Raw genomic sequence first — 72,089 nt, 5'->3', positions numbered from 1 at the left:
ACTGCATTGTCTTGTTTTCAGTAAAAAATATCTAAAAATTCTTAAATTAAGATGCTTTTTCTTGATGTGCAAAACGACCCAAGAAAATAAGTCTAGTTTTTAGACCAAAAATATCAAATTTAAGTGATTTTGTGCATAAAAGAAGCAAAAAAATCTTGAACATTTTTCTTAAACACTAATTTCAAAGTAAAACTAAAAAGTAAGCAATTTTTTGCTTGTTTTCAATTCCCTTCTGTTGATCATAACTTCAATGAGAAATAAAAAGTAAACATGAGCTTTATTTCCTGTGGAGGGCACCTATCAGGAAACACAGGAAATATATTCAGTATTGTTGAGCTTACATAAGTCAGAAACCTGATATACACCTTTTTTATGTAATGCAAAACAAAAATAGGTTGTCAAGAAAGAGTATTGATCACACTGCAAAAAATGACTTTCTTATGTATTGCTTACTTACATATCTTTGTCTTGTTTTCAGCACAAATAATACATATAAATGCAAAATAGCAAAATGACCTGAAAAGAGAAGTCTAGTAGATTTCCTGAGCACTTAATTCAAGAATAATTAGCTTACCCCATTCGCAGATTTGTTTTTGCTTGTTTTAAGCACAAATTTACTTAAATTGTATTTTTTTGTCTTAAAACTAGACTTATTTTGTTAGGTCATTTTGCTCTTACATCTTGATTTAAAGGCGGGGTGCATTATCTCTGAAGGCCAATGTTGACATTCGAAATCACCTAAACAAACACACCCCTACCCCAATAGAATCTGGACCTTCTTTCGATAGACCCGCCCCACACATACGCAACCCAGGCAACGATGTCGTAGACACGCCCTTTACTGCTGATTGGTTACAAGTTTTTTTTGTACTCGGCCCGACTCCCTTTTCCAAAGTGTTTCTCAAAATCATGCACCCTGCCTTTAAGAATTTTTTTATATTTTTACTGACAAGACAAAAATTCTAAGAAATTCATGTTTGCATTGCAATTCACTGTAATACCTCTAGAAATGGCTTTTTTATGCTTCATTTAAGTATTGAAATAGTTTTTTAAAAAATAGGTTTTTGAGAGGAATGAAATAAAAAATTTCTATTTCTAAAGAGCTATAACATCAGTAACATAGCTCAGATCTTTTGAATTTGATTATGTTTGTTTGTTTTTTTACAGATGTAACAAGAATTCTTAAATTATGATGCTTTTTCTTGATGAGCAAAACGACTCAAGAAAATAAGTCTAGTTTTAAGACCAAAAATATCAAATTTAAGTGATTTTGTGTATAAAACAAGCAAAAAAATCTGCCAATAGGGGAAGTTGAAACTTGAATTTTTCTGGAATTTTTCTGGAATTTTCTGGAATTTAGTGTTTAAGAAAAATTTTCAAGATTTTTTTGCTTACCCCATTGGCAGATTTTTTGCTTGTTTTATGCAAATGTTTTATGCAATTTTATGCTCTTGAAACTAGACTTATTTTCTTGGGTCATTTTGCGCGTTAAGAAAAAGCATCTTTTTTAAGAATATTTTGATATGTTTACTGAAAACAAGACAAAAATACTAAGAATTTTTTTTCATGAAAATCATTTTTTGCAGTGTATAATGGTGAACATGTCAAATAATCAGTGTTGGGCAGTACCTAAAACAAGCAAAAATATCCTTCAATTTGGTGAGAAAAAAATCTACAAATAAGTTTACTTTTTTCTTAAACCTTTAATTTAAGAAAAATTATCTCACCCCATTGGCAGATAATTTTGCCTGTTTTAAGCACAAATTGACGTAAATGGTATAATTTTTGGCTAAAAACTAGATTTTTTTGTTAGCTGTTTTGCTCATCAAAAAAATACATCTTCATTTAAGATTTTTTTAGATATTTCTACTGAAATCAAGACAAAAATACTAAGTAAGAAAGTAATTTTTGCAGTGTGTGCATCACGCGTCATGTCAAAATAAGTGCCTGCTGCAGACGCGTCTAAAGGGTTTATGAAAAAAGAGATGCTTGCATTTACCAGATACTCGCATAATCTTATGTGTAATTAGAGTTTAGTGTTAAGTTAGTGTCTTGTGAGTATTTTGGGAACGTAAGCGTCTCTTTTATTATAAACCCTTTTGACACGTGTGGCAGGCACTTATTTTGACAAGATGCACATGGTTCACATGACGCAACGAAGACAAATTTTAAATTGCGGCCCTCAGAGATGTTTTGTCATTTTGAAATATTTTTATTCGTTTTTAGTGAATAATTTCTAACATTTATTTTGCTTTCATTGGATTTTCTGATCCATATCACAATAACATTGTCCATTCTGTCATGAAGAGCTGTGTCACTTTCAGACATAATCTGTCTATATCTGTAAAACACTACTGCATTTGATCTTAAGATTGAATGCTTTTGATCATAAAGAAAATCAACTCACCCAAGTGAGATATAAACACACTTAAAAATAAAAGCAATATAGCATTGATCATTTACATGATAAACATCATCTGATATAAATACCAAAAAGATGTTTTTTAAGTAACATGTGTGTCAGTATCACACATCAGGATACTGTGGTTTGTCTGGATGAAGATGATGATGATGATGGTGCTGATGGATGGTTCTTTTGTATGAATGATACAGGACTCTGCATCTGTATGCAGCACCTTTATGTACTTCAAATATGAACCGGCCCTGGTCCTGAAATATATGGATATATATGGTTTTTCTTAGGAATATATCAGCCAGTTCAAACCAGCCTGACTCTGTTTGTAAAGTCAAATGTCAGATCTCTTGCAAACACATCTCTCCTCTCTCAGCTTTCTCTCTTTCGTGTGTGTTGCACGTTGGTCATCTTGTATCAGACTTGACAGTGTTATTAAATATTTCAGAAGGCTCGGTCGGCCTCCCAGAATCCCCTCGGAGAGCCTCCGATGTTTGAAGAAGATTTCCTCTTGTTATTGTTTGGAAGATGTTGCATCATTTTCATATGGCTTCTTTTTCGCGACGCTTGCATCTGGCTGTCTGGAGATATTGAAGGAGAAATACAAGCGTGTTGTAACTGTAAACCAACATTTTTAAGGCCAAGGACCCCTTAATGGGTAGAGAGGAGTGACCCTATTACATGTATTAAATTAACACTGTATTTATTATTATTTATAACACATACTTTATGATGGTTACGTTACAAAGATATTTAAAAAAAAATATTTGGCATGCTAGCATTGACATAGATTTTATCATGGTAATGTTATGCTCTTCATCTTAAGTTTTAATTGTATTAATTTATTAATGCATTACTTTCATTTTTTTTAATACCACCTGGACCCCCTATTGAAGACCCATGCTCCTAAAGATACCTTATAACTCAAGGACTTTGTATGCTGCAGACGTATGAGAATACTTTTGAATCCGTTACATAAATGCTGTTTTAATCTGGCCTTCTAAGATCCCTTTTTTGGTCAAATTTTAAGGCAACATGCCATCTATCCTACAAGTCTGAAAAGTATCCATAAACTATTAATGTAATAAAAAATTGACTATATAAACCAATTGTTGTTATAAATTTTTATGCTTTAATATTAATAACTGTGCAAAACACTAACATCAGTCTTTGTTGGAATCATCTTTGAGCCTCTTTTTGTGTCTCGTGCATAATAATTTGCTTAATAACAGTGTTGAATATTAAGTTAGTTTGGTACAGTGTATTATCCCAGTGCTGTTATTAGGTTGAGTGTGAATGATGTACTCACGGGTTGACACGGTTGAGGAACATCCGTCTCAGCAGAAGAGCGATGGTGCTCAGAACCATGATGGTAGTGCACATCTTCACTGTTATAATGTCATAAACACAATATTCAACACATTCTCATAGCCTACAAGATCTTTCTCTCTCTCTCTCTCTCTCTCTCTCTCTCTCTCTTTCTTTTTTTTCTTTCTTTGTGTGAGCTGCACGTGAATGAGATTATGTGAGAGGATTAAGGCTAATCTCATCTGTGTGAGATGTTTAGGGGCTTGAACCTGTCACCAAATCAAATTTTTACATTTATGCATTTAGCAGATGATTTTATCTAAAGTAACTTTTAAATATTTCACCCGAAAGCCTAAAATCTCAGTTTGGCTGGTTGCTAGGATGTTGCTATGGTATTATAACTGTAGTTGCTGTGGTGTTATAAGTGGATGCTAGAATGTTGCAATGGTGTTGTGGGAAATTGCTGTATTGTTCTAGTTGGTTACTAGTTGGTTGCTAGAATGTTGCTATGGTATTATGAATAGTCGCTATGGTGTTATAAGTGGATGCTAGGATGTTGCTATGATGTTATGTGCAGCTGTTCTTGGTGGTGCTATGATATTATCATGGTATTATGAGTAGTTGTTAAAGGGTTATAAGTGGTTGCTATGATGTTGTTATGGTGTTATAAGTAGTTGCTGTGGTGTTCTTGGTTGTTGCTAAGATGTTGCTATGGTATTTGAGTAGTTGCTATGGAGTTATAAGTGGATGCTAGGTTGTTGCTCAATGTAATTAGTAGTTGCTATGGTGTGGATGCTGTTGCTATGATAATATGAGTAGTTGCTATGGTGTTTTGAGCAGTTTTGTGTGGTGATATTGGTGGTTGCTAGGATGTTGCTACAGTGTAATTTGTATTTGCTATGGTGTGGATGCTGTTGCTATGATAATATGAGTAGTTGATATGCTGTTATTGATGGCTGCTAGGCTGTTGCTATGGTGTTTTGAGTAGTTGTTGTGGTGATATTGGTGGTTGCTAGGATGTTGCTACAGTGTAATTAGTGGTTGCTATGGTGTGGATGCTGTTGCTATGATAATATGAGTAGTTACTTTGGTGTTCTTGGTGGATGCTAAGATGTTGCTATGGTATTTTGAGTAGTTGCTATGGAGTTATAAGTGGATGCTAGGTTATTGCTATGGTGTTTTGAGTAGTTGCTATAGTGAGGATGCTGTTGCTATGATAATATGAGTAGTTGCTATGGTGTTCTTGGTGCATGCTAGGTTGTTGTTATGGTGTTTTGAGCAGTTGTTGTGGTGATTTTGGTGGTTGCTAGGATGTTGCTACAGTGTAATTAGTGGTTGCTATGGTGTGGATGCTGTTGCTATGATAATATGAGTAGTTACTTTGGTGTTCTTGGTGGTTGCTAAGATGTTGCTATGGTATTTTGAGTAGTTGCTATGTAGTTATTAATGGATGCTAGGTTATTGCTATGGTGTTTTGAGTAGTTGCTATAGTGAGGATGCTGTTGCTATGATAATATGAGTAGTTGCTATGGTGTTCTTGGTGGCTGCTATGCTGTTACAATGATGTTATGTGCAGCTGCTATGGTGTTCTTGGTGGTTGCTATGATGTTACCATGGTATTATGAGTAGTTGTTAAAGTGTTATAAGTGGTTGCTATGGTGTTATGAGTACTTGCTGTGGTGTTATAAGTGGATGCTAGGCTGCCGCTATGGTGTTTTGAGTAGTTGCTCTGGTGTTCTTGGTGGTTGCTAAAATGTTGCTATGGTATTTTGAGTAGTTCCTATGGTGTTATAAGTGGATGTTAGACTGTTGTTTGGTGTTTTGAGTAGTTGCTCTGGTGTTCTTGGTGGTTTCTAAAATGTTGCTATGGTGTTCTAGGTGGCTGTTAGGATGTTGCTATGATGTTATGAGTAGTTGCTGTGGTGTTCTTGGTGGTTGCTAAGATGTTGATATGGTATTTTAAGTAGTTGATATGGTGTTATGAGTTGATGTTAGGCTGTTGCTATGATGTTTTGAGTAGTTGCTCTGGTGATTTTTGGTGGTTGCTAGGATGTTGCTACAGTGTAATGAGTAGTTGCTCAGGTGTTATAAGTCGATGCTAGGCTGTTGCTATGGTGTTCTTGGTGGCTGCTAGGATGCTGCTCTGGTATTATGAGTAGTTGCTATGGTGATCTGGGTGGTTGCTTTTAGCTCAGTCACTAGATAAGACGAAGGTCCCTTTGTGCCCTAAATGCACACCTGCTATAATCTATTCAGGTGTGAGAGGTGCTTTTCTTTTTGAGACGTGTTTTTCTGCATGGTTGAAGCATTCATCTGTCATTATATGAACCGCATTCAAGATGAGCGTTCAGGCTTTGTGAGTTATAAGTTTGGTGAATGTGAATGCACTTGAATGTAGACAGCCATTCCCTACATCTCTAGTCTGTAATCTCAATATAAATCTCTAAAGAAATCTATATTCATATGTAAAAATCTACGGCGTCATGAGATCTGCATTTGAAGTTTCAGCAGGTGAAAGTTAAACTGTGACAATCAACTGACACACAAACATCTTAAAACTGCCGAGTCACTTTAACTGAGTCACTTTATTTGTCTGCGCTCAGATTTTGTTGAGTCACTGTGACGAGTATAGAAATATATACAGATTACTACTAAAGATCAGTGTGTTTAAGAGTAAAGTGATAAGAAATGTGTGTCTGCCATTCACCTCTGTACTGTTTACTGGAGAGAGAGAGAGAGAGAGAGAGAGAGAGAGAGAGAGAGAGAGAGAGAGAGAGAGAGAGAGAGAGAGAGAGAGAGAGAGAGAGAGAGAGAGAGAGAGAGAGAGAGAGAGAGAGAATAAATGCATTTTACATCAGGAAAATCAAATAATTCTGATCTCTTTAATATATTTTCTTGATTTTTCTAGACAGTATTTTTCTGAACTGAAAGCTTCATTGTTTTTTCTGAGCTACTTCTAAGTAAAACAGAGTTTCTTCTGGGTAGATTTTAAAGATCTTTCATGTGTTTTCTTTGTCGACAGTTGATGTGTTACAGAAGGTCTGGTGTTGAGATTTCAGTCTGTGTTTGGAGAGGACAATAATCCCACAATCCTTTGTTTTCTTGAGTCAGCAGGACGACTGAAGTAATGAGGGAGGTCTAATCTCTATGTGATAAAGAAACAGAGCATGTCAGGACAGAAAGATTTGTCAATGCCAATACTCATTTATTTCAAGTTTTTTATCATTTAAATGAAGATCCTGCATGTTTTAGGATTTTTTAGACTCGTTTTGGTTCAGTAATTTTATTTTAAAGGCACTTAAAAAGTTATTAGTCATTCATTGAAATGCCTTATTTTCACAAATTTGCTAAACCTGTCATGACTCACGGAGAGGAACGGGACCCAAGTGCAGGGAATGTGAACTCAAAAGGGTTTATTAACAAAAGAGCCCACGTGGGGGCAAAAGACAAAACATTCACAAGACTAAGACTAGATGACACACTAAGACCAAACTTCACAGGACAGACTTGACTTGAATTGAATATGTCAAAGACACCAAACATCCAAAAGATACAAAACGATTCAGCACAGGACAAGAAACACTGGGGCCTTAAATAGAGAAAACTAAACAAGATAACGAGGGAAGTTCAGGTGCGGGGAGTTAACCAATAATGAATAACTAACAAGGAAACAAGGGGGCGGGGCCAGAGACAAGACACTGCAGCACACTACACAAAAGGCCATGTGCTACAACACAAAACATGGGTACCGCCACGATCCTGCCCAACCTGATCTCACGAATTTCCGTGGCATAGTCACGGAATTTTGTGCTCATTTTTCCGTGGCATTCTCACGGATCTCCGCATTTTACTGTGGCCCTGCTACGGATTGTCTTTTTCCGTGGCATTCTCACGGATTGGTTACTCAACTGTTTTGTCCTATTTTCTTACCATTTTCGCTTCGGTTTAGGGTTAGATTTACATGAAATGACATCCCTACCCAAACCCAACTCTAACCCCAACGCCAGGCGACAATTGTTTAAAGTTTAGAAAATATAAAAGAATAAATCAGAAAAAATTATATAAACCAATAGTTAAAGTGACATACTAATGCAAACACCAAATCTAACCCTAAACCGAAGCGAAAATGGTTTGAAAATAGGAAAAAGCAGTTGAGTAACCAATCCGTGAGAATGCCACGGAAAAAGACAGTCCGTAGCAGGGCCACGGAAAAATGCGGAGATCCGTGAGAATGCCACGGAAAAATTAGCACAAAATTCCGTGACTATCCCACAGAACTTTGTGAGATCATGTTGTCCTGCCACATGACCATGAATAACTATGACAGACAGGCAGGTTCATGACAAAACCCTGTAGTCTAAGTACATGCAAATCACCCCTTCACTTTTATTTCTGAATAAAGGTAAGGCTCAAAAATTTTATATCCTTGTATAATTTAGGAAAGCGCCATTAATCAGGTAAGAAAAAACTCTTGCACAGTGATGGTGCCATCGTTCATTCGTCTTTCACGCACTTAGAGGACTTGTCGTGGGTCTGCAGGCTGTTTGGAGGTCTATGGAAATACACACTATAAACTTGTATTTTTTTAATATACACATCAAATAATAATTAAAGTAGACTAACAAAACCCTAAAGCTGCACGAAAAATGTAAAAAAGAAAGAAAAATTCACAAAGCAGTATTTATGTTGTATAAAAATTTTGTGATTTGCTGCCACTTCTGGGGTGAAGAATAGTAACTGTATGTACAGTACAAACACATTTCTGCTATGCTGATATTGAGATTTTTTTGCATTGGCATTGGCATGCAATGTTTATTAGATTCAAGTGTGTTTAACATACGTGCTATTATTATATTTTCGTAATAGTAAGTTTTTTTATTGTACAGTTTATCAGTTCAGAGGTTAAATATGTGTCTGATAACACGAGCTGTCTGGTGTTCCTCTGAATTTGTGCTTAGATCAACACAGAGACCGGCACATATACAGCACATGAGATTAAAGTGAACGTTTACATTGATATCCAGCTCCTACTACAAACACATTCCACATAAACATTTACCACAGCCAGTAACTATACTTTTTTCACAGAGTTTTAGATGTGAGTTTTAGAGATTTAGTTGTGCTTGTATCTCAGATTTGATTATTTTCTGTGTTTGTGACATCAAATATTATTAATATGCATTTTTATTGAATGTATGAAGTCAGTTCTGTTCAGAGTTCACTTAGTTGTCTGTACACTTTCAGGAAAAAGGTACAATAGTTGTCACTGGGATTGTATCTTTGGTAACACTTTATTTGAAGGAGTGTTCATAAGACTGACATGACACCTTCATAATCATGACATTTTATGCACATTTATAACAAGTGTCATTTGTTCAATGATGTCGTTTTTAATGCAAAGATGAAATAGTTTGAGATGTCTTTGTTATGACAACTTCTCATAAATCTGTCATAAACATGACATAGAAAAATAATGATTAAACTTAAGAAACTACCTAGCTTTGTAGGTTAACATTACATTAAACTGTCATTTAAACGTCATTAAGTGTTAATATATGTCAAATCATTTTAAATACTTTCCAAAATGCAACAGACACCTCAAAAGATTATACTTTATGTATGTGCACAAAACATAAAAAAACCTGACAACTAACAGAACTTGTTCTCTTGAAATTTTCTGACATAGAAGAAAAAAATAACTAAACATTTAATTAATAAACTGTTTTTGGACGATATGGACCGATATGGACCCAACGCTGCATGGCTTAACCCATTATTGTACTGTTTTCATTTGATTTTAGGTGAATCGGTCTCCAAAAATACAATAAAATACAATTTTATCAAATTTAATTATTATTATTATTATATTAGTATTTCTCTAACACCTGGAGGAAACATTAAAAAACATTATTAATCTGTAGTTGAGGTCAAGAAAAATATTCATGACGCTGTTATAAAACTAAATGGTAGAGAATTAACACTTAATGACATTTTAATGACAAATTCAATTTGTATCACTGGTAAAAAGTGGTCTGTTGTTGTCTTGGTAATGTCAAGTTGTCATAACAAGTTATGATGTATTGGTTTATGTAAAGTTGCCATGACAAAGACATCTCAGACAATGTCATCTTTGCATTAAAAATGACACAGTTGAACAAATGACACTTAATGACATTTGTCATAAACATGCATTAAATATCCTTCATGTTCATGACACGTGTCATGTCTTGATTATGAAGGTGTCATGTCAATGTTATGAACACCCCTTCAAGTAAAGTCTTACTGTATCTTTTAATACGTTCCTAAAATTTAGGTACAGGTATATACCTTTGAGGCTCCTATGCACCTTCGGTACAAAACAAATAAAGGTACTGCCCCAGTGACAACTTTAGTACCTTTATTCGGAGAGTGTACCATACAGTCCTTGGAGAGACATCAAAATATCTGTCTGAAGCTGAAGTGTACATTTTAGATATTTACAGCTGATATTGGTTAACACAGATTTTCTGATCATAGCAGATGTTGAAGCTTTGTGCTGATAGGATGAATAAATGCAATAAAGATTTAGAATAAACTACTGTATATGTGTTTTCAGTTTCCTAAAGCTACTGTAATTGAGTTTGTATCAAGATAAAAGTTGCAGTTATCTTTTTAAATGTGGCTATATGAGTGATTAGGACACTGTCTGAATTTTTTTTTTTATTACACCTTTGTACCTAAATACCCTGGACCACAAAACCAGTCATAAGTACCACATGTGTATTTGTAGAAGAAGTAAAAAAAAAACATTGTATGGGCCAAAAGTAATTTTTTTTTGAAATGCTAAAAATCATTATGTACTGTAAAGGTTATGTTTCATTAAGATATTTTCTAAATTTCCTACTGTAAACATCAAGACTTTTTGTTTATTATGAGAATATGCAGTTGCTAAGGGTTTTATTTGGAACTTTAAATGTGAATTTTTTTCCAATATTTTTATTTTTTGCACTCTCAGATTTTCAAATACTTGTATTTCTGCCAAATATTGTTGGCCCTAACAAAACAAACATCAATGGAGAGCTGATTTTCATTGATGATGTATTAATCTTAATTTCAATTGATCCATACACTGCAAAAAAATGATTTTCAAGACAAAAAAATTTTTTTCTTGTTTTCAGTAAAAATATCTAAAAATTCTTAAAGTAAAATGCTTTTTCTTGATGAGCAAAACGACCAATTTAAGTGATTTTGTGCATAAAGCAACCAAAAAAATCAGCAAATATTTCTTGAGTTTTTCTTAAATTTATGTTTAAGAAAAGTTTTCAAGATTTTTTTGCTTACCTTTTACTGAAAACAAGACAAAAATAGTAAGAATTTTTTTCCTTGAAAATATTTTTTTGGGGTGTATGACTACTTTTGAGGTACATATTAGTACCTTAAATAGTGGTATCAAATGTATATACATATCTGTAGCTAAACGATAAATATTAGGACCTTTTTAAAAGGTACTGTCCCAGTGACAGTTATAGAAAGGGATTTTTTTATCATTTTATTGTATAGAGTGTAACATATACTGCAAAATAATACTTTCTTACTTAGTATTTTTGCCTTGTTTTCAGTAAGAAATATTTTTAAAATCTTAAATTAAGATGTATTTTCTTGATGAGCAAAATGACCTAAGAAAATAAGTCTAGTTTTTAGACAAAAAATATACAATTTAAGTGAATTTGTGCTTAAAACAAGCAAAATGATCTGCCAATGGGGTGACTTTTTTCACTTGAATTAAGTGTTTAAGAAAAAAGAAAACTTATTTCAAGATTCTTTTTCTCACCCCATTGGCAGATATTTTTGCTTTTTTTAGGTGTCACAGGCCTTATTAAAGTTTCTTTGATAAAACCATTTAGCAGAAGAAGCATGCATATGACATCACAAAGGGGGTATATAATCTTTTACACTTTTAAGAAACATTTACTTGTCTTTCATATACACTAGAGTTTATATTTTTGAAATCGAAGACCATGACATGATGAATTGAAATACATTTGAGGTGACGGTATATGATTTTACATTAAATGGCTTTATTTCAATGTATTTTACAATCAGTTATTTTAACATAACAAAATCATTTGAGAACAAAAAAGAAATCAGTTTAGCTTGTGCACAACAGAACAGTCTTAGTGTTTGTTTTTTAGGAATTATACCCAATCATTGCAAAATCCTTTGCTTTGGCTGAACTCAGTATTTATTTTACATGTTACCGAGTATTAAATATGCACACACACACATATCTGATAGTGTTTGTGAACCTGCTGTTGGTTCATCTGGAGAATGTGTAAATATTTAATGATGTATGTGGGAGATGTACTGATCTGGTTGTTAGTTTTGATTATAAACAGATATTTCCCATGACACAATCCTGGCCGTCATGTAAGATTCATCTCTCATCCCCATCATCACTCTTATTGTCTTATTTATTATCAAGCATACAAATGACTCGAAGTACATGAGATACTGTATCTGTGCTAATCTTTGGTGTACATCACATAATTATGCATATACACAGGATGAGATCATTTCCTGGGCGGGGCCTCGACAGAAAGCGGACCGCCCGTCCATCTGTCACTATGTTCTGTAATTATATCCAGTGTAACTTCTGGAGAGTCTCTCTTTCAGCTCTAAGCAGAGTTTTTGATGGATTCCCAGCCGACTTCAGTGTAGACTTTATTTAGCTCTGTGCACAGGATACCCATGAGTTTAGACCACACCCCCTGCACAGCCGCTGCACTGAAGAATTGTGGGAAAGCTTCAACCAGAACCTCCAAAATGACAGCAGCTATTTTCTGTTGAGAAAAACACATAATTGCAAATGCAAATGTTTAGTATACTAGCATGATGTATGACATACAGTTTATTCATCATACTGGAAAAAAAAGTTGAAGAGCGCAGTGCATTGTGGGATACAGTATGTAGTATGTACATTTTTCTTTTCTCCCCATGCAGTACTTACTTCAAAATAAACCGGGTCCACCTTGTGCTTGAGCGCGTGTGTTTTTCCCATCTGAGTGAAGATGTTATTGACTTTGTCTACATCACGGAGGTTCGTCACGAGCATGTTGAGGGCGTTCATGATCCTTAGGGCGTGTTTCTTCAGCTGGGCGTTCTCTCGCATCTCATCTGGACCCTGCATGTCACCGAAGTGAGTAAAGTACTGCTTAGCAGATGGGTTGTTCATGAAAAACCTGTTGAAAACACATTATAAAATGTCTTTGAAAGGGCAAATAAATTAATGACATGAAATCTACACATTAAAAAATAGCTTGTTGAGTTAATACATTTATGATATCTATATCTGAAAAAAAGCTGAAGGGAATTGTACTTACAAGTACAAATTAAGTTCACTCAACTTATTTTGCTGAAATAAATTTTTGTTGAGCCAACTAACTTTACTTGCTTTTGTTGTACAAATTTTAATTAATAAATATTTATTTATTTATTTTTATCATAATGAATGATGCTGACAGGAAGCACCAGTGAGTTTAATGCATGAGGATTTGGACATTATTTACTCATTAAGTGAAGCTGCATACATTCCAAAATGGTGTGAACATGCTTGTACTGAATCTAAGTGAAACACTCACACAGTAGTAGCCCCTCAAATACTTATATACAACAAAAAACTTCAATATTACAGAATAACAAATAATAACATGTCCACATAACTTGAATCTGTCGTAAAGGTGCCAAAGAATGCATTGTAATAATCTGTTAAAATTGTTTTCTGATATCTACATAGAAGGTTTCTGGCTTTATTAAGCGCAAAAATTATCCAGAGACAGTTTATAGGATTTGCTCCCAGAATGAAATTGTCAATAATGAATAATAATGTTGAGCCCTGCTCTGATTGGTTGTTTCACAGAGCAGCTCCTTCAGTAGCTCTGTGTGTGTGTGTGTGTGTGTGTGCGTGCGTGCGTGCGTGCGTGTGTGAACAGACCTTGGGCCTCATTTATAAAGCGTGCATACTCACAACAAAGTCCATATTCAGCTGCGCACAAGTTCAAGATCATTTGCAATTTATAGATCTCACATCTGAAAGAAAGGGGTACGCGTGTACACATTTTTGATAAATGATCTTTTTTTGATAAATGACCTATTTGATTGTTAATGGACGTTTTTTGAGTGGTAAGTTTGTGGGTTTTTTCCAGTATGGACCTGCTAAACTAACTGTAATGTCAATAGTAGAAATTCAGCCTAAACAATATAGAATTAACTAGCATATAGTAACTCATCAGTCACAACTTTGTTTATAGCATTGTAACAACATTGTACTTAATTTAATGTGTAATTTAATGTTGGGGCTCACACATCATGTACGGTCTTTTGCATGCACAAGGTTAAGGAGGAAACAATCGTGTTTGAGGTTCATGATTACCATGTGAAGAGCTCTTATTTTTCATCTATGCCTAGATAAATACATACTACGGCATCTTTAAAAACACAGTTTACTTAATTTAACATTTAATGTCTTCATTTGTCATGCAAGGAAAGCATGCTGGGAACCCGATCCGCTGCATAGTTTCAGTTAGTCAATGAAAATGATTGATGTTGTCCCAACACAAATGAATTAAGTAACTCATCTTAATTAAGTTAACTGAGCAAGCAGTTAAGCCTCTTAACTGAGTTGAGTATTTTTAAAAAGAAAAGATTTTGTCAAAGTGTTACTTACAGTGTTGGGGAAAGTTACTTTAAAAAGAAAGGCATTACAATATTAAGCTACACCCAAAAAAGTAACTAATTGCGTTACTTAGTTACTTTTCATGGAAAGTAATGCTTATGTTACTTTTTAGTTACTTACTCAAACTGTTCCTGATTGAGTGTATAATGTGACTACGTTCAGTTTAATTCAGTACATAATTTTTTTTATCGAATTACAGTAATTAAACTAAAAAGTAACTTACATTACTATTTTTTGAAAAAGTAACTCAAATATTAATGTTTGCATTTATAAAGTAATGCATTACTTTACTCGTTACTTCAGAAAAGTAAAATTATTACGTAATGCACTTTACTTGTAATGCGTTACCCCAACACGTGTTACTTATTTATGTAACTATTATGCATCACAATTGTGTTTGAACAAAAAACAAAAACAAATGTGTAGCATTAATCTATACTGCTTAAGCATGAACAACATTTTTTTAAGTGTATGTTAAACAGATTGGATAGCACATACAGAATAAAGTTCACAGTCTGATAAACTTTTCAATATACACATGCCTTTATATGAGACGTCAAACAAAAGAGGGTCACATGTATGTGGGTGTGTTTGACCTGGGCTAGAGAGATAAGCATTCTTGAGATAGTATAGATGTAATATTTAACCACTTTCTCCTGGAATTTCTCATTTACTGACAAACTCTGAGCTCCATTTAAACTTGTGATTTATCATGTTTATGTATGTTTATGCTCTAATGTAACACAGTTCATGTTACAGTTGAAAGGTCATGCATTTGATCTGCAGGCTCAATACTAATGGATGGTTTTCCTAATAACCAGATGATGGTAAATGCTTCAGTCAAAAATGTTAAAACATCCGCAGAGAGCAAGTTTCAGACTTTTTATTTTAAACACACACAGACATAGAGTGCTGGATTAAATGCTTTGTTATCACTCCTTTGCCTGTTGGGTGCTTGTGTTTTACTAAGATATCATAATAGTGACAGGTTTGAATATGAAGATGTTAAATAAGTAAAGAAGATTATTATTACACTGTAAAATATTGCAACTGCACCAAGTCAATTCAACATACATTTTAAGTTTTGACCTGTAAACCGTGGCGGCTGATGACTTCTTTTCCCAGGGACGTGAATTCAAAATATATGGCCGGCGTTCCGTGTGTGGCCCGTCATGTCAAAATGTGTTGTTCGGTGCATCATGTGAAAAATAAGTGCCTGCTGCACATGCGTCAAAAGGGTTTATAATAAAAGAGACGCTCACATTCACCAAATATTCACAAGACACTCACTTAACACTAAACTCTGATTACACATGAGATTAAGCGAGTATCTGGTAAATGCGTCTCTTTTATCATAAACCCATTCGAACCGTCTGCAGCAGGCAAATATTTTGACATGAAGCATGATGCACATTCGTTTACATGACAAACACATAAAAACTTAAATTAGCATAAAAAATATGTTAATTTGACAAGAATTCTAAATTTTTTTTACAAACTTTCTGTGCCGATACTGATTTTCGATTACTTAGAATGATGTCTACTGATAATAATAGATAGATACCAATAATTTTTATACGTTTTTTACTTCTTGTTTTAAATTATTATGTCATGAAATCATATAAAAAAGTGCAAACTGCAAATCTTTTGTCACCCAATTCATAATAATCACACAGTTTGAGTTCTTATCCATCTTCTGCCTCTTCAATTGAAAGGCTGACCTGCCCTAATCATTGTCTTTATTTTAAACAATCGCTTGACCATAGTGAGAAAAAATGCTTTTATCTTCCAGTTATAACATTAAACATTAACAAGTCTTTATCTTTACAGAATAAATCTAAAATAAAAGCCTCATGCAAAGCATTCTGGGGGAAAAAATCTTTATGAGGATTTGATGAGGTTGATGAGGATTTCTGTTTCCCAGAATGCTTTGCATGATATTTTTATTCTGTCAAGACAAAGACTTGTTAATGTTTAATGTTTATTTATCTTTGAACAAACTGTTGCCAATACATGTAAATCTACAGTAAGTAACTGGAAAACAGCTGCATACAGCACATTTTTATACAGTGTACTTTTTATATTTTCTTAGTTCTTCGTCTCTTTATAAAGAGATTAAATATTCAGTATAAAGTGACAGCATACCGATTCAAACATGAGGGTGATGACTCTGTGTCTAGTTTTTTTCTCTATAATGTGAACTAGACTTTACTGAAAAGAGAGGGATATGACAATCGCCCTGTTCAAGATCCCTTCATCTCTCACTGACATAAGAACGACATGAACCCATCAGATGAATCAAACGCTGATGGTGAGTTTACAGGCGGAGGAGATTCTCCTGTTTAAATAAAGGTGAGATGTAAATGATGCCCAAAGGACAGATGGAGTCCTGTCCTACATGCACCCGTCAAAACTTGGATAATAGGAAGTGCATTGCTGTCTTTGTAATGTGCTTTTAATTCATGCTTCAGTCTGTGGCTCTGCGATTCTTTCATCAACCTCAAGAGCAGTTCAACTCTCGGGCTCGACACGTGACATCAGTCGTGTTGATATTAAACAGAGCTACATTCACAGACACAGATAAAGAGAGAGTGCACATATGGTTAGGCCTTCCAAGCACGCACACAATCACATGGGGTGTAAAGGTAAGAGATTACCTCTAAAGCTTTCATCTCTCAAAGCATAAACACAAGGAAAACTTCATTTGTGTGTGTGTGTTTTAATCTCCCTGCAGACGGTGAATAAACCCCACTGCAACACTCCAGCAGCTCTCCTGCATCCAATTTACTCGCTTTACATTCCATACAATCAAAAATATCCATCTCAATTTACCGTCACACAAGCACAGGGATTTAGTTTCACACCCTTTTGTCCCCCTGGATTAACCTGAACTATACAATGTTTGGATCGAAAATTCAAAGCTGCAGGAATCAAACCTGCAACTTTCAGATCTTAAACCACTGCACCATTTTTGTGAGTCCCTACTTAACCACAGGTCTGAATGTGAATGAATGAATACGGAAAGGATTTATCTGTGTGCTGGTTAGGAGTTAGTTAAAGATTATAAACTCCAAAACAATAAGAGTGGATGAAATGAAAAGAACACTGACGTGTTTTTGTTTTTAAGGGTTAAAATGGTTCACTGATGCCATGAGAATAACTACATTTCAAAAAACGGTTTAATGATTGTAAAGAGAAGGCTTCACACTGAATAAAGAGAGAGAGAGAGAGAGAGAGAGAGAGAGAGAGAGAGAGAGAGAGAGTACCTGATGAGTACAGCGACACCAGCATCTTCTTTCTTCTCATAAACAGGCTTCCATGTGTCCTGGATCGTAGACACATCTTCATCTGTAATGGCCCCTGAACTCTGTGTGTGCTCCACTTTCGCGTCCATCTCGAACCCTCGTTCAGAAAACACTCTTCACACAGAGCTATGTGTGTCCTCTCTATTCACTCTCTCTCTCTCTCTCTTTAAGACTCTCTCACACACTTCACACAGAGCCGTGTGTGTTCCCTCTCTCTCTTTCTTCTGAATTGAAGAAGAGTTGCTGCTGAATGGAGAGGGGTCCGCCTCCTTACTCTCTTTTATCTTGCTTGCTCTCGCGCGCACACACATTCATGTTTTTATAACATTTATATGTAGCATTCACTTCCTCCCCCTTAAGTTTATTTTATGAGATCTCTTTGATAAATCCGATGTTACTCAGGAATGCATGGAAATAAGATTGAGACTTACATTTACATTCATGCATTTTGCAGATGCTTTAATACAAAGTGACTTACAGTGCATTAAAAAGTGTGCACTTTATCAGTACTGTATGTGTGTTCCCTGCATTGCAAAAAATTGCTTTCTTACTTTGTATTTTTGTTTTGTTTTCAGTAGAAATATCTAAAAATTCTTCAATTCAATTCAATTTTATTTATATAGCACTTTTCACAATTGTTAATTGTTGCAAAGCAGCTTTACATGAGTAGATGTAGAGGAGAACACTGAAAATCAATAGATAATATAAGAAGTAGAATATAGCGGCTAAGAATAAACCGTACAAGTGAGCGTATTAATAATGTAACGTATACAGTAAAGTGCTAAGTTAAGCCAAAGTTGGCTGACTCTCCCTGGGACGAAAAAAACCCCTAGGAGAAAACCCGGTGGGAAAAACTCCTAGAAGGACAAAAACCCTTGGGAGAAATTAATATATATTTACATATATAGACACGGTAGGGATAGGAAGCGGGTAAGCGGATTAAACTGGTTCAGCCGGTGGTCGTTGGTCGCACATCGGCTGGGCATCACATTGAAGGACAGCCAGTAGATCAGTGGTGCGATGACCTTCACAGCAACAGGAACTGGGTCTGCTGGTCTCATTGTCCTCCGGGTCGAGGACGAGACAGGGAGACAAAAACAGAGTTCTATTAGCGTAGGGGCCGTTCACATGTAATGCAAGCGTCATACATTATAGTGGTTTAATTCAGCTCGGTTCCAGACAGGCTAACTATTGCGGCAATAGTATATTACCCACATTGTTCTTGACAAAATAACTACTAAGGGAAAAGTAAATTTACTGGACATTGTATGTGAATGCTTTGTTAAAGAAGAATGTCTTAAGTTTAGATTTAAATCATTAAGATGTATTTTTTTGATGAGCAAAATGACAAAATAAGTCTAGTTTTTAAACAAAAAAACAACAACATTTAACCTTTTAGCGTTTCAATGTACCGTGGGAGCAACACTGCATTATTTCATTATTAACTCAAAAACAAAAAGCTAAACATGTCACATTTCATGGGAAAGCTGCACTGCAAAAAAAATATTTTCAAGAAAAAAATTGTCTTAGTATTTTGTCTTCTTTTCGGTAAAAATATCTACAAATTCTTAAATTAAGATGCTTTTTTAGACCAAAATATCAAATTTAAGTGATTTTGTGCATAAAACAAGCAAAAAATCTGCCAATGGTAGCCTGGGTGCCAGCCGATCTTAGCCCCGCCCACCACATTTTGAAAAACGGGAAGATCGGTCTGGCGTTTTTCCGTTGAGGAGCTACTATGCGAGTCCCAAAACTGGCCGACGAATCAAATTGTGAGGGCGGGCTTTATACGATGATGGACAGATGATCAACAGTAACGTATCAACCACGTCACCAAAGAGCGCGCGTGTTCAATCTGTTTACAATGAAATGGCTGCCGCTGGAGAATTCATGTGTGGAATCTGTCATTGAGTCTGTTCTAAAAGATATCAACAGAGCATTGATTTTAAAAGAGGAACAGAGAAACGCGATCAAGGCATTTGTTTATGTTTTCGCCGTCCTTCCTATGGGATTCGGCAAAAGTTGGTCGCACTTATGGAGGACAAAGTTAAAGAAGCAACTGAAATGGGTATCACGGCGATGCAACTCGGCGTGCACGACGAGATGGATATAATTAGCGGTCGTTGCCAGCTTCTTTTCGGAAGCCCGGAATCGTGACTGCTGAATAAGTGGAGGGACATGCTAGGCTCCGATATTTTTCAAGCCAACGTAATGGGTAGCTATCGTCGTGGATGAAGTTCACCTAACGTACAAATGGTAAGAGATAATCTTACTGTATGACTTAGTAAATACTTAATGTTGTGATATAAATGAAATGTTGTAAACAAAGTAGGTGTTGATGTACCTTCAATAACTCAGACTTAGTATAATTACATTGATGTTAGTATCATTGTAGCGAAATTACTAGCAGTTCGGTCAGGCTGCAAAAGATGACATTTCAACATACGTCACACACTCCGTTGCTCTGATTGGTCACAGGTCTATCCAATTGAGTGGAGAGGCATTTTTCGGTTGAGACACGCCTCATAATTTTAGCTCAATGGAGCGGTATCAGACTCAAATTCTGACTAGAATTGAGTATGACAACGTCAGGCTATGCCAATGGGGTAAGCAAAAAAATCTTGAACATTTTTCTTAAACAAGCAAAATTCAAGTCTAAAAGCTAGACTCATTTTCTTGGGTCATTTTTCTCACCAAGAAAAGCATCTTAATTTAAGATTTTTTAGATATTTTTACTGAAAACAAAGAAAAAATAACTTTTGTTCTTGAAAATCATTTGTTGCAGTGTGAGATTCTTGTTATTCCAATGGTGAAAACTATTTTAAGATAAACACTGCAAAAAAATTATTTTCAAGAAAAAAAAATTTTTGTATTTTTGTCTTGTTTTCAGTAAACATATGGTAAATGGTAAATGGACTGCATTTATATAGCGCTTTTAACAGACCTATGGCCATCCAAAGCGCTTTACAATTAGCCTCACATTCACCCATTCACTCACCGATGGCGGTGTCAGCCATGCAAGGCGCCAGCCAGCTCGTCGGGAGCAGCTGGGGTTAGGTGTCTTGCTCAAGGACACCTCGACACTTGGTCCAGTGGAGCCGGGGATTGAACCACCAACCTTCCGGTTTGTAGACAACCTAAATGAACCACTAGGCCACTGCCGCCCCATATCTAAAATTTCTTAAATTAAGATGCTTTTTTTGATAAGCAAAACGACCCAAGAAAAATAAGTCTATTTTTTGACCAAAAATAAGTGATTTTGTGCATAAAACAAGCAAAAAAATCTTGAAATTTTTTCTTAAATTCAGTTCAATTTTATTTATATAGTGCTTTTCACAATTGGTGATTGTTTCAAAGCAGCTTTACATTAATAGAAGCAGTGGAAAGCACAGAAAAATTATAGCACAACATAATACACGATAGCACAAGCAGCTAAATTTGCTGCGGCTATGAATCAACATTATAAGCGTGCGTATTGCTAATGTAACGTAAAGAAGAGGGTGCTAAGTTACGCCAAAGAAGGCTGCCTCCCCGGGTTGAAAAACCCCCTAGGACAAAAAAAACCCCAGGCTTAGCCGGGGAAGTAAAAAAAGTCCTAGGAGGGAAAACCCTTGGGAGATATATTTATATATACATTGAAACGATTAAGGAGATTAGGCGGAGGTTAAGCGGGTTCTGCCGGTGGTCGTTGGTCAGGCATCAGCTGGGCATCACGTTGAAGGGTTGTTATGATCTCTTCCGATGGAGGTTGACGTCCGCACTTGGCGGCCATATTGTCACAGAGTAAGATTAAAAATATAGAAATGTATTACTTTCTCACAACTTGTCACAACCCCCATTTCCATCCTGTATCATTGGCATTCCTGTGTTTACTGATGATGATCAAAGACTATTGTCTCAGACTATTGTCTCAACCCCTAACAGTGGGGGTTAAAGGTGGTCTTCTGATTGGTCAGTTTGAATGTATCATGTTGGGTTTAGTCGCATGGTCAAGGGTGCCATTTCAATTGTAACTTTAAGTCAGTACTTTTATTAAACCTTTTCATTTACAAATCTGTTGTTTAGTTTGGATTTAGTGTTAATACTTAAACGCTACATATTGCAATTCAATATATTTATATTCTAGCAATGCTCTCCCACATATTTTGCTATCATAACTGCACTTATTTCTGTCGTTGGTATAAGTTGCAGAAGGGATCAATTGACAAGAAATAAGCAGTTTTACACCATCTTGCTGTTAACATTTCTCAGTCATCTCGGCATTCCTACAGACTGAACCACTGTAGTGAATCCACCCTTACACCACGTTAATAACGTTTGTAAGAAACCAAACCTTTTGTATATCTGTCAAGATTTCAGCGAGATGCAGATCACTCCCCTCTCAGGTATCATAGAGCCCACCGGAACGCTTGCCTGTGACAAGATGGCCGCTGATGATGATGTTAGAGACTGTACCGTAAGACATCTAGCCTTTATTATGTATATCTATGAATAAACCCTCCAAAGAAGAAGAAGAAGAAGCAGTTTGTTATGATTTGAGCAGATAGCTGTGATGGAGGTAAATGGACAGCAACTATTGTTGCAGCTTGAGTTTATCACTCCTCAACTTGACCCATTTTTGTTTTAACCGTAGTTAGTGGAAATTTGTATGAGGACCTGACGGGAGAGGTTCTAACCGACCAATCACAGTGCTTGCTATCCGCGTGGAAAAGATTCATTGTTACAATTTTGCAGAGGTGCACGTCAGGCTACACATAGCTACGTAAAGCCTACGCATAGCCTACGGCATAGCTACGGCATAGAACCTACGCACAACTATAAATCACACTTTACTGACACAATGCTTTACCATTGATTACGTTAATTACTTTAGTTTGTGATTTTTCTTGTAAGCTTATATCCCAGCAACCAATTTTGCGTTCAAAAGACAGCCTAGACATCTTGGCTAAAACAAGGCAAGATTTGGGCTGCCAGTAAAAATTTAATGGACGTCTAACCATAGGCCAAAAATAAATGACATAAAATCAATAAATACATGAAAGTAATCACAGCTGACTTTGCTTACATGATGGTACATCTTACAAGTTATTTAGTCAAAAACGACATGAAACCATTTTCATGTTTATTTTGTCTGTAAGTGGGTTACTCAAAACCGGACTATATCAAGTCTAACGGTGAAATGATGGCTATTGCTCTAGCATTTCAGCATAGATCTCAAAAAAACCTATATAAAAGATAAAAAGCTCACTGACTGAGGTCTGCAAATATTCCAGAGTTTCTTCCTTAACATCTCAGTGAGTTTTTTCACCGGGGGTTTGTTTGGGTGTTTTCTTTGTAAAGCTGCTTCGGTGAAAGGCAAATAAATGAAATTGAATTTTAATGATCTCTGTATGTCAACAACTTAAGTGCTTTTAAACAAAAGTCTCTCGAGTTACGAAAGAGCAACAGCTGAGACTTCCTAACTTTGTGCAAACACGCACGAGCACTTTTGTGGAAATATCTCATATCAAAACATTATCACATTCATTTACTAAGTCTTGGCAAAGCTGTGGAGGTTTCTTCTGAAACTTAACAGAGGACACATTTTGAGATTATTGAGGTCTTTTTTTAGGAAACGTGTGAGAAACGGGACACTTCAACAAAAGTCCCCATATGCTGAACAGATGTTTAGGTGGAGTTTGTTCCTCTAATCCTGTCAATCACAACACAGGTGTACCTCTCACCTATTACCTCTCTACCTAAGACACAATAAAAGACCTCACAGGTTAAAAACAGAAACAAGTTATTAGCTTCACAATGACTCATCATATACATTTCACCCACTGACACCAAACATTGTAAATGAATTGTTTATTCAGATCTACACACAACTTTTGTATTTGAAGTGGGTGAAACGCATCTGTGTACATGTGTAATGGTGCTGGAGCTCATGTAGACCCTTGACTTCACACTTTTTTATTTACACAGTCAGGGATTGAGTGACTCAGCTGCTTTACTCTCGAGGTTTAGGTGTTAATGTGTTGTTAACATGCCTGTGCTTGTGTTGCTTATTGTGTTTTAGTTGAGATCTCCAGCAGTTGCATTAATCATGCAGACTTTAGGTGTCATTATCTGTAATGCTTGATGATTTCTGGGCTGTTTCTTAAAATTTCAGAATTAATCAGGAGTTTACAAAGTATGTACAAACAGTGGGTTTAAAGAAAAAACAGTGTGGGATTTCATTTGATCAATTCTACATATGTGACTCTGGACCACTAACAGGGCCAGTTCTAGGCATGGGCTAAGCCCACCCATCTTCTGTCTTGCCCACCCAATCAGAAGTTAGTCCAAGACATCATTCATATTTTTTTTTTACTACAATTTATACATTGGTTAAAAGCAATCTGAGACGGGTTATGTTTTTCAATGGCTCTGGGTAGGATTTCCCTTCTTAAAACCAGCCAACACCAGAAAATATTTTCTGTTTTTATTGGCTGAAAGTTGCATCACAGACAGCCTCTGTCTGTAGAATCTGAGTGAAAATGATGCGACACCAGATTTAAAAGCAGAATTACTTGTGTGCAAAATATTAACCTGTTGTTTCAGATGATCCAAAGAAAACTCAATTTTCCACAGCTTGGGGAAGTCTCTCTCTCATTCCCCAAATCACATTAATTGATTAAGGACTTTAAAAGGATAAAGGACTTTAATTTTACATGCACCGTCCCAGTCATTTGAGGCCATTTAGCAGTCTTTTAATGATGGATGGTCCATTCACGTCACATGGAAGGAAATTACTGAAGGCTTTGGGCATAAATGCAACCAAGATAAATAAAAATGCCCCGTAATTCAAGACAAGGGGGGCAACCATGTCCCTTTACAATTAAACCAAAAATGATTATGACTGTCATGATCAAAAATGAAATGTGAAAATAAAGACAAGGGTTGATGCATTTGATTTAGATCTGTTCACATTAAATCAAATTATATATGCATTATTTTTGTAGTGTTGAGAATTTTAACCAATCACAGACGTGCCTGCATGTTGAGGGGATGAATGTAAATTTAAATGAGTTTTTGGTGCAAATTAAAGAATTTGATTAAAGTTAATCTGAATTTAATAAGTTCTTCATAAACAACAGTGTGAAGATGTAAATAAGAGATTAATTGTACTGTAATGTCAGAGTTATCAGTTTATACCGTATTAGAAGTTAGTCATTAACTGTTTCAGTGTTGTTTGGTCGCTTTCTTTATATTTATTTGCAGTTTGATTAATCACTTTTTTTGTTAATGCATGAAACATCAACCTAATAATTCATAAACTTTCTCAGCTTGTTAATATGCAGTTATATATGCACATAAATATATAATTGCCCACCCAGAATATCTGCCAGCCCATCCTGGCAAGAATCGGCCTTGACCACAAAACCAGTCATAAGTCACACAGGTATTGTCTGTGTCAATTATCAATTTTTATGCCAAAAATCATTAGGATATTAAGTAAAGATAATATTCCATGAAGATATTTCCTACCATATATATATATTAAAAATGTATTTATCATTAAAATTATGTGTTTCTAAGGACTTCATTTGGACAACTTTAAAGGCATCCCCAGATTCCAGATTTCATACATCAAATCTTAATTTGATAAAATTGACCCATGACTGGTTTTGTGGTCCAGGGTCACATATATCTCCATACATAAGCTATTTCAGTATATTTTACAAGCACATACACATAAATCATGAGGAAAAGGTATAGCCTAAAGGTCAAAATGAGTGACCGTTCGATCATTATAGATTAGTTACAGAATTTATTATACAGTAATCCTCCTTTTTAACTTAATGTCTGAAGGGCAATTACACACTCAGTTATTTTTACACTAAAACTCAGTGTTTGTGCATTTACATTAAGTTTAAATGTTCTTGGCAAAAGTTATTTAGCAGAGTTTTTTTATAGATTAAATCTGTCTAGTTGGTGCTGTTTATGATTCATGACTGCAGTCAATGTTGTCTGCAGTTTGTGATTTTTCTTTACTTTTTTTAAAGCTGTATTTAATAACTGTTTTTGAATACATTTCTGCTGCTCTCTAGTGGAAGCATAACGTAGGCACACTTCAGGTTTATTAACCAAGTACAATGTGGTTGGTTTGTTGGAAAAAACACACTTCTGTGGGGTACTATTATATTGTAATTTAGGATTAGTACTGCTAGATGAAATGAGAGGACTTTAATTGTGTAACTGTTGAGGCAATGTACTACTTCATAAAGTGAAGGGACTTTTATTGTGTTATTGTTCAGGATTTGTAGTGCTAGATGAAGTAAAATGACTTTTATTGTGTAATTGTTCAGGATAGTACTGTTGAATGAAGTAGTGTGACATTTATTGTGTTATTGTTCAGGATTTGTTGCCTACTGCTGAATAAAATGGAATGACTTTTATTGTGTAATTTTTAAGGATAGTAGCCTAGACCTACTGCTGAATGAAGTAGTGGGACTTTTATTGTGTTATTGTTCAGGATTTGTACTGCTAGATGAAGTAAAATGACTTTTATTGTGTAATTGTTCAGGATAGTACTGTTGAATGAAGTAGTGTGACATTTATTGTGTTATTGTTCAGGATTTGTAGCCTACTGCTGAATAAAGTGGAATAACTTTTATTGTGTAATTGTTCAGGATAGTAGCCTAGACCTTCTGCTGAATGAAGTAGTGGGACTTTTATTGTGTTATTGTTCAGGATTTGTACTGCTGAATGAAGTAGTGGGACTTTTAATGTGTTATTGTTCAGAATTTGTACTGCTGAATGAAGTAGTGGGACTTTTAATGTGTTATTGTACAGTAAAATCAGTCTTATTCTCATTCTCTTTACCAGATCTCGAAAGTGTGCAGTTTTCTGACCACATTGCACATGTTATGGTTGCCTGGTTAAATTTTGAGAAAGTTTCTTATTATTATGAGATACTTTGATAGTGTAGGTAGATCTTGCCCTTCATCAAGGTAGAGGTTGGGGATCTTGGGCTTAAAAGGATGGTAGTTGATGGTTTTAGGTTACATGACTCAACCAGTCAATGTCATATGGAGTTTGTGATTTATTTTTCACGCTTTTCTTAAAACTGTAATTGTATTTGAATTAATTTCTGCTGCTCTCTAGTGGAAGCATAACATAAGAACACTTCAGGTTTAATAAGCACACATCAGTGGTAACACTTTAGAATACTGTATCTTACTTACTGTATAACTAATAAGGAATTACTGCAGAATTAATTGTTAGTTCTTCATTAACACTCAAGTCACTACTATTAACTACTAAGAAATATGTGTTAACTAATCAGTAGGTCATAGCAGTTTTTAATTATGTTAAGTAACTATTAATTAATCAGTAACTAATCAATTTAGTCATTCCTCCTGAAGAACTACGATTAAGTAACTACTAATTCCGCTTCAGGAGGAATAACTATTAAGTAACTATTAATAAACTGTGATGCTCAGTATCCGGTTATGGCCTGTCTTCTTCTTTACTACTATTGTTAGTTGATTTACTTAGATGTATGCCTACTATACTGATTACATTCAGGTTAAAGTTTGAGCGCACACAGGTAATATCTGTGAGTTTTGTAATATCTCCCACTTTGTAAGAGAGATGGGACTGGGGGTTTCCAACTGTCAGCGGAGAGGTGCATCGCTATCGCATTTTAACAATGCGCTGTCGACCCTTAAACCAAACACTGTAGATACCACATTAATGAACTGTAAAAGTACAAGAAAGTTGCTTTTTTGGTGGGGGAGGGGTTGTCTAAGGCTTAGTTGTTTAAGATAAAATAAAACTGGAGAACTGTTTCACTTTCTGTAAAATGTAACATCTTTGATTCTCCAATAAAAAAAAGAAAGAAAGAAAGTTGCGTATATTTTTTGTGTGTGTTTTTAATCAAGATATTTCACATCACTATTATAAAGTGATGACAAATGAATTCTTCAAGGCAATGATCAAAGAATTACCACATCATTCTCAAAGAATTACCTTGAACCCATTGATAATTAATAAAGAATTACCACATCATTATCAAGTAATTACTAAGAACCTGGAACAGTATTCTAAAGTGAAAACAATGGGAACTACCACATAATTCTCAAATAATTACTTTATTAATGAACCCATTTGCGCCTGATTCTGCGCGCCGAAATATTACATCTAATGCTGGTGCATGCAGCATCAGGCGCAAATGGGTTAATAGTGGGTTTGAAGTAATTCTTTGAGATTTATGTGGTAATTCTTTATTGTCAATGGGTTCCCATTGTTTTCACTTTAGAATACTGTTCCAGGTTCTTAGTAATTCCTTGATAATGATGTGGTAATTCTACATTAATTATCAATGGGTTCAAAGTAATTACATTTACATTTACATTTAGTCATTTAGCAGACGCTTTTGTCCAAAGCGACTTACAAGTGAGGTAGACAATAGAAGCAATTATGGCAACATAAGAACAGCAATACATAAGTGCACTGGAAATAGTCTCATCAAGTCCAACACAATATACATAGCCAAGGGTATGTTAGTGTTTTTTTTTTTTTTTTTTTTTTTTTTAGATAAAGAGGAAGGTAGATAGAGAAAGAGATAAAGAGAAGGGTAACTAAATAAAGATAGTAAATCTGTAATTAGGAAGTTAGGTAATGGTGGAAGAGATGGGTTTTTAGCCGAGTCTTAAAGACAGCTACAGTGTCAGCTGATCGTGTCACGACCGGCAGATCATTCCACAGTTGTGGGACAGTTCCTGAGAAGGTACGCGTTAGTGTTTTCTTCCCTTTTTGAGATGGTACCACAAGTCGTCGCTCGGTGGCAGAGCGCAGTGATCGAGAGGGTACATAAGGCTCTATAAGCAAGCGAAGGTAAGGGGGTGCTGACCCAGTGGTGGTTTTAAAGGCCAGGAGCAGAGCCTTAAATTTGATGCGGGCTGCTATAGGAAGCCAGTGTAACTTGACAAAGAGAGGAGTGACGTGCGCCCTCTTTGGCTCATTGAAGACCACTCTTGCCGCTGCGTTCTGAATCATCTGTAAGGGTTTGGTCGTGCAGGCTGGAAGTCCTGCCAGTAGCGCATTGCAGTAGTCCAGCCTGGACAGGACAAGAGCTTGGACCAGGACCTGCGTAGCATGCTCATCTAGGAAAGGTCTAATTTTCCTAATATTGTAGAGGATGAATCTACAAGAGCGAGCGGTGCTGGCAACATGCTCCGTGAAGCTAAGCCGATCATCAATGACCACTCCCAGGTTTTTGGCCGTCTTGGAAGGCGTGATGGTCGAGGAACCTAGCTGAATGGAAAAGTTGTGCTGAATCTTTGGTTCGGATGATATGACAAGCAGTTCTGTCTTCGCAAGGTTAAGCTGGAGATGGTGATCCTTCATCCAGAGTGAGATGTCCCTCAGGCATGCCGAGATGCGGGCAGAAACCGTAGGATCATCAGGGTGGAACGACAAGTGGAGTTGAGTGTCGTCTGCATAGCAGTGGTAGGAAAAGCCATGTTTCCGAATGACAGAGCCCAGGGATGTCATGTATATCGAAAAGAGCAGCGGTCCAAGCACAGAGCCTTGAGGGACCCCGGTATCTAGACGTTGGGGTTCGGAGACGTCACCTCTCCAGGATACCCGAAATGACCTATCTGAGAGGTACGACTTGAACCATAAAAGCGCTGTGTCAGTGACACCCATAGACATGAGAGTCGACAGGAGGATGCGGTGATTGACGGTGTCAAAAGCTGCAGATAGATCCAGTAAGATCAGCACAGATGATTTGGAGGCTGCCCTTGCCTGCCTTAGGGCCTCAATGACTGATAGCAGCGCAGTCTCAGTGGAGTGACCACTTTTGAATCCAGACTGATTGCTATCCAGGAGGTTATTTTGTGTGAAGAAAGTGGAGAGCTGGTTGAACACAATGCGTTCAAGAGTCTTGGAAATGAAGGGAAGAAGAGAAACGGGTCTGTAGTTCTCTAGCATAGCAGGATTGAGAGTGGGTTTCTTCAGCAACGGGGTTATCCGGGCCTCTTTAAATGCTACAGGGAAGGTGCCAGTGGAAAGGGATGAATTGATAATGTGAGTGAGAGCAGGGATAACAGACGGAGAGATGGCCTGGAGGAGATGGGTGGGTATGGGATCTAGCGGGCAGGTAGTCGGATGATTAGAAGCCAAGACCTTGGAAACATCTGCTTCGGATAGGAGAGAGAAGGAGGGAAGGGAGCATGTCTCAGGGATTTGAGAATGCGCAAGAAGCGGCGGCTCGGAGAACTGACTGCTAATAGTTTTCGTTTTCTTCACAAAGAAGGAAGCAAAATCATCAGCCGTTAGGTCAGATGAAGGTGGAGGGGCAGGGGGACAAAGAAGGGTAGAGAAGGTCTTGAAGAGAGTGTGAGAGTCAGGTGAGTTGTTAATCTTTGAATGGTAGTATAGGGTCTTTGCAGAGGAGACATCCTTGGAGAAGGAGGCAAGAAGAGACTGATAGAGGCAGAGATCAGAAGGATCATTCGATCTGCGCCACTTCCTCTCTGTAGCCCTGAGTGTGGAGCGATGCTCACGGAGAACCTCAGTTAGCCAAGGAGCAGAAGGTGTGACCCGGGCCGGTCCAGATGTCAGAGGGCATAATGTGTCTAAGCAGGATGTAAGAGTGGAACAAAGTGTGTCTGTGGCCTTGTCAGTATCTAACAGAGAGAGTTGGCTGGGAGCGGGCAGCGTGGAAACAATCGCAGAGGATAAGCGGGAGGGAGAGAGCGTGCGCAGGTTGCGCCTGAACGTGACCAATGGGGGATCGTATGTAGCGACAGGGGGAGTCAGGTCGAGGTCGAGAGTAATTAGGAAGTGATCAGATGTGTGAAGTGGGGTGACCTGGGTGTGGTAGGTGGAACAACAGCGTGTGTAGATAAGATCTAAAAGATTACCAGACCTGTGTGTTGGTGAAGTAGGGACTCGCTTGAGGTCAAACGACGCAGTCAGGGTGTTGAAGTCAGCTGCCTGTGGTTTCTCCAGGTGGATATTGAAGTCACCAAGTACTACTAAAGGAGTACCATCCTCAGGGAATGAAGAAATCGTTGCCTCTTTAAGGCAACGATTTGATCGTTGCCTTAAAGAGTAACTAAACCCTAAACCAACTTTTTTTTAGTTAATGATCTGAAAGAATGATGCTTTATTAGTGCTGTTCATTGATTTTAGTAAGTTTTTTGACATTTGGATATAAAGTGTTTCAATACTACAATATGGTGTAAAAACGTCTGAGTGCTGCCCTCTTCAGGTTGAACGGTGGCTACTGCAGTTGAATTTTTCTATTGGATGTTGGGTCCAAAAAAGAACTCGTGACGTAAGCAGGTTCAAGCTCACCACGCCCTTGTTACGATCTCACCACACACTTGGTACGAGCTTAGTTCATCCCCTCTTTCTCCGTTGGGATCTGCCTACTTTTCTTGCATTTTTCAAATATTGCAATGGGTGGAGTCAGGCTCTGACCGGGGGTTTAGTTACGCTTTAAATACAGAATTCTTTGTCATCACTTTATAATAGTGATGTGAAATATCTTGAGTAAAAACAGACACACAAAATATATATATATAAGGCCATAAACATACCTGAGGTATTGGCAGGTCATGGCTCCATTTAAGTAAATCAACTAACATTAGTAGTGAAGAAGACAGGCCATAACCGGATACTGAGCATCACAGTTCATTAATAGTTACTTAATAGTTATTCCTCCTGAAGCGAAATTAGTAGTTACTTAATCGTAGTTCTTCAGGAGGCATGACTGAATTTATTAGTTACTGATTACTTAATAGTTACTTAACATAATTAAAAAACGCTATGACCTACTGATTAATTAACACATATTCCTTAGTAGTTAATAGTAGTGACTTGAGTGTTAATGAAGAACTAACAATTAATTCTGCAGTAATTCCTTATTAGTTATACAGTAAGTAAGATACAGTATTCTAAAGTGTTACCGTAATGTTTTAGAATTTGTACTACTAGATGAAATGAGGGGACTTTAAATGTGTCACTGTGACTGTACTACTTCATGGGCCTTTAACATTTTTTGGACCCCCTTAGATGAGAGAGGCACGGAGCAGGGACCTCTTGATACTAAATGTGTAAAACAGATATTTATGTAAGCAGCAAGGTACGAGAGGCTGCTTTATCGTATGAGGCACAATGCAAAGTGGAGGAAAGCGACCAATAAATTGATCATGGACTGGAATTAACTATTTTATTAATAGAAACAAATCATATTCTCATACAACCATAGCAGTGGCAGAGCACTAGCAGTGGCAGACGGTGACTTATTTTTCAATGGGGCAAGATCTGAAGCTCGTCACAACATGTATGTAGCCCGTCATGTGTGTGGCTCATCATTTCAAAATATGTGTTCAACGCTCATCAGAGTTTAGTGTCTTGCGAGTATTTCGTGAACGTGAGCGTCTCTTTTATCATAAACCCTTTCGACGTGTGTGCAGCAGGCACGTATTTTAACAAGATGCATGATTCACATGATGCAATGAATACATATTTTGACTCCAAACACATATTTCGAATTCACACCCCTCGGAAGTGATGTCACCAGCTGCCACTGGTTACTAGGGTTTATTTTCTGCAAAGCATCATCAGACTCAGGAGAACAACATGCAATGAGTCCACAGCATTTCTTTGGGGTAGGGTTGCCACCCATGTCTGATAAAAAACCTGGACACCAGGGCCGGCCCGAGGCATAAGCGAACCAAGCGGCTGCTTAGGGCCCCGCTGGCCACCAGGGGGCCCCCGCCCCAATCGTTTTTTTTATTTTTATTTTTTATACAATTAAATAACTTAAACAGGTAATATAAATGGATGAATGAATGAATACGAATTTATAAATTAATAATTAAAGACAAGAAAATTTTGATTTGCAGACAACTATGTGTCTGCAGTGCTAGCGTATTAGTCAGGCGCAACATAGACACCTGCGCCACCTGCGCGTCGGCGCGCAAGTGCACAACGTCGTCACTCACTGTAAACAATGATGAGCCATTTGACATGTCAAAAAAAAGGATATATCCCTCTGGGGCCGAAAAGAGAACAAAGAAAAGGACCGAGGATGAGAAAAAAGAGCAAGATAAAGGTATGTTTGCATGATTATATACAGTATGTTTAATTTGTGTTAGTGGTGTGACAGATCGACGTTAATCTGTGACCGTGATCGACCCACGGTTCGGCTCGCATGCGCTTAAATAGTGAAAGTTTATCATTTGCACGTGTTTCAAAGGCTTGCAAAAGTTAACATTTCAAGTGATTTTAAAGAATTTATCCCGCAAAAAGGCGCTAAAGTGAGCAGTATTCTGCAAGCCCATGCGGTTTAAATTGTCCAGCCCAGCTCCCTTCAGAGATCAGAACACTAACACTTGATGTTTAAACTTTAGAGAGAGTTACGCTATTTTGTGTCATACTGTAGTCCATTAACATATATTTGAGGAATAGAGCACTGAAAAGAACATAACGTTTTTATGCTCCGCCGTCTGTATTTCCGTCTGTGTGAGCGCGCCGCGTATAAGTGCACTTAGTAGGGCACACATAAAATCTTTCTGTTCTTGACAGGGCACATACAAACAAAATGATCTCCACAGTACTCTTTTCCAATAAAAACAGTTGTTTATGTCTTTAGACGGTTTATGTATAGATTAGGCAGAAACCAGGTCCGTGCTTCTCTTAAAGAGACAGTAACCTTAATTAACCTACTTAAGTCTGTGTCATTAATGTTAATCAAACCTTCCAAGACAAAGAGAAAATCACTTCTGTAGCTCTAAAAAAGAATAATTATATTTAATTCATACAATAAAGTGTTATGATTCATTTGATTTGATTTCTGTTCCTAATGCTAATTTTAGCCCTTACTTAATGTGCAACTTTGTTCTTTTTATAAATGTTTGTAAGTAATTTCTTCATTTTTTTATTAGTTTTTCCAACCCCTTATTCTGCTGATCCGAAAAATGATCAGATCTGTGCCTCAAAAACCATAATGTGATCCGAACCGTGAGTTTTGTGATATATCACACCCCTAGCTAGCATTGCTGTATGTGTTGAAGTGAACGTTCCAACATCGGTAACGTTCCAGCTTCATAGGCAAAGCACATGCGCTCTCTGTCTAAGATCTTTGGTAAGAGATGGTATTGGACTTTATGAGAATATATACCAATACCATGTTGGGTAGGGAGATTTCTGTGATGAAAATGGACTTCAATCTTATTTATATGGTGGGTAGTGATGTAACAGTGCTATCCTATATTTATTTATTTATTGCTTGTTGTGTAAGTAATGAAAAATAAGCAAAATAAACTCATTCTGCTCGATCAACTATGCACTTATCCAATGCTATTTTTTTCAGGAACAATGTTGAAGTACTTTGGAGCACAACCAACTCCACCCGCCCCTGATGTTTCATCAAGTGTCAGTGTCTCCACAGCTGATGATGCAGCAGATGAGGTTTTTCTTGTTGGCAAATGTTAACATTCCATAGCCTGTTAATATGACATGACACATTGAAGAATAAAGTATTTTATTTAAGTATAGATTTTTTTCATTATTAAAATTATTATTCATTTATAATGTAACATTAGAGCGTGACATTTGTGTCCGCGTGGTGGGAGGGGGGCCCCCAAACACATTCTGCTTAGGGCCCCCAAGATGCTCAGGCCGGCACTGCTGGACACACTAAACACAGATGATGCCTAAAGAAGACATTTAGTACTGAAAAGTTAATTATTATTTTTTTGTACATATTTCCTGTATTTTCTGTTTGTATCTTAATAAAATGTATAAAAAAATAAATATGGATGGACATTAAAACAACAAGTCAGGTGGTGGTGGCCTAAGACTTTTGCACGGTATTGTGTGTGAGAAGACAATGCCTTTGTCAAAAGCTATTAAGTTAAAAAAAATTGGTACATTTTCTTTTACTTAGGGTTAAGATGTTAACGGGCACATGCTCCTAAATGCTTCATGTATGAAAACAGCACCATGTCAGCTGGAAGCAATCTACTATGTTTAACCTCCTAAGACCTGGGACATTATTAATGAAGTGTGTGTACGCACATAACGGGGCTGAAAACGTGCATAAGCCAGTTCCGACCCAAAGGTTGTGATTTATAAAAAAAAACTTTATGGGAGAATGGGCTTGCAGGGTGGGATATTATGATGATTCATGTACGCACACTTGCAGGTGATCTGTGATTTATAAAGGGAACATTGCTTTGTTTTATAAGTCTTCATAATTTTTGGTGTATGCCATTTTTGGTTTTTGTGCGTACGTAGACTTTTAGTAAGGATCCTACGCACAGTTTTATACATGAGGCCCCTGGTGTGCCCCTATACGTGGACATCACATTTTTTGTTTTAATACTTAATTCTGTGTCACTGGAACCTGTTGTATACAAACATAGACAATTACACTGCTTCATGTTCAAATAAAAATCAAAGCTCGGGTCTTAGGAGGTTAACAGGAATGCGGAAGTAAGTTGCGCATACACCCTATTGTGATGAAAGCACAGCTGAACTCTTTTTTTATGATTCACTGTAAAACAAAAGTTAACTAAGAAATGAGAGTCAACTAAGAATGAAAGTTAACTGACTATTACTGACATATACTATTGTAATAATAAGTAACATACACAGTGCTTTTCAGTGATTTGTAAGACAGACTATATTTGTGGAAACAAGAATCCAGTGTAACAACGTATCTTACAACTTAACAACTGTTTTCTGAATTTAGGATATAAATATGAAGGTATTTTGGAGATTGCAGATTTAGAATTAGATTGTTTCAGCTTTTATAACATTTTTGAAACTACAATAAATGTTATGCATTGTTAATCTATGTAACCATTTAGACTTATATTTTAAAACGTGTAAAGTGATCTAAAAAAATTGTCTTGTGCCGTACTCTGGTGGACAACATGAGTATTATGGCATGCGTACACTTGAATGGAGCAATATGTGGGCTACTACCCTAAAAAAGCATTTAACATTTGAACTGGACAGCAATATGCTGCATGTCATGCATAGACTGAAATGTGTTCATTTTTAAATCACTTATCACTTTTATTGATAAGTTAGTAGGTTTCAAATCTGGCTGCATTGAGGAGGACTTTGTGTGTTTAGAAAGGCAGGATCACTTATACCAAACAGATAACAAAGAAATACTTCCTTTTATGTTGGTTGTGTAAAAAGTGTGAATAGGGTGTAAAAAATTTATTATATTGACGCATGTAGGTTGGGTATGTTGCTGTATAAAGGTGTAATGCCTGTGTAGCTGAAATAAATCAGCTCCCAGCACCAGCGGCAACTGAGCTCGTGATTAACACAGAACATGTGATTTCCTAAAGCTTGTGTTTTTCACAAAACAGGATGTTGAAATACCAGTTAGAGTCCAGGGAAGGCTTTATTTCTTACAGTAAAAAAAACCATCTGGCACCTCACCAAGTCAGCTTTTTAAAGTTTTTCTTTTGTACGCCAGAGAAATCGACACCACAGCGAATGGAAGTTCATCAAAGACCTGGGCAGAAAACCCTTTGCAAAAGGTAAGAAAAAGTGTCTTAAGAGAAAATGGATTAATGAAAAGTATTGTATACATTGATATTAACTACATTGTAAAGCCAAAATAAAAGTTGTTTAATAGAGTTTGAGACTTTTATTGTTGATTCAGACAGACATTGCTGACAACAAAACATTAAATGACTCTGTCTGTCATACCTTTGACTACTACTCGATGTTTTTACACTAATAGTATTTTACCTTGAGACTAAAAAAGAAATATTTGTAAAACTTTGACATATAAAAAAATTGTTTTAGTTAATAGTTCTCTGACATTCTGTAAATTGTTTTTAATGACTAACAGTACTCTCCTGATGTAAAACTCTGAACAACACAAATTTGCAGGAAATTATGCATTAAGTAAAACATTATTACCCTTACTCTCAAACTTGTTTTTTTATTTATACAAGCTGCATCATGTGTTAAATGTTCTGATACCATATTTCATTGTATTTTATCTTAAGATCCTGAGATTACACGGCAAGATTTTTTTATTCCATTATGGCAACCTCACAACAGGTAAGTAACACTGCAAACATTTTTTATTATTATTATTTTCTATGTTTCATATTGGGATTATAAACTTCTAATAACTAACAATGTGTCCCAAATCAAAACTATCGATCTTAAAGGCATAGTTCACCCAAAAAAAAAAATATTTTTTCATACTAAGGAAGTGAATGAATTTGGTTACAAACATTCCTCATATCTTTCTTCGTGGTCATCAGCCCATTGAAATTTATACAGGTTTGTAACAACATGAGAGTGATAAAATGATGACAGTATTTTCATTTTTGGGTGAACTATCCCTTAGTGTTCTAGTAAGGCAAGTAAAACAGCTAAACATGATGGAACATGATCCAAACCATTACATCGATAACAACTCACTAGAAACGAGAAACATGCAGGGTATATACACTGAACAAAATTATTAATGCCACACTTTTGTTTTTGTCCCCATTTTTCATGAGCTGAACTCAAAGATCAAAGGCACATGGTATTAAAGGGATAGCTCACCCCAAAATGAAAATTCTGTCATAATTTACTCACCCCCACATTGTTACAAAGCTGCATTTCTTTGTTTTGATGAACACACAGGAAGATATTTTGAGGAATGTTTGTAACTAAACAATTCTTGAGCCCCATTCAGGATACTAAGAATACTATGGAAGTGAATGGGGCCTTTGATCAGTTTTATTACAAACATTACTCCAAATGCCTTCCTTCGTTTTCATCAAATTGAAGAAATGTATACAGGTTTGTAACGAAATGAGAGTGAGTAAATTATGACAGAATTTTAAATTTTGGGTGAACTATCCCTTTAACATGCGACCTGTATGCGGATGTTGTCCACATACACATTGAAAAGACAAGTGTAAACACGTTTGTTATCGGAATGTTATCTTATCCGTGTGTCCTGATGCAGAGAGGACGCTTTGGGATCAGATCTCAGTGTTAATATAAATGCAATCCAGCCATTGTACCTGCATTTACAGGTCAATGTCACACAAAACTCCACCCTCTATCATTATTCCTCTCACTGACAGCTGTCAAAAACAAAGGACGTTAGGTCATGGGGCAGGTGAGACACACAGATTTATTTTTGTGGAGCAATGCTAAAATTCAAGCTATGCTTAAACGTATCTTGAAATAAATTGATATACAAAGGCCTTTTAACACTGCTGATTTTAACTTATTCAGGCATATGTTTAATATGTCCCAACTATTCATAAAGTGATATAGGGGCGGTTTCCTGGATAGGGATTAGACTAGTCGTAGACTAAAATAAATATAAGAGCTGTCCAAACTGAAAACAACTTGCACTGACATATCTTAAAATACATCAGTGTCCTTTGTTTTGCCTCAAAATGCACACAAGTAATGTTTTTAGTAAAGCATGTTTGTTCAAACTATTTATATTTCCTAATTACACTAAGGTCTAGTCCTGTCTTAAAGGGACACAAGGCAGCATTTTTATGTTAATAAATCATCTTCGTAAGTCGGTATATGGTTAAATGACTCATTACCGGACGAATGAAGTCTCTCTCGCCCGCCCCTACCGTCTGTAGGAAGAATACCCCACTTGCAACTTCGCTGTATCTGACCCGGTGTCCTTCAGTCTCGCAAAGTCTCAGATATCGCGAGAAGCAGTATCACTTTACAGCAAACAACACAGAGGCAGGCGAGCTAAACACTGCTAGCGATTGTTGCAAATGGCAGAGCCGGGGAAGAAGCATCGAAAACCCTTGACGGAAGGGAAACGTAACTGGATTGGAAAAAAGCTGATAAACTTGGTTCCGAGGGGGGAGGGACAACAGTTCGTTTTTACGACAGTGTGTTTGAAAGCATTTACTTTCAGACACTAGGGGGAGCTCGTAGAGAAATATTACGCAGACTTGCCTAGTTTCCCTTTAATCTAATCCCTGTCCGGGAAACCGCCCCTTAATATTTAATGGCAGAATTTAATTGATCGTTATAATTGTGGAGGCTAACCTCTAAAGGGGATCGCACACCGGCCGCGCAGAACTCGGAGGTATTGTAGACCGGAAGTGCACTTTAAATAGCGCGAGCTTCGTCAGATAGCGTCTGCTTCAAAATGTAAAATATACGTTAGCAGCCAATGTTAATCATTAATGATGTGGGACACATATGATGTTATTTAATGTTAAACTATGTGAGTGGCGCTCTGTGGCGCGGCAGGGATTTGAACAACTTCCTGAGTCACAGCTGGGCAGCGCGGACAGGCGCCACCTGTCGGCGCCGGTGTGCGTACACTCATAGAAAACAATGTGTTAAATTTTTTTAGAACGGCGCGGCACTGCGTGGCGCTGAGCTGCGCGGCCGGTGTGCGATCCCCTTAAGCCTCAGCATGGATGGCATGGTGTTCTCAATGCGTAGCAGAAAGAAGTCCAGACTCTTTATCTCTCTTTGGGTGGTGTTCCCGTTTATTATAAATATATCAAAAGGAGGTATCATAAAATAGTTCTTTGCCCAGTGTTGATTGATAAAGTGCTGTTGTGCTGATAAATAAATTATTGTGGCAGACTCACGACTACGGTAAGAACCGTGTGTTCCCCACCATCCACACCTTTCTCACTAATAATTACCACACCTGTAGATATATCTACTTTCCAGTGACGTGCTACACCCGGTGCTATACTCCCCCATTGGCCAAATTAAGCAATAACTAAATTAACCAAAATAAAGGTGAATATAAATGGCTCCTACAATAATGTTTGAGCTTTCATGGCGATACCATACATGAATGTTGCGCTTCTGTCTAGTGATTTACAAAATTGTGATCATCATACTGCCATAGTGTGAAAAATATGTAATCATCATATACTGGAGTATATACATTATATTTTCAGGTCAAAATGAAGCTCTACACTCAAAACCATTCACTCTTCCTGAAAAACCAAACTTTTCCCTCAGACATCACACACAAGCTTTCAAAAACACACACACTACAACATAGTCTTACACACACTGGTGCAATAAATTCAAAACAATATATTAAAAACTGGTAAGTTGCTTGTGATTCTCCCCCTCAAAAACCTTTTCACATGACCACAAAAGACACAATGAATGTATGCATTAGGACATTTTTATTCATTCAAGTGCCAAACAGCACAACTGTAAAACTTTTTTTTTTATTATTCCTCCTCAACATCACGTCTTTATTCTGGGTCAGGCCAGAGAATGTCATCCACATCACAGGCTATATCGGTCCTAGCCAAACAGCGAAGGTAAAATCCTCTTGCCTGATCCACCCGTGGCATTCATCTACTGATATATCAATCTGTATGGAAGGCAATTTTATGCATTTCTTTATTCCAGTAGCATAGTCCAACAGTGTATGCACACTAAAGTTACTGTACAGAGCAGTCTTACTGTAAGTACATCTATCTGTTTTCCTCCCTGAAGGCTCTGAAGATGGAGGCAACAGTGAAGCGACTCAAATTAGGCTTTACTCGTTGCTCAGCCTCCCTCATAGTCATAACATGGACAAGGACATGGTCAAATAGAGTGACTTTAATTTCATTTGAGACTGCTTGTCACCTTGCCCTTCGTCTCCATCCTCCTCTTTCACCACGTCCTCCTCCTCTTCTTCCTCCACCTTCATCATGTCCTCTTTCTTCTCCTTCATCATGTCCTCCTCCTTCACCACGTCCTCCTTCTTTCCCTCCTCCTCTGCCTCCTCCTCTCCCTCCTCCTCCTTCACCTCAACCTATTACTTTATTTCTCTGTTGATGCATTGTTCTAAAGCTCAGTGAACTGATTCAGAAATTTTAGTTCAAATGCCTGGTTATAGTGTTTTAGCAATCAAGAAAAACTATAATATGATTGTCAACCTGATCTCACGAATTTCTGTGGCATAGTCACGGAATGTTTTGCTCATTGTTCCGTGGCATTCTCACAGATCTCCGCATATTTCCGTGGCCCTGCCACAGACTTTCTTTTCCGTGGCAATCTCATGGATTGGTTACTCAACTGTTTTGTCCTATTTTCTTACCATTGTCGCTTTGGTTTGAGTTTAGATTTACATAAAATTACATCCCTACCCAAACCCAACTCTAACCCCAACGCCAGGCAACAATTGATTAAAGTTTAGAAAATATAAAAGAATACATCAGAAAAAATAGTATAAACCAATTCTTAAAGTGACATACTAACGCAAACACCAAATCTAACCCTAAACCATTTCAGACAATGGTTTGAAAATAGGAAAAAGCAGTTGAGTAACCAATCTGTGAGAATGCCACGGAAAAGAAAGTCCATGGCAGAGCCACGGAAATATGCGGAGATCCGTGAGAATGCCACGCAAAAATTCTGTGACTATCCCATGGAACTTTGTGAGATCATGTTGCGATTGTTATACAGTTGAACTACTAATGGCTGATGCGCTTGAGTTCAGCACCATGAACATCCCAGATAAAAATTCAGGGTGTAAAATCCTAGCTAACGAAGCCTAAGTACACTTAGGACAAAAAAAAAAATTACAAGAAGTTTTGAAGCACCTGGTATTGTGTGACTTCTCCTCCTGTAACTCAAAAAACATAACATGGCTTGGCAAACAATATTTTTGAATAATATGTTCTTTTGGCATTACAAATAAACTCTTACGTATGGAAAAAATCCTCTGCCTTGTACTGTCTCTGCCAAGCCTCCTCTTATCAGCTACAATTTCATAGGGTGACCATACGTGCCATTCTTCCCGGACGTGTCCTGGCCAGGATTTTGTGTGCGTCTTCTGGAAGTCGTATTTGTCGACCGCATATATCATAGAGGATTATTATTGCAGAAAAGGAACCGTTACATTTTAAGGTAAAAATGAAACTACGATGTTTTTAAATGAATGGCGTATGCGGTCAACAAATATGACTTCCGGATGATGCGCCAGAAATCCTGGCCAGGAAGAATGGCAAGTATGGTCACCCTACAATTGCAGCCATTTCAAGTGCAAAATTATTTCGGTGTTAAATAATGGCGTAATTACCAGTTATATCACATAAGTAAATGTAGGCACGATAAAACAAAATCAACAATGTTTTATTAATATGAAATTTACAGAATTTCCTCAAAAAGAACATTCGTTGATGCCCTTTTTTACACACAGCTTCACAGTTTCATTCAAAACTTAACTTTGAATCAATGATTTTCCCCAGGTATTTATATAATTGAACACACTCCACAGCTTTGACCCTTAATGGTTGTGACTTCATGCGTGTTAACATTCCTTCTAAAATCAATAACCATATCCTTAGTCTTCAACACATTCAGATGAAGCTGAGACTCTTCACACCACTCCACAAAGTCTGTAATAACTGGTCCATGACCCGTCTCACCATTCTTAAGCAGAATGACATTGTCATATTTCAAAATAACACGATTCTCCCAATTGCTTTAACACATACTTGTATAAAGAAAAAACATTAAAGGTGACATAGAATGATTGAACGGGGTATTTATCCTTGTTCTGTGATGTGACATGTAGACAAAAAAAATTTGTTTGGGTCTGTAATGCCTTAAGGCGAAAGTATACTAGGGACGTCCGCGTATGTACGCCGTCCGCATGACGTCATTTTCGTCATCAAGAGGGTCCGCGGCCGGCCGCGCGGACCGTCCGCGTGCAGCCCAAATTTTTAGACCGCGCGGACAGTCCGCGTACAACAGCGCATGCGCGTGAAAATATTTAGACAGGGCACTCCACTATAAACAATTATACAAAGGCCTTTAGAAGCTTCCTAAAAACCTCTCTCAGATAGCTCTATTAGGGTGGGGGATTTCAAACAAGTGGTTTTGCACCTATTTGGCTCCCTCTACTGGCTTAACTTGCAATCTCATTACTGATTGGTTGACTTTGTTGCCACTCAAAAAATTTAGCCAATTATTTTAAAGTGGAGGGGCAGTGAGATGCCTGTGATGTCATAAGCATCAGTTTTTCAGATTGGGCCGTTTTCTGGCTGACATTTCTAAAAGAGGAATTTCTATGAGACTGAGATGTTTAGCATGTCTAGCACTTTTTGTATGTTTGTGAATGCGGGTAGACTACCATTATTCAACAAAGACAAGGTAAAAATGGTTTTTCATTCTCTGTCCCCTTTAAGGGGGAGAGTACACAACCTTGTGGTGAACCAGTAGAGGATATAACTTGTAAAGGAGACTCTCACTTATCCTCACTGTTTCTGCTCTGTTAGTTAAGAAATCTAAAATCCACCCCCTAAGTTATTACTTAATTTAAATTGTTCTGCCAGCCTTTTGACTAAAACATGTGGTTGTATTGTATTGAAGGCAGAAGAGAAATCAACAAATAACACTCTTGCATGAGTCCCTTTCCCCTCCAAATGTTTCATAAGTAAATGTATTAAAGTGGCTGTTGCATCCTCCACACCTCTTTTACATCTGTAAGCAAACTGCATTGGATCTATTAAGCACACTTAATATTTCACATTTCACAAATCTTTCCAGAATTTTCATTAAGACCAATGTGAGAGCCACTGGTCTAAAATCATTTAAAATCTTGGGACAGCTCACTTTTGTTACAGGAACAATCATTGCATCCTTCCACACACCAGGAACATGCTGTACCCTTAAAGACATATTAAAAATATGATGAAAAACAGGACTCAATTCTTTGGCACAGAACTTAAGAACCCGCCCACATATATTATCAGGCCCACAACTCTTGTTTACCTTAACAGAGAGAAAGGCCCTTTCCACATCTCTTTGATTGATACAAAAATGTTGGCTATCTTCAAGATTGTGCCGTAGGTCCTGAACTTCCCCATTAAAAGCAAATGTATCAAAACGATTATAAAAAACATTTAGGGCATTTGCAAGTTCTAAATCAGAATTATACCCACCCAAGGTAATCGGATTATCATGCTTTGAACTACCCTGCCCAATTATACTTTTCATACTAGACCAGCCCGAACCCAACTTATTAACAGCCATTTGACTCTCTAGTCCAGGGGTGTCAAACTCAAGGCCCGCAGGCCAAATCCGGCCCGCCCCCTCATTTCATCTGGCCCGCGAGAGTTTACAAATTATGTTAATTGTGTGGCCCGCGAGAGTTTACAGATTATTTTATTGTTATTATAAGTTTTATTTTTGCAGGTTATTTCCTATATAGATTTTTTTAGCAGCCACCAAAACTAATTTTTGTCCCGCCAAAGTCTTTTTGTAATGTAATTATAGTGATAATGTTGATGATTGCATGAGAAAGAACGAGCAGTGCCCCGCACGCGCACACTACTAGAGTGGGCGTGTCTGAATGCGAACGCTGCAGCCTCCGGAGATCGCATTTCCAGGCTGCATACGTCATCAAGACTCAGAATATTAACAATTATAAAGTTAAATATTATTCTTTGTTTATAGTAAATAGTTGTAATATGCGTATGACTTGCGAATGTAATGGTCAGTTAACTTAAATAAACCAGGCTTGATGACGCTGCCTATGCGACCTCCGCATATGGAAACGGACAGTATCTGCTCGTTCTTTCTCCCCCTCTCTCGCGCACGCTCACGCGGATCCAGCGAGAAAATGTTTTCCGTCTCGTGTACAGAAATGTTTCGCGATGTCCAGCTGGGATTAGTTTATTACGCGTCTATTCCCGCTAAATACGCGAACTAATGACTCATCTGAACCGATTTCTTTTAATAAACGATTGAAACTTTTGATCTGTAGCCTACAACACTGAACTCATGAGACGTCATTCAATCAGACACTCAAAGCCAGGTAAAAAAAATCACAGCTTTTTTGTAAAGAGGGCAAGAAATGACAAGCGAGGGTAGATGTGTTTAATAAATGCATAATTTTGTGGTGGAGATTGTAAAACTCTTTATTAGTATCTAAAATGCCTCTCATTTTCTGACCTGCACAATGAAGGATAACAGAACATTTTGAGTGTACTTTACTCACATACAACATGTGTTTTTGTCACAACAATTATTTTTTAAATAATCTGTAGAATAGTTGTACTCTATACACTTTGTCATTATTTGCCTGGGCTTCTACTTTCAAAGCTAGGTATTAATTGAGTTATTAACAAAACCAATAGTAAGCAAATGCAGGGAAAATTATGCAATGTACAGTAATAAAAGAGTTGATACATTCATACAGTCTTTCAAATACAACCGGCCCTTTGAGTTTAACCGGAATGCTGATGTGGCCTGGGATGAAATTGAGTTTGACACCCCTGCTCTAGTCTCACCTTATAATTCTTCCTTGCCTGTAAAATTTCTACCTTCAGCTCCCTTGTGGCTGGTTGTTTATTTAAATCAGTGGAATCACTTTGTTTATACACCCGTGTCTTATTTTCTATTTTTGATCTAACAGATTTGGTCACTCATGGTTTGTTATTTGGGTAGACTTTAACCCTCTTACAGGGAATTATCATGTCTCTGCAAAACGCAACATAAGAACAGGTCACATCAACCAGTTCATCCAAACCATCACATAATTTTCTCTAAATACATTCCAGTCTGTGCATTCATAACACTCTTGTAAGCAGAGTACAGATTCTTTAGTCCAGACTTTTACGTCCTTCACTTGTACTTTCTCTTTTCTTAAAAAAGTCTTATATATGGGCAATAGGAACACACAACTGTGATCAGCCGAGCCCAATGGAGGTAGTGTAAGCAATTTATAGGCCTCCGTCACTGATCCATAACACATGTCTAGTGTTTTATTCGGTCTGGTAGGAGAGGTGACGTACTGGTGATAGTGTGAAAGCACTTTCTTCAGCGACACATGGTTAAAATCACCCAGTATAAAACAGGCCACAGCATCTGCCTTTGGGTGGATATACACTACAGTTATAAAGATTTCAGGAAACTCTCTAGGCAGATAGAAGGGGTGTAGTGACAGTGCTAAAAGTTCGACATCGGACGAAAAAATCCGCTCCCTAACAGTCACAGTACTGTAATATCGTTCATTGACATACAGACAAACCCCACCACCTATTTTTTCCCCGTCACCTCAGCCTTTCTGTCCAGCCGGAATGGTGTACCGAATCCATCAATGTGCAGATCCGCGTCTGAGTCCTGCTCATTTAGCCACATCTCCGTAAAAGCCAAAACGCCACAGTTTTAAAATCCTTCTGGAATCGGACATTTCCCTGAAGTTCCTCAGGGAACGAACATTTCCCAGGATCACAGAGGGCAAACGCTGTTTCCTCAACCGCAACTTGACGCCACCTCGTTTTCCTCGCTTCCTTCTCTTTCCCCACATCTTCCCCTAAATGATATCCGGAAGCTGTGGGGAAAAGTCCACAACATGCGTAGAACTCATGCTAATAAACTGAAGCAGTATCCAACCATGATCGGCGAGGTTATTGGCATCACAACCGCACCAAAGCTTGAACAGAGTCAACAAGGCGATAAGGCAAGAAAGAACCATATTGTCAATACGCCAACTCAAATGTTAAAAACGACACTAATAACCAATTTAAAACAAAAATAAAACACATAAAAGCATGAAAGCACATAAAAAGACAAAGTGAAGGATGAGGACATGAGGACGCCAAAACTTCCACTGCAGGCTGCAGTCCAAATCGGCCTTTCTCTGTAGTCCTTGAAAAGCAAATTCTGTTAAAGCAACCTTACACACCAACTAAAGTTTGAAAAATGGGATCACAAAAAGTGGTTGTTTTAATCCTGATGTGAAGTAATGCCGAAATATATTAAAGCAATAAACCCCGAGAAGCAGTGGGTTACCAGTGCATTTTATAACAGCTAAGGGGCGTTGTTAGGCACGACGCGAAGCGGAGTGCCTAAACCCCCTTAGCTGTTATAAAATGCACTGGTAACCCAACATTTCGAGGGGTTTATTGCGTTTATAAAACGGTTACTTCATATGCATAACGTTAGCGGGATTTTACAAAATAAAACCCAAAAAAGTTGTAATTATATTAGTACAAATATTACTCTTCCGCCAAACAAAGTAGTTCCTCAGAATCAAGTGTGACTGAAACAGAGCGCAGTTCCCAACCAACACAGACACAGCAAAGACACAATGAAAATATGATTTAAGACTGTGGTGTTTATTTTATAAATCACCATTCATCTAATTTATACATTAACATTTATATCGTGCAACTGTTGAAGTGATGATCAAATATGCTTGGAAGCATGCTGAACTCTTTCCTGTCAGCGGTTTTTTTTTTTTTTTAAGTTGCCACCCAGTTTTAGTTTAATGCCTTCCAGAAAATTATCTTCTTTATATAAACATAAAATATCAAATGAAAGAACAGACCATCCGCTTTGAAACAAAAACAAACAAAAAAACATTTCATCCTACCTACTATCTCTTATCACCTTTCAAATTTTTTTATTAAAAGCGGAGATAATTCCATTTTTGTGAAGAACTTTAGTAAGAGATCAGATTTAGGCGGAGCCATGAACAGTACTACACGGTGTTTTCAGTGAATGCGTCAGTGTTTAAGTTGGGTAAGATCGCCACCCAGTGGATAATAGCGGACGTATGAACTTGACTTATAAAATCCTTAGACAACGTTTTCTCTTTATCGACGAGATGACTCAATATTTATTGACATTCATCTGGATATCGCCATTAATTGTGCAATTGTAGACAAATTAAAAATATGATTTAAGACTGTGGTGTTTATTTTCATAAATCAATACGCAGTAACAGTGGCGCAGTGATACTTATGTAATGTGGTCTGAACCGTGAGGTTACCGGTGTATTTTATCACGGCTTAGAACGCGTTTCAACCAATCAGAATGAAGAACCAGAACTGCCCGTTTTATAAAATTAATTTTACAACAATTGTATAAAATATCTATTTTTCATTGTTTGTTTTCTTTCAGAATAATGGAGATGAGAAAGATGTTTCATCTGAACTTCCTGTGGACATTAATGACTGGAATAAAGATCATGTGAGACAGTGGCTGCTCAACATAAAAGTAGATGAAGATGATGCTGAGATTTTATATAAAGAAAAGGTTAATGGAGCTGGTCTTCTCCTTTTAGAGACATCTGATCTCACAGAACTAGGGCTCTCGTTTAATGCAAAAAAGCTGATTATTCACAACAGAGATCAATTAAAACAAGACTTGTCGACTAAGTCTTGTAGCTTGAAGCCGTACCCTTTTAAGAGATTTAATGCTGCCCACAGGTACAAGGAAAACAGCATTCTTGATGTAACAGAAACTGGTCCTGTAGACCTCATACAACCATGCCATGAATTCAAAGCATTCACCAACACAACAGAAGAAAATGCAATGAAAAAGTACACATTTGAAGTCATTCGATTTGCAGCAGCTTGTATGAACAGCCGCACAAATGGCACCATACATTTTGGAGTGGCGGATAAACCACATGGACAAATTCTGGGTATTAGTGTCCAGAAAAAAGAAAGGTTTGAAGAACAGCAGTCAAAAGCAATTGAAAAACATTTTCAGCAAAACTATGTTGATATAGCAAAGAGGTGTATTATGCCTCCTCGCTTTGTTGAAGTTCTCAAAGCTGACATGACATCCACAGACAAATGTGTTATTGAGGTAGACATAGAGCCATCCTTTATAGTCTGTAAAGAGTTTTATTTTAACACTCATAATTTAGACAAAGGACAGAAGATGAATGTTGGAAAATCTTTTCTTGTAAGAAAAGACAGTAGTAGTGCAAATCTGATTACGCCTGGTTCCTCCAGAGATTATGAATTGTATATTGCTGACATGCCAAAGTTGTCCCAGTTGAGGAAGGATGCCGAAGAAAAGCATCTCTCTGTTATCAGAAACAGTGTTGAAGGATCGAAACTATGTGAGATGTTAACTGGAGGGACTCAGTCTTTAGACAAGTCACATTATATGTGGTATGTAGTGGTAGCTAACAAGTCCCATCCTGTTCAGCTAAAAAACTTGGGATTTCTGACTTACATGGACCTTATGGCTGTTTTAGATTTTGATCCAGAATCTGCTGTGAATGGCTTGAATACACTTTTTGAAGACAGAAAAACAAATAATCACTTGCCGGCTGAATATAAAATTACATGGGCAGTTGGAGACATTATAGACAAGTTAAAACTGACCAGAAATACAAGTTGGGTTTTCTGTAATGGAGGCTACAAAGAGGAAAGCCCTTCAGATGTTCAGAACTGGTCAACTGAGAAAGGATCCTCGGTACGAGATGTTGTTTCTTTCCTGTGCCGAAAAGATGTGCTGCCCAACAAGAAATTTCTCATTATATTCTTGTTGTTAAGTCAAGTGACTGATGCCCAAGACCCATTGTTGGAGACCTTCAGTATGTTTCTGCAGGAGATGAAGGGAACAAATCAAATCTTATGTATCTGTGACACTGAAACAACCTACACTTACTGGAAGGATCTCATTATGGGGCGATACAAAGATGACATCTCTAAAAGATGCATTTCTGAACTGAGTTTTGCTGAAATCAATGGAACCGTGCTCAGTCTCTGGTCAGAAAATCGTAAATCAGAAAGGTTTCTGCCTGGTGTTGGTGACAGTAAGGTTGTGTTGTCAAGAAAGTCTGAGGATACCTTAGAAATGTTGAGTATTCTCTGTGTAAACCAATGTGATGGAGGAAATGAGGACAAAAAAGAAGTTGAAGAGAGATTTTACAAAGGAGGGAAAGTGTCTTGGTGGAACTTCTATTTCTCTGAACAACCGGGGTCAATGCCATTCATCAAACGGGACAAACTTGTTTACATTGTTAATACCATCATTCCAGAACAGCTCAGTATGAGGAGAGCGTGCGTGTGCTTCAACATCTTGCATCTTCCAGGCTGTGGTGGCACGACTCTGGCCATGCATGTTCTCTGGACATTTAAAGATAAATACCGTTGTGCAGTGTTGAAGGACCAAACAGATGATTACACCAAAGTAGCTGAACAAGTAGTGCAGTTACTAACATATAAGACAGAAGAGCAATCAACACGACTTCCTGTTTTGCTCATGATTGATGATTTTGAAGACATCTGTGATGTTAAAAATCTTCAGCTGCAAATTGAGGAGGAATGTCTGAAACAAAAGATTTTTTCAAAGTCTCCACAAGTCATTCTTATCAACTGCATGAGAGTTGAGTCCCGTGAACAGGCTGAAGAAATGGACGACTCTGTTTTCATTGGTAACAGTTTATCTGAGAGGGAACAGGATCAGTTTGAAGAAAAGCTGAAAGAGTTTGGGACGACCAACACAAACACAGAAACATTTTATGGGTTCATGATTCTAAAGACAAACTTTTCATCTAAGTACATTCAAGGTGTTGTTAAAAATACTCTGAAATGCTTCAACTTTCAACACCAACATGCTAAGCTGTTTGCCGTTCTTGTCCTCTTGGATGTATACTGCAGGAATGCATCACTGTCAGTTAGTGCATGTGAGGAGTTTCTTCATCTACAAACAACAGAAAACTGTCAGTCTTGCACGATTGAAGATGGATTTGAAAATCTTTCCTCTCTTTTGACCAGATGCACAATCTCTTCTAAAGTTATCTTCGATTGTGTGAAGGTGATTCATTCAAGTATAGCTCAACAATGTTTGAAGGAATTTGCAGCTACCCATGGAGTGACAAAAGCAGATATCACTAACATCCTGCTCACAGCAGACTTATTTAATGATTGTTTTCTGGGGAAACAAAAACTAATGTCTGATCTGCACAGCATGTTGGTGAAGAGGCAACATTCAACCAAGGGTGGGAGTCTTTTTTCACCTCTGATCCATGATATCATGAAGGAGACCCCAGGGTTGGAGGAGAACATTTTAAACAATGCTGCAAAGTTCTACAGAAAGGATGCAGTAATATTTCAGCTCCTCGCCAGGTACTACTTAAAAAATAAAAACAAAGACTTTAAAATGGCTACGATATGGGCAAAGAAGGCAAAAGACAATTCAAAGGACAACTCGTATATATGTGACACAGTGGCACAGGTGCTTAAGAGTGAGCTGAAAAATAACTTTGACCAAGACAGAAATGATCCCATAAAGCCAGACAGTCTCCAGATGTATCTTACATTGGCTGAGTCTGCAACAAAAGCCTGCAAGGAAACACAACAAATAGCACAAAAAGAGGCCATGGCTCGATTCCAAAGACCAAACAACTATAATACCTACAATACTGCTGGACGTCTTGGTGAACTTCAAGTTGCAGTGAGCGTCATAGAAATACTGCAGAAGATGCCACCGTTTAAATCAGATCACCAGCTTCTTGGTCAAGTCCTGTCAGGTAAAATAAAGCTTGATGATCTGGCAAGAGAGCAGACTGAACACAAGGCATATTTTGATGTATTGCAGAAGCATGTGCGCTATCTTCTTGACCTTAAGGAAACAATGAAGCAGCATTTTAATTTTCATGACAAATATTTTGTCAATTTAGCACCGTTTCTACCTGAGAAAGACAAACAAAAGGAACTGACACATGACAAGGTGAAGAAATGTTTTCAAAAATATCTCCACCTCTTTGGTGAAATGAACTGGAGCGAGCTTGTCAATAATGATCGCATGACTACCATGATAAAAGTTGAGAAGACACAGCAATGTCTGGAGAGGAACAATGCTGATTCCTATACAGGTCTTCTAGAGTATTTGTACAAGGAAAACTCTGCATCAATTCTTGAAGAGATCATACAGCAGTATGATTTCATTCTCAGGTCAGCAAAGGACAGATATGTTAAGGATGTTGTCAGCTTTATCTATGCCAATGTAATTCTCGCTAACATCTACCCTGAATCTCAGTACATCAGGCCTTACCAATACTTTTTTCCAGTACTCTATAATTTAATCGAAAAGAGCACAACCTTCAGTGAGAGCCTGCCACTGCACTACATTTCACTTTTAATGTTATGGAAATATCCCATACTTGAAATAACAGCTATGGTGTCACAAATAAGACATTTATACTCAAATGAGTGGAAAGCTGTAGGCAATGGAAGAAGGGCAGCCATCCATTTTTTCTTGGGGAATGAGAAGGGTTACAAAGGCTTGATGTCTCAGAGGGATCTTAACAAGTGTTTAGGACCAAAGCAGAACATTGCAACTAAATGGGACAATGAAAACACATGGAAGAAAGTAAGAGACACAGGGAAACTTTACAGAACTTCTGGAGTAATACGCCACAACTGTATTGCGGTTGCAGATTCAAATCTTGTGGTTTATCCAATGTTCAGAAGTCAGTTACGCAAAGAATTTGGCACAAGAGTGACCTTTTTTACTGGATTCTCCATGAATGGACCCGTCGCACTGGACATAGACTTTGAGTCATAAGATCATTTTAATGGTCTGATCTAATGGATATGATTTAAATTCACAAAAGAATAATCAATTATATTCTCCCACATTAGGGAAATTTAAGGGACTTGGATAAGAGATGATAAACCAAAAAACTGTGGTTGTGCGGATGTTATTTTTGTTTCATCCTAAACAAAGACATGCTATTTTTATTGTTTTACATTATTAAGGTTTTCATTTTGTATATTTACACTGAAGAAATTTCTAGATGTAGTTTCTATAATATTTTTTAAGTTGATATAAACTTGTTTGTTGTCTATTGTAATGTGTGTAGGGGTTCCAGTGGTGAATCATGTGCAAGTGTTTACTCATTTAACCAATTTCAGAGACAACACATATTGTACATTTTAATGATTGCATTTATACATTTTAATGATATTGTCATATATTAAAAAACACATTCATAACAAATTCTATGTTTTTTTTCTGAATTGCTTATTCCACAGTTATAAAATAGGCCTCAAAAAGTTTAGAAGTTGCTTAACCTTCAGAAAGGTTTTATCATCAACCTTAAATAGAGCAAACAAATACTGAGTTTTTGGTTGTTTCAGTTTTCATTTATAAAGGGTTTCCAATTTTAGGCTAGTTTGGGACATTGATGTGTGGACATTTGACAGACAGAAAGACACTTTATTTAAAAGACACATTATTTAAAGACACACTATTTGTTTGATCATTTTCTTCTAATAATAACTTTGTTAAAGGCGCTCTAAGCGAATAATGTGCGACGTCACTTCCTGTTGATGTTTGAACTGTTTTCAAACAGACAGAGCGTAGCTAACTCCTCCCCCTCCCCCTCCCTTCCGTGCTTTCATGAACGCGCCCAACCCCCACCCCCAAATCCTTCTTGTCGTTTATTGGCTGGAATACTTTGTTTTGTTTTGTGCTGGCTAGGTTTGGCCATTTGTTGATATGGCCGTTTGTGAAGCCTGGGCTGTCTACAGAGATCGCGTTTTTTTACAGTTTGATCAGGAGACAGGCAGCAAGCAGATAGTGAGGAGATGTTTCCGGTATGTAACAAAAAATGTTTTATGGTCTAAAACGCTTCAATTCGCTTAGAGCACCTTTAACAATGTAAATGTGGGTTTTGTGACTTTATTGCTTTAAAAAATACAAACTGAACCAGAATGTGCCCTTAGTTTTTTTTTTTTTACTTTTTTACTTTATCTGTGGATTTACGGTTGCTACTCTTCTCTCAAGTTTTCATATGCATAAGACATTGTTAATAGTAATAAAGCCGTTTGATCAGAAGAATTCAGACGGAATGTTAATAAAGAAGTAACTATAATTCAATAAACTAGTATGTAATTACTCAATAAACGGTAACACCTTATATTACGTCCCGCAATGTACTGCGTAGTTAAACCGAATTTACTGCGTACCTATTTGTAACAACAGAGTACTTTTACAGTATGTGCTTGTAGGTATAATGGAACAATGTGTTAAGTTTGGGTTAATAAGGGGGTAAAAATATGAAACATTATACATTATTTATACTTTAAGTATTTTATTACTACAGGGTACCTATTGTAATATTATGTGTTAAGTATGACTTTAAGTCTATGGGGAAATTATGTATTGATTTTTTAAAAGATTTTATTGTGAATTTATTGTGAATCATATTCGCTACTTATCTGATGAAAGTGTATTGTATACATCGATATCTACGAGCCACGTCGGCAAATAAATATAACAGCACATCGCTTTTATTTTAGCCTATATTACTAATATGCTTTTAATAGCAAAAGTCCAGCTTATTTAATGTGGTTATCTGTGTTATTTAAATTTATAATTTTCCATATTCTTTCCTCCTTATTACCTCAAACTTAACACATTGTTCCCTTATACCTACAAGTACGTACTGTAGAGGTACTCTGTTATTACAAATATGTATGCTGTAAGTTATGTTTTATTACATGGTACATTGCGGGTCGTAATATAAAGTGTTACCCTTGCCTGATAAAATAGTGACCCTGGTAAGTTGGGTTATTCATTCCAAGACAGGTTATATCATCACATACTATAGTATACCAGCGGTGCCAAAACTTTTTCCTACCAAAGGACAAAAATCCAACCTGACTGAGGGCCGTGGGCCGTAAGTAAATGCTGCTGTGTTTTTTTTAAATTAAAGTTGCCCTGATTCTCCTCATTTATCATTTTCTAATATTTGAAAAACAAATAAGCAAACATTACTCTTTATGCATAACTAATGCAGTTTTATTTTCAAATGTAACTGTTGTAAAAAATTATATTGTAGAAAAATTTGTAATAATTTCGCCAATAAAATTTTAAGTTTCCTTTTGTCTTTGTGCCACTGCCTGGACCTCTCCGGTATTAGCCTACATTACCAGAGTTCATTGAGTGTCTTAATGCATGCTATATACCTTCAAGTATTTACGTTTAAAGATGTATTTGCTTTAATTACTTGCATCTAATTTCAATTTACATTTTTGTAATGTACAAAAAAAAACCAAAAAATTTTACATTTTTAAAAATGTTTAATTAGAAATATGAGATCTGTGTCAATGACGTTTATTCTTTTTCCTTATCTCATATGTCATGATGGGCCAAATTAAAGATCATTGCAGCCCGTTTGGTCACCTCTGGTATATACAGTACACTGTACACATACACAATTTCCCTGATAATAAAAGCAACATCAGATGACTTTAGTCCCATCAACCTTTTGCTTTTCAACAGTTTCATGGCCATCCAAAGCAGTTTACAAGTTGCCTCAAATTCTCCCATTCACACACCAACAGCAGTGTCAGCCATGCAAGGCGCCATCCAGCTCGTCGGGAGTAGCTGGGGGTTAGGTGTCTTGCTCAAGAACACAAGATTGGTAATTCTTTAAGGCGATTGGTGGCTAAATCTTATCTTGTAGCAGATGGTGCTACACAAGATCTACTAGCGTGAGAACATTTTATTGCTTATATTGGGGTTGGTGAGCTGCGGATACAGCTCCGTAGTGCTAGACCAACTACCTCAGAGGCAGCTATAAATTTGGCTACAGAACTCGAGCTTATTCGAGATTTAGAGTGCACTAATATTACACCTGACTCTAAAGTGCTTGTGGGGTGTCTGATACTGGGCCGGAAGATAGACAATTGGCAATCTTGTTGGGAATGGTAGAGAGTCTGCGCCAATATGTTAGAGCTTTACAGGTGATTATACGACTGGCCTACAAAGTAGTGTCTCTCATAGTGAACAGGACGTGGGAGTGTTTCTATCAGCCCAAGTGGGAGGGGTAAATTGTGTTTTATTGATTGACACAGGTGCGTAGGTGTCTTTAGTTTCCAAACAACTTTGGTTAAAAGTTACTAATGGTGGTTCTAAATTAGTGCATTATGCAGGGAAGGTGTCTGTACCTGATGGGAGACAAATTAACATCGTGGGTAAGTGGGCTACTGTGTGTCAGATCGGGATGTTGGGTTTGACCACAGAGTTTTTGGTGGCCGATAAACCCTTAAAAGAGATAATCCTGGGCACAGATTTTCTAATGAAATTTGGTGCAGTCATTGATATAAGTACATCATGTTGTAAATTAATTGGAAAAAGTATTCCCTTACATTTGGAAAATGCTAATCACAAGACCCGGACTGTGTCGTTAAGGCAGGATGTGACTGTCCTCCCACAAACAGTGGTCATAATTCCTGGCAGTATTGATGGGATGGGATCAGAATGTATAGAAGTAATGTTAGAGCCATGTGAGAAATGGAGTAGCGATGTCTTAGTAGCTTGCTTGTTATGTAAATTAGAAAACGGGGTGTTACCAGCTAGAGTGTCAACATAACAAGTGAAGAGCTTTTGTTAAGGAAAGGAATGACTATGCGAATCCTGTGTACTGATGTTCAAGTATGAGATAAAGTCATTAACCCCTCTGAGTTATTGTGAGATCCCACAGAGCCGCCATGGACTGCTGATGTGCTGATGCAGCAATTGAGGTTAAATGATCAGGGTTTAGAATTAATTCAATTACAGGCCATTAATAAATTATTGAGTGATTACCTTCTTGTGTTTAATAGGAATGACTCAGACTTAGGACGGACCCATGAGACCTTTTATCAAATCGATATAGGGGATGCAAAGCCTATTAAAATTGCCCCCGCCGGGTATTGCTCCATCAACAACAGGAGGTGGCCGATCATGTGAAACAGATGCAGGAGATGGACATACAGCCGCTCCTGTTGTCCCGGTGAGGAAGAAAGATGGGGGCTGCGACTTTGTGTTGATTATTGATAATTAAAAAATGTCACTAGAAAGGATGCATACCCCTTCCATGATTCGATGATGCGTTAGATAGTTTAACTCATGCACAGTGGTTTTCTACCTTGGACTTGGACAGTGGATACCGGCAGGTTGAGGTACATCCTGAAACTCGCCCTAAGACTGCGTTTATAACAAGGCAGGGGTTATTTAAATTTAACATTCTTCCCTTTGGTTTGTCTAATAGTCCAAGTACATTTTAGAGACTTATGGACTTAATTTTGGCTGACTTACAGTGGTCAACATGTCTACTGTACTTGAATGATATTATTGTTTTTGAACAGAATTTTGAGGAACATCTCCAGCAGTTGAGTCAGGTGTAATCTAAATTAAAGGCTGCCAACCTTAAAGTAAAGCTATCAAAATGTAATCTTTTTGTGGCCAAGGTACAGTAAGTTGGGCATGTGATTTCGGCTGATGGAGTTATGGCCGACCCTAATAAAGTAGAGGCGGTTCAAACTTGGCCAACCCCAAAAATTCAGACTGAGGTGCAAAGCTTTTTGGGATTAGTGTCTTATTATAGGCAGTGTGTGAAGGGTTTCTAGTGGCTAGACCATTACGCCGTAAATATGCCACCACCAAGAAAGAGCTGTTAAGTATGATTACCTTTACAAAGTACTTTAAACTTTTCTTTAGGAAAAGACTTCCTTTTATGAACAGACCATATTTCCCTTCGGTGGCTGCATAATTTTCAAGGGGTGAAAGGCCAATTGGCCCGTTGGCTGTGTAGAATTACAAATTTATAAAATGTTATATCTAGGTTAAATATATCTATATCTATAGGTAAATATTATGACATTCTACAATCAAGTCAGGCAGCCCAGGTGGCTAAGACATTAACCTATTCTCTTTATGCTATTTCTGACGATTGGGAAGGGTACCAAGTTAAAGGTGATTGCTAAGCTCAAGGCACAACTGTGCCTTTATCTCTATGCATTTTAAGGTATGGGCGATACAGTTAGGATGATTGGATTAGCACCTATGCATTTAAATGACACTGTTATGCTGATGAGATCAGGGCTGAAGCAATTCCCGGTATTGGGCAGATTCCTTGACTGAATGTACATGCTTTGTTTAAAGTTGAGTGCTTTGTATTCCATTTAGGGGACTGCCCCCTAAAATGTGTATAAATGCAATGTAGGGCTACTGTAAGTCAGACTTGGTTACAGCAGCGCCCCAAGCTCTATGCTCTGATTTGAAGATCACTTTCTGCAATAAAGACTACTGTGCTCGAGGAAATCCAAGTCTCCTGGTCTTCGCTAAAAAGGTTTACAACAGTTGGAACAACTAGCAGCCTTCCAATATAAGATTGTCCATCGTCCTGGGAAGAAACATAGTAATGCAGATGCCTCGTCAAGGCTGCTGGCTTATAAAGAGGAGGCCACTATCAATTGTGTTAGTGAGGTGCAAGTACACTCCACTATCCAGGTTGGTGTGGTAGAAAGGAAACAACTTATATATCAAATCAGGAGGTAGGAGCAGAAAGGGTAAAGGATTATGATTTGCCAAGAGCTCAGTTTGATGAGTTGAGAGCACTGTGGGAACTAAAGAAGCAGGGAGGTAGTAGACAGGAAATGATGAGTGCTCATCCCTCCCTCAAGAAGTATGCTTTAGTCTGGGAACAGATACAGGCTCAGGAGAAGAGATTAGTAAGAGTGTTGCCCCCAAAGCCTGGTTTGATGGCAAAGACTCAAATGATTGTTCCAGCAGCTCTGGTCCCAAAGGTGCTTGGATTTTTACATAATATGATTACTGTGGCTCACCTGGGGGTGCAGAAGTTTGGGGGAAATGTAAGGGATCGTTTCTATTGGCCAGGGTGGAGGCAAAAATCTCCCAGAATCTCCCGGTAGTCCCAATGGCCACTACATAATAATATATAAAATAATATTAATTTTATTTAAAACACCTCCAACCACCCCCACCATAGTGTGTTAGCTAACATCACTAACAATGTGCTGGTTAAAAATGAAATTTTTATGTTTATCAGCTTACGCCGAGGCCATCCAAGATGTAGGTGACTTTGTTTCTTCAGTAGAACACAAATTCAGTCTGTCAGTTGTATAATAGAAGTGGATGATAACAAAATCTGATATTAGAAAACTTGCACAGACAAATTAAAATTAACCCTGCGACTTGCAACACATCAATGTCCTAAGACACTACCTCCAGAGCAATATGCATGTTCACATCACTGTCTTATTCATCCAATGTTTAATAGCAGGTTGCAAAACAACTTCATAGGTGCATACTACCACCTACTGTAAATACAGAAACCACATGGACACATTTTGGGTATTATTGTCCAAGACAACGATAAGTTTGAGGAACAGCATTCAGTAGCAATTGAAAAAACATTTTAACACACAGGATGTTGAAATAGAAAATAGGTGTATTAAGCCCCCTCGCTTTGTTGAAGTTGTCAAAGATGTCATGATTTCCACAGACAAATTTGTTATTGAGGTGGACATAGAGCCATCTGAACTGAGTGAAAATAAACTTTTCATCATTTAAAATTTTTCTAAGAATCATGACAGACAGCAGCAGCTGGATGATCACTCAAAGTATTTTGAAGAGCTGCCAAAGTTATCCCAGTTGAGAAAGGATGCTGAAGAAAAGCATCTCTCTCATATCAAAGACGGTGTAGATGGATCAAAACTATGTGAGATGTTAACAGGAGGAACCCACTCTTTGGACAAGTCTTACTTTCAATGGTACATCTTTGTAGATAACAAATCCCACACTGATTGGCTAAGAAGCCTTAGTTTCCTGACTTACATTAATCTAATGGTTGTTTTAGATTTTGATACAGAATCTGCTGAGAATGGCTTGAACACACTGTTTAAAGACAGAAAAAATAAATCATCACTTGCCAGCTAGATGTTCAGAACTGGTAAATTCCGAAATGATCCTCTGCATGATGTTGTTTCTTTTTTGTGCTGAAAAGATGTGCTTCTCAACAAGAAATTTCTCATCATATTCTTGCTGTTAAGTCAAGTGACTCATGGACTCAGGGAACAAATCAAATCTTATGTATCTGTGACAATAAAACAACTATTCTTATTGTTTAATCAAGAGAGCGGACAAGGCCATTTGCTGGAGACATTTGGTATGTTTTTACAGGAATTACAGACAACAAATAAAATCTTATGTATCTGTGACACTGAACCAACCTACACCTACTGGAAGGATCTCATTATGGGGCATTATGGAGTTGATATCTCTGGTCAGAGAATCATAAATCAGAAAGGTTTCTACCTGGTGTTGGTGGCAGTAAGGTTGTGTTGTCAAGGAAGGCTGAGGATACTTTAGAAATGTTGAGTATTCTCTGTGTAAACCAATGTTTCAAAATGTGATGGAGGAAATGAGGACAAACAACAAATTGAAGTGAGATTTTACAGAGGAGGGTAAGTTTCTTGATGGAACTTCTATTTCTCTGAACAGCCGGGGTCAGTGTCACTCATCAAATGGCGACCATGTTGATTATATTGTTAATACCATCATTCCAGACCTGCTTACTGAGAAGAGAACTTGTGTGTTCTTCCACATCTTTCATCTTCCACAGTGTGGTGCCACGACTCTGGCCATGCATGTTCTCTGGACCAGAGTCCTGCACAAGTCTATTTTTGAAGACCTGCAAAGTTCAGCACCAGTTCCGACCCGTCCCCCATGATCATTTCAAAATTAAATCTGCACCCGCCCAGACCCATTAATATTTGGCCTGTTATCTGGCCCGTACCCGCACACGCAAAAATCACACACACTAAAATGATTACAATTAAAGTGCTTTATTTTTTATTTTACACTTTTACAAAGTGGCTTTGTTTTGCGCCATTCAATTAGCCTACCATCGGCACCCAAATAGGCTATGGAACCTAATAACTATACACAAATAGACCTCCGCTTATACCACGATCACAACAAGCATCGCTCTCTTGCCTATTTTTAAGACATTTGACAGGTTAGGTGTGTGGTTTACAAAAAATAATCAACACCCATGGAACATTTTTCAGCCAATCAGAATACAGCATTCAACAGGCCCACCCCAATGACCAGACAGACGAGTATACTACAATTCAAATGTATCTTTATTTAAATATTTAAAAGAAGGGGGTAAAGGGGAAGGGCAGTTTAAAACAATCTTCTTCTCGCCTCCAGGACTAGTTGGACCATGGAGCGGGGGCTAGGAATCTTTTCCAGTGGCTTTCTTCAATCCGTGGCGCCCTCCGCTTCTTCCTGGAGGCAAAACAGGGAGAACACAATTAATGGCTTGGTCCAGTACTGGGTCGCTACTTGCCTGATGTCTTCGTCTCTTTCTCTCCCTCTCGCCCTTAGGTCTCTCCGCTGAAACCTCGCTAGACACTTAGGGGGTCTTCCACGTTTCACAAAGGCGAGGCAGTGACCAAAGGTGAGTATTCGTACTACTGAGGCTGTTCGCCCTTCACCAAGAAGTTACTGTAAGCAAAGGTAGGTCACACACTACACAGGTAAGTTACTCACAAGGCTTGGGCTTTTCTTGCACTTCAGGGCATACGTTGGAGCAGAGGTAAGAGGTTCTCACTACTGACACTGTTCGTTCCTCTTCGGGACGTTGCTGCAAGCAAAGGTAGGTCACACACTACACAGGTAAGTTACTCACAAGACTTGGGCTTTTCTTTTACTTCAGGGCATATGTTGGAGCAGAGGTAAGAGGTTCTCAATACTGACACTGTTCGTTCCTCTTCGGGGCGTTGCTGTAAGCAAAGGTAGGTTACACATTACACAGGTAAATTACTCACAAGACTTGGGCTTTTCTTTCACTTCAGGGCATGCGTTGGAGCAGAGGCAAGAGGTTCTCACTACTGACACTGTTCGTTCCTCTTCGGGGCGTTGCTGTAAGCAAAGGTAGGTCACACACTACACAGGTAAGTTACTCACAAGACTTGGGCTTTTCTTTCACTTCAGGGCATGCGTTGGAGCAGAGGTAAGAGGTTCTCACTACTGACACTGTTCGTTCCTCTTCAGGGCGTTGCTGTAAGCAAAGGTAGGTCACACACCACACAGGTAAGTTGCTCACAAGACTTGGGCTTTTCTTGCACTTCAGGGCATGCGTTGGAGCGGAGGTAAGAGGTTCTCACTACTGACACTGTTCGTTCCTCTTCGGGGCGTTGCTGTAAGCAAAGGTAGGTTACACACTACACAGGTAAGTTACTCACAAGACTTGGGCTTTTCCTTCACGTTTCCCCAGGCAGCGGGCCTTCACAACAACGGCTGCACACCGTATACCTTCACCCGTCCGCCAGAGCTTCGTAGGTGTCGTGGGGACTGATGGGTCGGGCGACGCGGAGCCGAACGCTTCCCTAGCTCCCCCTCCTTGTCAATGACAGGGGTCTTCAGCTGGGGCGAACTCTCGACGAGGCTCCGCGCACACAAAAGGTTTTTCTAACCAGATCAAATCACAGCCGCGACCCTCAGTCCGTACAGTGTACTTTGGCCGTTACTCACTCCGATATACAGCTGGGCTACACCACTGCCTGCTTTCCGGGTTGGCGCGGGCTCTTGCCAACACACAGGGGATTTAGGTTTTAATTGCCTCCTCTCATGGGGCTCAGGCCTCAACGTGCCGTTAACTTCTCACGATCTGCACGGGGCCAGGGTGGCTCCTGCTACTACAAGCACAGCACACACACAGCAAGCTTTAGTGAAAACACACACGATGAAAGTTCAACTCACCCACAGCACTCGGTACACACACTCCGCGTGAATTTAGGACTCGGCCGGCTGGGCCTAGGCTCCTCGTGAGGCTGGTTGGGCGATGTTCTTGCCACAGAGAGAATAGGTTGGCACGTAAATATGATCAGCAAAACCCCTGTATGTTTCCTAGTTACCTCTTCGGCTCACCTACGTTTTTTTTACCCGCAGGGCCAGAGCTACAAGTGATAGAGGGTCTTCCCAGCGGATCCCCCGGATCGTGTTCCACGATAAATGCACAGCGCGCCCACGTTTCCCTTCGTTGTGGGGCCGGTAACCTTCAACACACTCACAAAACACACTAGGTAATTCTTCTTCCGAATAGTTTACAATCACACTTCGATTGTTACTCACACTTCGTGGTCAGCATATCTCTGCATTGATGCATCCTATGACTCCGTGTTCAGCCCTCTCAACGGTCAAATAACACAATATCCTCTTCGCCCAGTCGTCTCCAACCTCTTGTCTTCCCTTAGGGATCGATATAAACCAACACAGCAGATCTGCACAGTAGCAACGAAGCGCACCCAAAAGCACTCACAAAGCACCACTTTTGATGCATTCAAAGGTCTTTTTATACTCAGCCTTCTCTCCTTGTTGACCTATCAGCAATCGCTGTGCTAATCGCCCCCACCTGTGCGTAATCGGGCTTGATTTGTTACTCGGGGAAACCCCGGAAATTCCGGTGTTCGGAGTCAGTCGTCCGGGCGGAACCATCGTCGGGCGGAACCCGTCTTTCACACTTTTGGTTCCGCCCTCACAAATCGTCACCTGGTGACACATCGTATACTGAAATTATTTTGAGGTTCATATAAGCATTCTATTGTGTGTAGTGGTTCGTTGTGTGCACTGTTTCCTCATTTTGCCTACCTTTTAGAGAGAAGCATGTACCTGTGTCATACTTCATTTATATTGTACTCATTTGCATTTGTTTATTTTACTATATTCAAAAAAGCATTTATCACAACCTCTGTATATATGTTTATTTCTGAATAGCACCTTCCACGATTACGAAATCAGACTCAAAATTCTAACTAATCTTTGCCAAAAAAGATGTTTAAACTTAGCATCAACCTTCAACAGAGTAAACAAATACAGAGTTTTTGTTTCAGTTATATTCATTTATAGAGGTTTTGAATCTTAAGCTAGTTTGCGACCTTATAAACACATATTTGCTTATGTTTCTATTTGTTTGAACATTTTCTTCTAATAATAACTTAGTTAATATAGTTGATATGGGGTTTGTGACTGTTAACTTATAACGGTAACTATAGCGTTAACTATAACTATATAAGCGTTCACACCACCGAACGATAACTTTATGATAATTTGCTTGTGATGCGCAGAGCTCTCGCAAATCATTTACCTTCGATGGCATTAACTAATAATGAATATTTCCTTTAATAAAAATGCTTGTAATTCTTTTTTATATAAAAAGATTAAAACTATATTTTATAGTTATTATCATTATAATGTGAACAGCCCTTAAAGCATTAAAAAATACCTTATTTAGAGAGTGTCCTCTAACATTATAGGGTATATTTTTACTGTGCATTTACTGTTTTCTTGCTACTCTTCTCTCAAGTCTTCATATCCCCTTAGACAATGTTAATGTTAATAAAGCAGTTTTCATGTTTCTGATCAAGAGAAATCAGAAAGAACTTGCAAATGTAATTTAATAAACTCTTAAGTGATTATTCAATACAGTATACTCTGATATGAATAATGATTAATGCCTAAATGTAAATGTGGTTAGTGGAACAGTGAACCTGGCAACAGAGTTTGAAAAGTTTTTGAAACTCTGTAACAATATAAAGGTGTTATAAATGACACCTATATTTGGTGCTTTTTCCAAATGGACACAGCGTTAATGCATCATTAATGGGTGACAATATCTCAGATGTAGATAGGTGTGGATGCGGAGGCCTGTGTGGAGGGCTGGGTCTTGAGCAGTTGTATAGGCTAGCAGCAGCTGCAGGGGTGGATGTTGAGAGAGGAGGGGTGCAGCGCAGAATGGACTGGGGGCCCAAGGAGCCTACGGCACTCAGGGACAAGTTAGCATTCTGCTGCAGAGGAGAGATGGAGGGCATATTGGCTCAGATAAAGCACATACACAATCAAACTACTGTGACCTCCAAAGACATTCATGTCACTGCAAAATATCAAAACAAGGAGCTTTATTTCAAGTCCAAACATTTGCTTAAAGTGTTTTTATTCCTTTATGGGGATCCGGGACCCACATGAGGCCTTATAAGAAGTAAAAAATTATACTTACAAAGTTCCCTCAAATAATGTATGTCTTTGTACTGTATTTTATAAACTTAATTGTCATTCCTTACCAACAAAAATTGGACACATTTAGGTTTAGTTCTTCTTTAACAATTATTGCCAGTGGTGTCACTAAGCCCTTTTTTAATGTTTGCCCATTCCCCCTAAAAACAAGAGTTTATTTTCACAATATGTACATGTCACGGCCGGGGCGGACCCGAGATAACTAAAGGGTCACGCTCCTACCTAGTTTCCACCTCGAGGAGGTTCCCAAGACCACCCCAATGACCAGACGGACAAGTATACTACGTTTAAAATACAACTTTATTTAAATAGTTAAAAGAACGGGGAAAGGGAAAAAGGGGAAGGACACTTTAAAACACTTTGCTTCTCTCTCTGGTTCCAGACGGGCCCCTATCTGGGGGTTTCCCTGTTGTCCGTGGCCCCCTCCGCTGTCCTGGAGGCAGAACACAAGAGACACAATGAATCAAAAGCTAGGTGGCTCCCCGACTCTGGAACCTTGGCTTCTCCTCGCGGCCTTGCTGTGAGCAGGGGTCGATTGTCCGCAATAGCATGCGTTACTCACAGACTGGAGCTTTGGAACCCCTCTGCACAGGTTGGTTGGGAGCAAAGGTAAGTTAGCATTCGTAGAAGTGCGTGACTCACAGACTGGGCTTTCTAGTTTCTACCCAGGTTCAAGACTGGGGCTTTCTGGTTTCTCCACAGGTTCACTGAGGACAGAGGTAAGTGGTCATTTAATAACACACGTTACTCACAACTTAGGGCTCTGGATCGTTCTACACAGGATTTCTAGGAGCAGAGGTCAGTTAGCATTCATAGAAGTATGTGATTCACAGACTGGGCTTTCTGGTTTCTCCACAGGTTCGCTGAGGACAGGGGTAAGTGGTCATTTAATAACACACGTTACTCACAACTTATGGCTCTGGATCGTTCTACACAGAATTTCTAGGAGTAGAGGTAAGTTTGCATTCATAGAAGTGCGTGACTCACAGACTGGGCTTCCTGGTTTCTCCACAGGTTCACTGAGGACAGAGGTAGATGATCATCACATAGCATACAGTACTCACAACTTGGAGTTTAGGACCACTCTGCACAGGGTTGCTAAGAGCAGAGGTAAGTTTGCATTCATAGAAGTGCGTAACTCACAGACTGGACTTTCTGGTTTCTCCACAGGTTCACTGAGGACGAAGGTAAGTGGTCATTTAATAACACACATTACTCACATCTTAGGGCTCTGGATCGTTCTACACAGGATTTCTAGGAGCAGAGGTCAGTTAGCATTCATAGAAGTGCCTAACTCACAGACTGGGCTTTCTGGTTTCTCCACAGATTCACTGAGGACAGAGGTAAATGATCATCACATAGCATACAGTACTCACAACTTGGGGTTTAGGACCGTTCTGCACAGGGTTGCTAAGAGCAGAGGTAAGTTTGCATTCATAGAAGTGCGTAACTCACAGACTGGGCTTTCTGGTTTCTCCACAGATTCACTGAGGACAGAGGTAAATGATCATCACATAGCATACAGTACTCACAACTTGGGGTTTAGGACCGTTCTGCACAGGGTTGCTAAGAGCAGAGGTAAGTTTGCATTCATAGAAGTACGTAACTCACAGACTGGGCTTTCTGGTTTCTCCACAAATCACACTGGTGTTATAGGCAAGTAGTTCCTATCCACTGCGCTGGTCAATTCGACACATTGTTATTTTCACACGGAGCCTCTGAGATGAAACAGTCTTAATCTCCAAAAGAAAAGCACAGCACTACACCGCAAGCTTCAGTGAAAACACACAAATTGAAAATCGGGACTCACCCACAGCATCACACGCACACACTCGTTGTGAGGTAAGGACATAGACAGGAAATCTCAGGTTCCTCCTGTGGCTCGTCGGCCGAAATTTCCAACACACAGGGAAGGTGGAAAGCAACAGTTTTGGATTTGTTCTCCGTATACACTAGACGTCCATCAGCTCACCCACGCTTACTCCTCCGGTGGGGCCGGAACTATAAATAGACACTCCAAACACGCACAATGATTTCACCTCTGCAACGTATTTACAACATCCCAGCTGTACTCACATGTCAACCCGTCTCATGTTGCTTTCTTCACCCCGTTATCCTCGTATAAATTCCTCCTCACGGTAAACATCCACCTCTTCCTATTTCTTTCTTCCCCAAGGGAACTAGATTGTCGCTCTCCAGCCTCCAACACAGCCAACAGCACACCAAAACCGGCACCACAGAGAAACACAATCAAGACAACGCCCCGATGGTGATTTCAAACCTCCTTATATCTGCGGCTCTTCCTCCTCGGTGTCCTATCAGCGATCGCTTCAATTATTACCCCCACCTGCACCTAATACAGGCTGATTTGGGCTTCGGGACAAACCCGGAAGTTCCGATGTTTTTCTTCCTTCCGGGCGGAACTCATCCTTCTTACCTCCGGTTCCGCCCTTCAAAACGTCACCATGTGACATCCTCCCCCGCCGAAATGGTTCTAGTCCCTAGAACCTCTTTCTGTGATCCACTCACCATATCGGACCGGTGGGCGCCCTCGGTTCTCCCGCTGGGGCCGTCGTGGAGGGGGTTCCGGCTCGGCTTGGGCCGGCAAGTCTCCTGGCTCCCTTGGAGGCTCTTGGACGGGTACATCGGCCGGTAAGTTCTCTGGCTCCCTTGGATGCTCTTGGACGGGTACATCGGCCGGTAAGTTCTCTGGCTCCCTTGGAGGCTCTTGAACGAGTACATCGGCCGGACCACCAGGGATTATTGCCCATCCCCCAATCCAGGGGGCCACAGGTGCCGGTTCTCTGGGGGCTGTTTCGGTGGGTAGAGGTGGATAGTTCGGACAAGGGCGGATCATGTTCCGGTGAACCACCCGTTCTGGCCCGGGCTTCCCCTCCGGCCTGATCGTATACACTGGCTGTCCCGGTCTCTGCTGACTAAGAACAACATACGGCCTGGGTTCCCACCTATCACTCAGCTTCCCTTTTCCCGGCCTCCGATTGTCCTTTACCAGGACCCTTTCTCCTGGGAGCAGGGGGGCCTCTCGTGCCGTCCGATCATACAACCGCTTGTTCTTCGCTCCGGCTGCCTGAATGCGTTTGGTGACCTGTTCATAAGCAAAATGCAGGCGGTGATGGTGTCGGCCCACCCACTCAGTCACACCTCCTCCTTCTTCACTCCCGGTGGCTCCCAGCAATAAGTCGGTGGGTAACCGAACGTGCCTGCCAAACATCAGGTAAGTGGGGGCATACCCCGTAGTACTATGTACGCTATTATTATAGGCCTGCAGCAAATTGGGCAACGCACTCACCCAGTCATCCTGGCGCCTCTGGTCTAGTGTCCCCAGTAACCCCAGCAAGGTCTGATTGAATCGCTCGCATCCTCCATTTCCCTGAGGGTGGTACGAGGTCGTGTGCGTCTTCGTACAGCCGTACAACTGACACAACTCCCGGATTATCCGAGACTCAAAGTTGGGCCCCTGGTCTGAGTGGAGAAACTCCGGGCACCCAAATGGCTGGAATACCGTTCTCCATAATGCGGCAGCAGTCGTACTCGCCGTCTGGTCTAGGGTGGGGATCGCCCAAGCATACTTGGTGAACAAGTCGGTAACTACTAGTATATTCTGATATCGGTCCATCGGCCGGCCCAGTGTGAGGTAGTCCATCGCGACGATATGGAGGGGCGCCTTGGCGTTGATAGGGACCATGGGTGCTCGCACCTCCTGTCGTGATTTAAACAAGGTACATCTAGGGCATGCTTGGATAAACGAACTCACCGAGGCCTCCATCCCTGGCCAATAGAAGTGCCTGCGTAGCAGGGACAACGTGCGTTCTTGTCCCTGATGTCCCATCTGGTCGTGGTACGCCGTCACCAAGGCCCGTACCTGGCTCGGTGGTACCACGATCTGGCAGGTATCTTCGCCTAGTCCTGGGTCTCGAGCTGTCCTGCACAACACACCCTCACGCATGGTTAGTTTTCCCCACTGCCCCAATACTTTGCGACCCACCTCTGACTGCTCCTGCCTCTCTGCTAGGGTCGGCCGTCGTCCTTGCTCCACCCACCTGCTCACATTCCGAAGTTCCTTGTCTTCTTGTTGTCGGGTGCTCCAGCGGCTGGGATCCCACCCCCAACTCACGGGCACTGTTTCCGATTGGCTCCCGGGTGCTTCCACTACCCCGACCGTCAACTCTTCTTCCACTGGTTCTTCTCCCGTACTTGTCATGCCCCGTGGGCTTTTCCTTGTCGGCAGCCGGGATAATACATCGGCGTTGGTGTGTTCCCGCCCAGGGCGATACTGCAGCTCGTAGTCGTAATTCGCCAACTGGGCTACCCATCGCTGCTCCACGGCGCCCAACCGGGCGGTCTGTAAATGTACCAGAGGGTTGTTATCAGTAATGACCGTTACCTTGGCGCCCCACAGGTAGTCCTTGAACTTCTCCGTCAATGCCCATTTCAACGCCAATAACTCCAACTTAAACGAGCTGTAGTTTGAGTCATTCCGCTCCGCGGGGTGGAGACTCCGGCTAGCGTACGCGATCACTCGCTCTGCTCCATCTTGCCGCTGTGCCAGTACTGCTCCCAGACCCAGGTTGCTCGCATCTGTGTATAACACAAAGGGTTTAGAAAAATCGGCATATGCCAGAATTGGAGCCTGCAGCAGTTTTTGTTTCAATGCCCTAAAGGCCACCTCACATTCTGGGCTCCATTCTACCGCCGGTGATCCTCGGCCCCGTGGCCGCCCCGTTCCAACCAGCAGCTGGTTTAAGGGTTTGGCAATTTTGGAGAACCCTTCTATGAATCGTCGGTAGTACCCAACAAAGCCCAGAAATGACCTCACTTGTCTCACCGTCTTGGGGGCTTCCCAGTCTCGTACTACCGACACTTTTTCCGGGTCTACAGCCACCCCAGCGGCACTCACCACATGCCCCAAGAACTTTACCTCTCTCCGCAGCAGGTGGCACTTTTCGGGCTGAAGCTTGAGGCCATACCTCTCCATCTCTCCAAACACCTGCTCCAAGTGCTGGAGGTGAGTCTCGAAATCTGGGGAATAGACAATTACATCGTCAAGATATACCAACACAGACTCCATCAACTGACCTCCCAGACAACGTTGCATAAGCCTCTGGAAGGTGGCCGGAGCGTTGCAAAGACCGAAAGGCATCCGATCCCACTCGAAAAGTCCGAAGGGGGTCGTGAAGGCGGTTTTCTCCCGGTCCCGCTCCTCCACTTGCACCTGCCAGTAACCACTAGCCAGGTCCAAAGTGGAGTACCAGGCGGATTTAGTCAGACTGGCTAGCGAATCTTCAATGCGAGGCAGGGGAAATGCATCCTTCTTGGTGACTTGGTTCAGTCTCCTGTAGTCCACACAAAACCTCCATGCCCCCGTCTTCTTTTGTACGAGCACTATGGGGGCCGCCCACGGGCTGCTGCTCTCCCGCACAATCCCTTGGTCCAACATACCTTGCAACAGTGTCCTGACTCGTTGTGAGGTAAGGACATAGACAGGAAATCTCAGGTTCCTCCTGTGGCTCGTCGGCCGAAATTTCCAACACACAGGGAAGGTGGAAAGCAACAGTTTTGGATTTGTTCTCCGTATACACCTGACGTCCATCAGCTCACCCACGCTTACTCCTCCGGTGGGGCCGGAACTATAAATAGACACTCCAAACACGCACAATGATTTCACCTCTGCAACGTATTTACAACATCCCAGCTGTACTCACATGTCAACCCGTCTCATGTTGCTTTCTTCACCCCGTTATCCTTGTATAAATTCCTCCTCACGGTAAACATCCACCTCTTCCTATTTCTTTCTTCCCCAAGGGAACTAGATCGTCGCTCTCCAGCCTCCAACACAGCCAACAGCACACCAAAACCGGCACCACAGAGAAACACAATCAAGACAACGCCCCGATGGTGATTTCAAACCTCCTTATATCTGCGGCTCTTCCTCCTCGGTGTCCTATCAGCGATCGCTTCAATTATTACCCCCACCTGCACCTAATACAGGCTGATTTGGGCTTCGGGACAAACCCGGAAGTTCCGATGTTTTTCTTCCTTCCGGGCGGAACTCATCCTTCTTACCTCCGGTTCCGCCCTTCAAAACGTCACCATGTGACATACACAAATTAGTTAACGCTGTTTGCATACAAATCTCCAATGTTATAATAGCCTTATTTGAAACATATTTATTTTTAAACGAATAGGCTATAGAATCTAAAATGAACAATAATAGGCTAATCAGTGTCATAGCTTGGTACAAATCATGTCAACATTATATTATAAACGCCAGTGGGCATTTACAGTGTCTGGGAAATAAACTTCAATATAAGCTATAAATTTGAGGAAGCTGAAGCATGTAAGCAATAGCATTTGTTTCGTTTTGCCTTTTTTCTCCGAATAAAAATGACTAGTGACACAAGTTTTGTTTGTCTTTTATTTTTATATTTTAATAGAGCTTTTTGTTAATTTACAAAACTAAAATGGCATATTTAAAATTTCATTTATGCCTTAAAGTAACAAAGCATAATAAAAATAGATGTTCTAAGTAATGTAAAAATGTAATGTCTTGTTCATTCAGTAAAATAAAATAAGACTAAATCAAGTCTTGTTTGATTATCATACAGTTTGTTCATGTAGTGATTAGAAAACTAAAATGAAAAAATTGGGGGGGCCCATCAGGACTGCCTATGCATAGGGCCCGGTTTGTCCTATAAAGGTTGGATAATTTGCATCTTACACAACAATGATTATTAGGTTCACATGTTTCACTGGACTGCCGCCTTGAACTTTAAAATGCGCTGCACATCATACCCACTGATTTTTTTTTTTTAAACGTCCAAATATATGTATAAATGTATAAATGTAAACAATTGGTTACTGTATGTCTTAAACAAATAAACATTGTATTGTATTCATTCTTATAATAAGCCAAACCTGTTGAAGTCTTTAAAGTTAATTAAATAACAAAAGAAGAAAAAAATCATTCAATGCTCCTGACTAACTTTTGTAACTTCGTAAAAAAGATGAATCCCTAATTCTTTTTCAAATAAATTACTTTTTGCCAAAAATCATTTATGTTGTGCACTGCTGTTTAAAATATGTTTAAGGTTTATCGTGGAGTTTAGATTTCCAGAACAACTTTGACAAAAGTTATTGCAGTTAACATGAGATATTTTGCTTCATAACAGACAGGTTTTAATGCAGGCAGTTATATACATATTTGTTTAATGTGGGTTAATGAGAAGTTGGCCTAATCAGTGATCGTGAGATTCATTACTCCTTGCTGAGACATCTGTACGTCTGGCATTGTGACAGGATTAAACTGTCCCATCCCTGCAGAAGAAAATGGAAACACACATTATAAAGGTACTCCTCAACACAGGTGTAATTCTTGTACGGCCAGTGGTTCCTGCCTGGTGGCCTTTATCTTTAAATCAAAACACTAAAAAAGCACAGAGCACAGAAAAGTTCACTTTAACAATTAACATGTGAACAAACAGTATTTTTTGAATAAACCTTCCTGGTGTCATCATGCACACTTTCATCAGTCATCTCATGTTGTGTTTAACGTAGTGCAACAAGAAGACACAATACTGTACTTTAGGGACTATTTGGGCCAAATCAAATGATATTTTGAGAATTTGACACTTCATTATTTTCCTCAAGTCACCCAAACACCAACATCTAATAATACAAAAAGTTCCGCAAAATAAAAACACCTACTTGGTGG

At 38.8% G+C, this 72,089-nt stretch overlaps 3 protein-coding genes and 1 pseudogene across 4 annotated transcripts in view; 2 read left to right on the top strand and 2 right to left on the bottom strand.

The window, feature by feature from the left end:
- Positions 1-11,758: 11,758 nt before the first annotated feature.
- On the bottom strand, positions 11,759-17,996 carry cygb1 (cytoglobin 1). Its single transcript, XM_065278272.2, has 3 exons — positions 17,699-17,996; positions 12,708-12,939; positions 11,759-12,540 (listed from the first exon to the last, which is right to left on the bottom strand). The coding sequence occupies exons 1-3, from the start codon at positions 17,824-17,826 to the stop codon at positions 12,376-12,378; spliced, it is 525 nt and encodes a 174-aa protein (XP_065134344.1). The 5' UTR covers positions 17,827-17,996; the 3' UTR covers positions 11,759-12,375.
- An 18,035-nt stretch (positions 17,997-36,031) lies between these two features.
- On the top strand, positions 36,032-52,766 carry LOC135768891 (sterile alpha motif domain-containing protein 9). 2 transcript variants are annotated; one of them, XM_073813815.1, is made up of 4 exons: positions 36,032-36,291; positions 36,609-36,664; positions 36,769-36,823; positions 47,639-52,766. In XM_073813815.1, the coding sequence occupies exons 3-4, from the start codon at positions 36,806-36,808 to the stop codon at positions 52,046-52,048; spliced, it is 4,428 nt and encodes a 1,475-aa protein (XP_073669916.1). In that variant the 5' UTR covers positions 36,032-36,291; positions 36,609-36,664; positions 36,769-36,805; the 3' UTR covers positions 52,049-52,766. The 2 variants fall into 2 exon arrangements, with proteins under 2 accessions (XP_073669916.1, XP_065134325.1); XM_065278253.2 differs by lacking the exon at positions 36,609-36,664.
- A 2,431-nt stretch (positions 52,767-55,197) lies between these two features.
- LOC135768455 (sterile alpha motif domain-containing protein 9-like) lies at positions 55,198-60,081 on the top strand (annotated as a pseudogene).
- Positions 60,082-70,775: 10,694 nt separating this feature from the next.
- Positions 70,776-72,089, bottom strand: part of LOC135768911 (histone lysine acetyltransferase CREBBP-like) — a 5,903-nt gene continuing 4,589 nt past the window's right edge. Inside the window, exons 5-6 of the mRNA XM_065278274.2 lie at positions 72,083-72,089; positions 70,776-71,692 (exon numbers count right to left, since the gene is read on the bottom strand). The exon at positions 72,083-72,089 is cut by the window's right edge and continues 117 nt beyond it. Coding sequence (XP_065134346.1) covers positions 71,610-71,692; positions 72,083-72,089 — 90 coding nt within the window. The 3' untranslated portion in view covers positions 70,776-71,609. The remainder of the gene's footprint in view (positions 71,693-72,082) is intronic.

This window comes from Paramisgurnus dabryanus, chromosome 3 (genome assembly GCF_030506205.2).
Source record: "Paramisgurnus dabryanus chromosome 3, PD_genome_1.1, whole genome shotgun sequence".
NCBI classification, from domain to species: domain Eukaryota; kingdom Metazoa; phylum Chordata; class Actinopteri; order Cypriniformes; family Cobitidae; genus Paramisgurnus; species Paramisgurnus dabryanus.
This window is presented reverse-complemented; position numbering and strand designations above follow the sequence as displayed.

Bases quoted from the DNA above. Each gene is read 5' to 3' on its own strand.
- cygb1 (XM_065278272.2), bottom strand. From the start codon at position 17,826: ATGGACGCGAAAGTGGAGCACACACAGAGTTCAGGGGCCATTACAGAT. The intron at 12,940-17,698 runs GTACTCTCTCTC...TGTTTTCAACAG, and splicing joins GGTGTCGCTGTACTCATCAG to GTTTTTCATGAACAACCCAT. The intron at 12,541-12,707 runs GTAAGTACTGCA...TTTTCTCAACAG, and splicing joins TGGACCCGGTTTATTTTGAA to AAAATAGCTGCTGTCATTTT.